Source organism: Ruditapes philippinarum, unplaced genomic scaffold, assembly GCF_026571515.1.
Source record: "Ruditapes philippinarum isolate M1 unplaced genomic scaffold, ASM2657151v2 ctg6270_1_1_1_1, whole genome shotgun sequence".
NCBI lineage: Eukaryota > Metazoa > Mollusca > Bivalvia > Venerida > Veneridae > Ruditapes > Ruditapes philippinarum.
Genome location: NW_026855732.1, coordinates 3,218 through 75,306, shown reverse-complemented (window position 1 = coordinate 75,306; position 72,089 = coordinate 3,218). Strand labels below are relative to the sequence as shown.

The 72,089-nt window shown below is 31.4% G+C and overlaps 5 protein-coding genes across 6 annotated transcripts; 3 read left to right on the top strand and 2 right to left on the bottom strand.

Annotated features, from left to right (window-relative positions):
* The first annotated feature begins 5,552 nt into the window (after positions 1–5,552).
* LOC132744254 (uncharacterized) lies at positions 5,553–18,300 on the top strand. The gene is made up of 3 exons (XM_060732908.1): positions 5,553–5,686; positions 5,999–6,226; positions 15,420–18,300. Exons 1-3 carry the CDS (start codon positions 5,553–5,555, stop codon positions 16,348–16,350), a joined length of 1,293 nt encoding a protein of 430 aa, XP_060588891.1. The 3' UTR covers positions 16,351–18,300.
* Positions 18,301–34,987: 16,687 nt separating this feature from the next.
* Positions 34,988–36,321, bottom strand: LOC132744253 (zinc transporter ZIP1-like). Its single transcript, XM_060732907.1, has one exon. The coding sequence runs from the start codon at positions 36,062–36,064 to the stop codon at positions 35,003–35,005; it is 1,062 nt and encodes a 353-aa protein (XP_060588890.1). The 5' UTR covers positions 36,065–36,321; the 3' UTR covers positions 34,988–35,002.
* Positions 36,322–37,983: 1,662 nt separating this feature from the next.
* On the top strand, positions 37,984–41,572 carry LOC132744257 (uncharacterized). Its single transcript, XM_060732912.1, has 3 exons — positions 37,984–38,467; positions 40,365–40,526; positions 41,223–41,572. The coding sequence occupies exons 1-3, from the start codon at positions 38,158–38,160 to the stop codon at positions 41,483–41,485; spliced, it is 735 nt and encodes a 244-aa protein (XP_060588895.1). The 5' UTR covers positions 37,984–38,157; the 3' UTR covers positions 41,486–41,572.
* A 3,767-nt stretch (positions 41,573–45,339) lies between these two features.
* LOC132744256 (uncharacterized protein CXorf38 homolog) lies at positions 45,340–51,393 on the bottom strand. The gene is made up of 5 exons (XM_060732911.1): positions 51,205–51,393; positions 49,748–50,323; positions 46,648–46,806; positions 45,977–46,310; positions 45,340–45,768 (listed from the first exon to the last, which is right to left on the bottom strand). The coding sequence occupies exons 2-5, from the start codon at positions 50,288–50,290 to the stop codon at positions 45,569–45,571; spliced, it is 1,236 nt and encodes a 411-aa protein (XP_060588894.1). The 5' UTR covers positions 50,291–50,323; positions 51,205–51,393; the 3' UTR covers positions 45,340–45,568.
* A 2,535-nt stretch (positions 51,394–53,928) lies between these two features.
* LOC132744255 (uncharacterized) lies at positions 53,929–71,474 on the top strand. Of its 2 annotated transcripts, none has more exons than XM_060732910.1 (14): positions 53,929–54,119; positions 57,237–57,599; positions 58,381–58,530; positions 59,647–59,838; positions 60,964–61,109; positions 62,278–62,458; positions 62,964–63,099; positions 64,303–64,467; positions 64,837–64,930; positions 65,130–65,315; positions 66,974–67,034; positions 67,732–67,878; positions 68,317–68,913; positions 70,631–71,474. In XM_060732910.1, the coding sequence occupies exons 1-14, from the start codon at positions 54,098–54,100 to the stop codon at positions 70,933–70,935; spliced, it is 2,745 nt and encodes a 914-aa protein (XP_060588893.1). In that variant the 5' UTR covers positions 53,929–54,097; the 3' UTR covers positions 70,936–71,474. The 2 variants fall into 2 exon arrangements, with proteins under 2 accessions (XP_060588893.1, XP_060588892.1); XM_060732909.1 differs by having other exon boundaries at positions 66,965–67,034.
* Positions 71,475–72,089: the final 615 nt, after the last annotated feature.

The window sequence follows — 72,089 nt, the reverse complement described above, 5'->3', positions numbered from 1 at the left end:
TTTATTGTATATAGTTGTATCTATTGTGATTCAAATAATAACCACTCGAAGACGATCAAATTTAAATAAAAGGGAAATCGATTGAGAGAAAAAGCAAAAGAGAAAGGTTATCTTTATTACTGCTGTAAAAAGCTCAATTGCATTTTTATCTGGTTTTTTTCGGTGTTCATTAGAAAATGATAGGGGAATGTTTTCCATTTATAGAGTCATTTAGGGCCGTAAATGAGATTGCCCTTTCCTTTATTGTAAGGCGTTAAGATTTGTTAACGGTTTTAATCTACATCTGACAACATTAAACCACTTACATGCGTCTATACACTTTTATTTGTAACGAAAACAAAATCTGGAAAAAAAACGTACAACTTGATTCAACTATGCCTATAATATTGTCAAGACATACTTCAATTTGAACAGTGTTCACAGACATTGGCAGACGATTTGTATATTATGATTTAATATAGTACGTATTACCAAATTTGTCTACTCTCACTATGAGCAAGTAAAAAACTCCATACTAGTATACCATAAATTTTATCCAACACAAACACAAGTTATATTAAAGCGCAAAATCAGTTCACATTGACATGATTACGGTAACACCCATAAGGAAAATACTTTGTTTATTTCTATTTATTTTTTTTTTTTTTGGTAAATGCATTCAATAAAATCAAAATCATTACAACCAGAACATAACTAGACTAGTGTTGCAGACTTCTTCTTGGCACCACTTTATGCCAGTCTTAGCTTCCAAGGATTTTTTTGAGTTATATAAGATCTTATTTTTAATTTGATACCGGTATAATCAGGTTTTATAACAAAACGCTTGCACCGAATATGAAATGTATCGCTCAGACATACAAAATACAGCAACTTTTTTGTTAAATTGTACATAAAGTAATACGCGCTACTAAATTTCTCTTCCTTTTTTCTATCACTCTTTTTCCATTAAGCACATCTAATATGTTTCATAATATTTTAATGTGACTCTTGCTATCATTTTCCATTAACTTCCTCAAACATGTCGTATATTTTCATTTTCTTCCGATTTGCTAAAAGAAACTAGTGTAAGAAAGGTACAAATAAATCTCTGCCTCGGTCAGATTGGACTCTTCTGGGTTGCTATTGTAATTGCAACACCGTTAAAGCTCTTAAGCAGTAATTTGTGAGAAAGAGAGTGTGAACTATTTCTTTGCCCGATGAGATTACATTATCCTAGTAGGCATTGAGCATTTTTTGTCATCAAAAGAAAATTTACACTGAAACTGATGGTGGCTGATTTGTGTCATGTCGTTCTTTCGCTCCAAATGTCTTTACATACATATATATTTAGTCGAAAAGCAATACTTTTCGACGTCTTCCTTGGTGAGAAAGTCGGAAAATGTTATTTAACCGTGATGAGAATAATTTGATAGACAACACGAAATCACGTTTAAATATGTTTTCTTGTAAAATATCACATTAAAAATCATGAATTGAAACGCCGTGGAACGGAAGTGTTGTTTTTTTCAGTGGTCTGAAAACACAATTATAGATCATTCAACAAATAGATAAAGAGTTCATATAGAGTTACTGAATATGCGTTTGTGCTTATGCTATTATTCTGATATTAGAGTATTATTATTATATTTTAATCCAAATGCAAATGTACATAGGTATAAAAGAAAACGATAAATGTACTGATGTTTCTTAAAATGTAGTCAGTATTGAATAAATTTCATGGTAACCGTATTGAACGCATTTAATGTTGTCTTAGTCAAAACTGAAGTTATGAGCATAGTTTACAGAAGAATTATTATACATGCAAATACATGTAGAAAGAACCCTACTTTATTTTATGTTTTAATTCTAAAGATATAAAACTTGAATAACATTATATTTCCATTTCTTTACAATATGCTTAACGGATCGTATTACATATCTATATATATATTAACTGTAAACGCTATGTTTGTCACAAAGTGATGAATATGTTTGTGGCATGAAATGCTAATATGTTAAGATGTTTATGTGTGTTTTCAATTGATTACACGTCTTAACAGCAAATTTTGTGATATGTGTAGTATAAACTGATATACCAAATTATTTGTAGGACATTTATAACTAAGTATATTGATGAGATAATTTTTTGTTTGGTTGTTTTGGGGAAATGAAATATGTCAAGAATGATAACCTATCTCTTGACCATATCAACCTTTTTACCTAGTGCTTTGTATAGGTAGACAAAGTTTCAAGATAGATTATTTTACCGGCTTGCACACCATATCTTAAATTTACCTAGTATCTAGCTATATCTTATATATCCTTTACAACATTTGTATAACATTACTATGATACACCAAGAACTTAAATAAAACAAGAACTTTTAGGAGATTGTTTGTTATCACTTAAGCTTATACATTTAAAGAAAATAGAATTTAGACGATAGACCTTGATCAAAATAGATATACCTGAATCAAAACTATCTTTACTTATTAAAAAAACAATACTATAGGGACATATAGAGTATAATTTAACTTAAGAAAATAATTTATTGCTTATAATACTCTTGGCTAAATATCACCGTAAAATTTTTGACTAGTTTGTATATCACAAAAGGGGTAACATCGCGGATAATGAAAAGGTTTTGCAAAAGTAAGCTCTCTTTAGATAACAAATTTCCCACGCATAGTAATCAAAAATAATGAATTTAATGACATTTATATTTTTTAGGCTTCTGCTTTAATTGCGTCTGGTTTCAAGTGTTAATTTTAATAGTAAGCCTTGATTGCTCTTCACGTTTTCACTATCGATATTATCTATACATGTATACAGGAAGGTTCCATTATAACTGTCGTATGAACATATTTGCGGGTGTTTCTAAATTCAAAGTTTACCATTTCATGAATTCTGTTGAATACTACTAAAATCGAAGCTAGGGGCCTAGGACGTTTTAGTACCGGTCATTAACTTAAACAAGCCGAACCTGCAACAGTTTCAATTTTGAACGTTCTTAAGTCGTTTTATGTAACTGACTATAATAGTAGCACTAAAATTAAAAATTGAATGTCTTCTTTCTTATTGTAATTCTTGATTAGTCTTTTTCTAATAATCAAAGGTAAAAATAATTTGGAAAATATGTTATGCATGATAATAATGATACAGGAGTTATATAATCCCCTGTATTTGTTGTAAAATAAGGGAGGAACTGGAGCTCCAATAAACGTCCAAAATGTGTAAACTGAAAATGTCATGATATGTTCTTATATAACAATTGTTTCTAATAATTAACCTTCAAGATGTCTTTATTAAGAATTACTAGCACGTCACTTATGTACGCTAATTGGATATAAAGTTAAATAACATTTTCTACGAATTAAGTCATTGGTCAGTTTTGATCATCTGATCATCAATAATCAAAACTAGAAATGATCTATTACCCCCATGGGATATTGTAATGTCAAAATCAATTTCAATATCACACTGGCTCAGACAACCTTAAGAATAAGGTAATTAATTTAAATATCAACGTCCGCTTTTGGTATTTGTTATTGCAGTTTAGTCACAAGAGGAATTCAGAACTCAAAGAGATGCCAATATAAAACATTTAGCAAAGTGTCAAGTATTATTTTATTTTCATTTGGTTGTAAATTTAAAATTTGTATAACATAGAGAGACGTAATATTGCGCCAAGCTTAGACCAAAAGAAAGCATTTAAAAAAATCAAAGAATAATAATAGCTTAACATTAAAACAGAACAGGAATTACATAAAACTGTAGGATAACACAATTATTGGTTCTTAAGGCTAAAAAAAATTTCCCCATTATTTAAGCTCACAATTTGCATCAGATAGAAGGTTTCTGAAACACTATTGCAAACAAGTTTGATAAAACAAAACAAGTTTGATAAAACTTGAGTTCATTTATTCATGTTTACGTTTGATTACATTTTTTATTTTTATATTTCTAAACCATATTTTGTTTGATATTTAACTTATTTCTAGGTAGGTATAACAGACCGAATAGTCAATCAGAATGCACAGTGTAATTATTTTTCAACATGGTATCTGCGCAACCATTTGCCAACGATCTTCCCAGTGCTAAAATGACCAAAATTGCGGTATTTGAAAATAAGAAACTTATCAAAAGAGTAAAAATGTGAATAATTGCCTTTGTTTCTGCAAATGTAAAATATTGAAAATTTATTAAAAAACTTCCTTACGAATGCAAGCAATTAAATTTTCTTTACTCTTAATTACACTTCAGTTTCTGGTACTATGTTGAAATTGTACTACCATTATCTTGACATTAAGTTAAGAAATGGAACCGTCCTGGATGTGAAATGTAAAAAATGATAAAATGAATGATGAAAAGAATAACAATATCTGTCATATATTGCGGTTCGCATCTGAATGTCCGTCCCGAGGACTGGGCGGGTTCCCGAGGGACGAATAATTCCAAACCGAACCGCAATTATGTAATAGTTTGTGTAAGGATCTGACATTCTAGCATAATTTTGAAATGTACTTACAACAGAACTTATAATGAAATCCAAGTGACATTGTGAAATCCTATAGCTTAGTCATATATTGTTGACTTCTACAAGATAAAGATTCACTTACCTGATTGATCTGAAGGAACCCTGTATTAACACTTTATTGAATTTGCAATTTAAGCTGATAGAAATGTTAAACTTACCTTATTGTATAGCAGAAAACTGATTTTCTCTTTACATTTTCTGTGTAGCAGACGTCCAATGACAGACATCTTTTGAAATCTGTCACCATTCATATTTTATGTTGAAGATTTCTTATTGCAATATCAATTTCAGTTCAATTCAATTCAAGAACTTAATTTATGTAAAGTTTATGATTGATTAAGGTCAGAAATCCTTAGTATTCACTACATGTTTCTGTTTTAATGATTTTCGTATGTAGATTTTATATAAATTTCAATATGGCCGCCATTGAAATCCAAGATTTCAGATTCAGAAATCCGGCCGTCTGTCCATTGGAGGATTTCCGGATTTCTATTGTTTCATTGGTGGATTTCAAACATCGAACCTTATAAAAGTCGGAATCCAACCAATGTTGTCACTTCGGTCTTGACCTCCAAGTAATGCAAATAAAGTTTTAAAACCGCCAAAGTTCAAATACAATAAACATCTTACAAACGACATTGTTATCCAAACTTGTAAGTTGGTATGTATTTATATCCAGTATTATTAACTCACTAGACACTGTTGTTGCCGAAATACTTGTTATAAACTTAGAAAACTTTAAAAGAATTGTATTTATTTTCCCCATCCTGACATACGTTTACAATGGTGTCAGAAGTGGGATGGTCTAAATTATTTACCATCCTATAAAACGGACCAGACAAGTGCATCTCATCCATCCATCCATCCATAAGAAAAAAATAACATTTCAACTGGTGAAGAAATTTTTATTTTGTGAGAAACATACAAATGAACTGACAACAACATTATTTTATTCCTTGAATAAACTGTACTCGTATATCTATGACTAACAGTAAATAGGGATTTAAACAGTATTTACATTGGATGAACATAACTTATGGGAGACTCTTCAGATTCTGAAATAGAATTTTGTCAGAATAATAACAACAGAGCTTTGAATGATGAAAGGCAAGGTGATGAAGCGCCACATCATCATATTGAAACTGAAAGAGCTGATTCTCCATTGGATTAGTATGACATAAATGATGAAGAGCCGCTTGCAGGTCAGGACCGAAGTCCCCCTTCAAGGGGTAGACCATCACAGTGGACGAAACACTATGACAGACATAATGGACTTTCAAGGAAAATGTTGCCAAGAGGACCAAATTTTAAACTTAAATCATTTAGTGGAGATGAAAATTTTGAAGAATTCATAGATCATTTTGAAATAAATGCTGAATTAGGATGCTGGGACTTACATAGCATGAATTTAGCCTTAAGGTCCTGTCTGACGGGAAGAGCCCAAGTTTTTATTTCAAGACTTCCTACTGACATTAAATCAAGCTATCGCAGCCTGGTTGAGGCCTTGCGAAATAGATTTACTAACAAGTATGATCAACCAGTGTGGGTATCTTCTCTGAAAGCAAGAAAACGAGGTTCAACAGAATCTATTGCGTCTTTTGCAGATGCTCTCTCCGAACTTGCACGCAAGGCATTTTCTGATCTGAGTTACAATGCACAGGAGCAAATGGCTTTAGATCAATTGTACAATAACCTGTGTCCTGAGCTTCAGTATAAGTGCATCGAAAAAAACTGTAGTACTATAGATCATGCTGTCAGCATTATACAAACATATGAAAGTGTTTTGGGTTACAAGTAGCAAAACTCACATTCCCAAGGCATCATTGACAAAGACTTTTAATGAAAAAATGTGAAAACAACTGATATAGAAAATCAGAGACTTAATATTTTAGATGGTAATATCCAACAATGGACAGGTACACATTCAGATAATTGTTCTGCTTTTTAAGTTATTGTATCTGAAAAAGTACAAACATCAATGTGGGTTATTTTAGAGGTACCAAACAAAGACTTTATGTTGCCAGTTTTATTATTTTTAATCTAATTACAAAGACAATTCTCTTCAAATAGTAATTGGTGTTGCTTTAAATGACTCGTCATGCACTCAAGTGAATGGAACAAACTATAGTAATCAAACAAAATAGTGACGTTGGAACTTGCACTTCAATAGGTGACCTATATATATATTTAGAATTGGAAAAGTAAGCATGGTAGCCTGTGAACAAGTAATACATGCATATCTCAGATGTGCAGAACAAAAGAAAGAATACCTACTATGCTAAAAGTGTATTAAGAATGACCATAGATAACAATACCTTTCACGGATAATAAAATAAATTTTGGAGGAATGGAAAGCGGGACACGGTAATGCTGGCCTGATCACCCAGGGATTACGATGAGATGACAATTGTGACTTCATTAGGATGATGTCACGTGTGTTAATGGCCATGAGAGTCTGGTCTTAACGTGTGTGATTCTATAATGTGAAGCTGCTGTATTCTATGGGAAACTTAATGACTGGTAGACATTGGGTTAGAAAAACAGTACCCAGCATAAGAAGACTATCAGAAATTTGTTCAATGCTTTAAAATGGACTAGGAGATATGTAGTATTCAATCTAAAGTAATTGTGTATGAATGTATGCTGTATGTTATAAATATACATATTAATTGCTTCCAAACAAACCGCTACCACGTGAGTATCAGCCATCTAGGTTACTATTGGAAACATCTTTGAAGCTTAAAGAAATAGTCAAAACTTGGTATGACACATACATGTATCAGCTTGAAGCAGCATCACACTCTAAAGAATTGGAAGATATATTGAAACAAATTGCTGGTGTTAAAATTCGCATCTGAATAAAATCTTGACATTTCCGCATCTGAAGAATCAACACCTAGGAATTGAATAAAATAATTAAGCATGACATAAAAACTACAATAAGACTGAGGACATTTACATTATCTGATTAAATAAACTTTTCATATACATATAATATATATACATAAAGTAATAATAATTACAGAACAGCAGAAGTTTTAAACTAACTGGTGAATAAATCATAAATATTTTGTGGTCTAGCACCTATTTCGGACAGTATAAAAAGTTCAGGGAATATCAGTCTTAAACTTAGGAGGGGGTGTGTAAGGATCTGACATTCTAGCATAATTTTGAAATGTACTTACAACAGAACTTATAATGAAATCCAAGTGACATTGTGAAATCCTATAGCTTAGTCATATATTGTTGACTTCTACAAGATAAAGATTCACTTACCTGATTGATCTGAAGGAACCCTGTATTAACACTTATTGAATTTGCAATTTAAGCTGATAGAAATGTTAAACTTACCTTATTGTATAGCAGAAAACTGATTTTCTCTTTACATTTTCTGTGTAGCAGACGTCCAATGACAGACATCTTTGAAATCTGTCACTTCATATTTTATGTTGAAGATTTCTTATTGCTAATATCAATTTCAGTCAAATTCAATTCAAGAACTTAATTTATGTAAAGTTTATGATTGATTAAGGTCAGAAATCCTTAAGTATTCACTACATGTTTCTGTTTATTAATGATTTTCGTATGTAGATTTTATATAAGATTTCAATATGGCCGCCATTGAAATCCAAGATTTCAGATTCAGAAATCCGGCCGTCTGTCCATTGGAGGATTTCCGGATTTCTATTGTTTCATTGGTGGATTTCAAACATCGAACCTTATAAAAGTCGGAATCCAACCAATGTTGTCACTTCGGTCTTGACCTCCAAGTAATGCAAATAAAGTTTTAAAACCGCCAAAGTTCAAATACAATAAACATCTTACAAACGACATTGTTATCCAAACTTGTAAGTTGGTATGTATTTATATCCAGTATTATTAACTCACTAGACACTGTTGTTGCCGAAATACTTGTTATAAACTTAGAAAACTTTAAAAGAATTGTATTTATTTTCCCCATCCTGACATACGTTTACATTATAGTACATGAAACGAGTTAGTTATGAGGATATAACACTGGCTGGGGCGACATCAAGGGCTGTTTCTGCTTAAAAAAATGGCGAGGCCGTTAGGCCGAGACAATTTTTTGCAGAAACATCCCGAGATGTCGTCAAGCCAGTGTTATATCCTCGTAACTAACTCGTTTCATATACTATAACTGTTTTATCGCAATGGCATAATGTTTTCTTTTTTGTTAAAGAAATAAATAAATTGTTAGCTACATTACAGTTATTTATGACTCATCTTGCATCCCCATGACAGATTAAATCTCCGGCATGGGTAATTTTAACGTAAACACCGGTCTGATATGCAAGAACATATATTATTGCATATCCGACAGGATTATCTACTGTTTTACACCGGTGCTTACATCCCCATGTAATACAAGTCGCGTGTTTTAAATGACGTCATTTCCACGCACCTTTTATGAATTAATTGCCTTCTAGGATAACGACATTTTGCCGTTATGAATGAAGAAAAAAGTGCTAAATGAAATAATAATTTTCTTAAATTCTTTTTGAAATATCTTTAATTTGTAATATACAAGAAATAAATCATATACATATACATGATAAATAATTTTAAACTAAAATAAGAGGTCAAACTTACACAACATTTTATGTCTTTAACGTATATATAACAAAACATTTATACCTTGTATAGATAATATAAACGTTACGTTTGTCATGAGGTGTTTAATATATTTGAATCCTGCTATTGTGTTACAAGTTTTTATTTTATTGCATGTTCACACAATATTACATTGCGCTTTTGTGATATAAATAGTGTAAAGTAGTCCATGCAATATGACTTGTAGGAAATTTAAAACTGTGTGTAACTTACTTATTTCATTGGAAATTCTTTGTTTGGGTGTCTTCGGGAAACAAGCCCTTTTAGATTAATCATAATTCATGATAGTTATCTAATCAACATATTTACATTTACATTCGGTAAAAACTTTTAAGAGTGTATCCTTGCTTTCATGTCATGTCCTAAACTATATTATTTTAAACGCTATATCCCGAAGCAACAAAAAGACAGCACACACAGCACACAGCACTTTATGATGTTTCATTTGTGCCATCTTTATGAAATTGCACGGAACAATTATTGAAAACAACTTAACTGATATAATATGCTTGAGTCTTTAGCGTGTATTTGTTGAAACAAACAGTATCATGTGGTAGCTAGAATGTGATTTATTGCTAATTACAATTTTCCAGGCTAATAACACCGGAATCATTTAGGACAGATGGCAGAAAAAAAGGATGCGGCTTGTTCGTATATCACAAAAATGCTAATATCACTGAACAATAAGTATGGGTAAGAGTTCGTATTAAGACGACCGTAGGGAGTCTTATCGGACTCTTACCCATATAACTGCAAATCGGCTCTTACAACTCGATATCAGATAAAAATATAGAAAGTGTCACCTCTTTAATTAAGCATAACATTATTTTTCCCCAGCAGTCACGTACAAACAAGGATAGGGTCCAATTACTTAATCCGGCATGTAAAACAATGAGTTTTCAACAATACCTAGTATTTTTGATGCAATTCATTCCTGTCATATGAAACAAAATAATGTTTTGCTTACTTTTTTCTAGAAAATATAAAACAGTCAGCAATTAATAATTGACATTTTTCATAGAGTTTAAAGGATATCAAAAGGTTACTGTGTTCACATTTGTCTCTGCGAGCTGAACTCCACGTGCATTATCTATGTAATAAATTTGAATGTATCCTCACATTGCTACAGTGTTATCAGCCTTTTTAGAAACACCTGACCTGGCTAATTAAAATATGCCAATCACAATTTTCAATATCAGCACTGGTCTCTTCATGAAATAGCGGCTACACTAATTACTGCCGAGTAAGAGCCGATTTGCAGTTATAACGATTTGGCGTAGTTTGTTCGTAAAAGAGAATACACTCTCATTAGCGCTCATTAGATAACAAATTTCCCACGCAAAATACTCAACGGTTAATGCATTTTATGGTGTCAATTCCTTTAGGCTTCTGCTTTTACGAGGTAAGTTCTTTAGGCAAAGTTAAATCCGCGTTGGATAATCAAAAATATAATGGTAACAATTCTTGAATGATATCACATTTGTACGTTGTAAGCTGAGTATTCAAATGCAAACATCTATGATCATAGGTTTCTGACATTCGAAAGGAAAATATAACCCGATTGATATGAATTGACCAAGGCGAAGAAGATTATTGTAAGGTTATTAGTCAAATTAAAAGATTCAACAGTCAAGGGGCACGCCAACCAAAGGCATACAAATAACCCCCACGCATTTCACATACACAAGTCAATGCCGATTAAATAAAAACAAGGACAGATAATAACAAGACAATACGCAGCTCCTCGACACAACCCCGAAGCACCGAAAGGCAACCAGCAGAAAAATGTACAAGGGTTGTGAATGGAAGAAAGAGACGCACCTCTAAAGCTGGCCTTTTGTCACACTCATCTGAATTTCGATACTCTCTAGCATATTAATATAATAAGGTCATAAACTGCATTCATTTTGTGACAAAAGGCATAAGGATGTTTAAGGTTAATGCAAATTTATGTATATTTTGATGAAATAAATGCGTGAGTCCCTTTCACAATGAATCAATTCGTTTATATGAATCTTCATGCAGAGTCGCTATATTTTCGATCCCTGAAGATTTGGCGTAGATTTTAGTATGGGTAAGAGTTCGTATTAAGACGACCGTAGGGAGTCTTATCGGACTCTTACCCATATAACTGCAAATCGGCTCTTACAACTCGATATCAGATAAAAATATAGAAAGTGTCACCTCTTTAATTAAGCATAACATTATTTTTCCCCAGCAGTCACGTACAAACAAGGATAGGGTCCAATTACTTAATCTGGCATGTAAAACAATGAGTTTTCAACAATACCTAGTATTTTTGATGCAATTCATTCCTGTCATATGAAACAAAATAATGTTTTGCTTACTTTTTTCTAGAAAATATAAAACAGTCAGCAATTAATAATTGACATTTTTCATAAAGTTTAAAGGATATCAAAAGGTTACTGTGTTCACATTTGTCTCTGCGAGCTGAACTCCACGTGCATTATCTATGTAATAAATTTGAATGTATCCTCACATTGCTACAGTGTTATCAGCCTTTTTAGAAACACCTGACCTGGCTAATTAAAATATGCCAATCACAATTTTCAATATCAGCACTGGTCTCTTCATGAAATAGCGGCTACACTAATTACTGCCGAGTAAGAGCCGATTTGCAGTTATGATTATTTATCTAAAAAGGCGTGGGCATCGCCTTTTTCGTTCACCTGTAATAATTATCCTGAAATACACATTTCTGGTTTCACGACGGCTTAAAAAGAAACAGCATCCCAATGGGAACTAATTGTGCTCCTCTTATAGCTGATATGTTTTTATAATGCTACTAGAGGTTATTTTTTTTTTATTTATTTATTTATTTATTTATTTTTTGTTCGCTTTCACCACAGTGGCCACTGGTTAGTTGATTGAAAGGCTAAAAAGTTGTTAAACGCACAAATGTCAAACGAAATGTGGCAGTTATGAACAGCAGTTTTTAAAATCTTAACACATACCGTATATCAGGTTATTTTCGCGATTTTGGCAGTAATCTAAATTTAGCGAATCTAATTCTAGCGATTTTATTGTACATGTTTTGTTTTGCTGTTTTCTTCTGACACAGAGTGTCCAGTCTTTTTGTCAGACATTAATTGTTTTCACAGATATTAGTTTTCCATTTTTCTATTGATGTATCGTTTACAAATATGTATTCGGTATTCAAGAAAATAACAATCTCATTTGTAGAGTGTAATAATTTTAGATATGCAAATAGTCCTTGATCATTTACCGATAAACACCAAAATAATTCATGACAGTCCAGTTAAGGCAGGTTTGCGCCGGTTTTACTGTTCTCTCAATCGATTTTCCTTTATCTAAATGCGATTGTCACTGAGAGGCCATTATTAAAATAACATTAGATTATACTACATTTGTAGCCAGAAATGTTGAACTAAAACGTAAAAAAATAAATCGGTATGAAAGAAACCAGTATTAATAAAATTTTAAGTTTTATACTGGTTTTCGTCATTTATTCGTTTATTATTCATCCTGTGCGGCTTAAAATAAGAATAATTAGAGTATAATTATAACTTTTAAGAAATTATAAAAATGAAGGTTTTCAGGTTCAGAAATGTTGATTTAAATTTTACTGTTCAAGGGTGATTTCTAAGTACCTTTGTAAATTTAAAAGGTAAATGTTAAAATATTAAAACACAATAAAAGAATATGACATAAAAAAATTATTTGCTTTGTAAAACCGACATACTCAATTTTTAATGATAAATGATCCATGTTGTGTCTATATAACAACATATAAAAGTAATTTGTTAAATTCTTTTATAATGGTGTATCAATACCCTAATTTTTTTAATCTAGAATACACAATATTTGCATTTGGTTGATTGAATGGCTATTCATTGATTTTACATCAAGACATGAGCGAGAACCTTATGACTGATTTTGGCATTCTCCTTAACCTAGACTTGTGATGATTTATCTTCGCTAAAGTGCTGTCATAATCGAGATATGTATTGCTTACAATGATTTATCACCTTTTGGAACTATTCCCTTTATGTTCATTATATGTTTGACATTATGCAGATGCATGATCAAAATTTATTTGATATTCAGAGAGAAAACAATCCACATTGATAGGCGTTCTTCTATAGATTGTTTTTCGTGGTATCTACATGTACTTTTTGCAATAAGTTAGATAGACAAATTTTAACCAGGAGCCAATTTAGTGAATTGAACACAAAACTTTTTAGGATATTTTATCGCCCCTATCTGGCTTATATTGATAGCTTTGAAAGGTCACCTGAACTTGTAAAGGTTAAATGACTATTAAACAAAAGATTTGGGTCACCAGAGCTAGTATTAATCAGAACAAATGATTTTGTTGAACGCACCAACTAAATGATCTTTGAAATTAACATAAGAAGTGAGTTAAAACTTACCCTCCTTTTGTTCATAACTTAAAAAACTTCATTATTTCATCCTAATATATAACTTTTTTTATAAGAAATTAAACCATCTTTACTACAATACAGCTTGAACTGACTGATGATAAACATTGCTGTTAGAAACGTACTTCTTGGAACTTCATGGAAAACAAAACAAAAAAGGAAGAAATAAGAAACAAAAAGTAATTAAATTTTAGTAAAATCATGAGGATCAACATATTTTCTTTCTAAAAGGGTTTCAAATTTAAGCATATCGATTGCACTTGTTCTTTTCATATACAGAACAAAAACTTTTGTCTGATTTATAACACGGCGAAAACATTTAATTGAGAATGCTGAAAGATTTGTTTTTATTTTTCTTTGTCTGATTTGAATATATTTTATGAACATCATTTATTTTATTGATCTTTTTTCTCTTACATTAGCATCATTCTAAACGACGAACATACTGAAACAAAAACAGCAATGACCTTTTAAACATTTGTTTTTCTTCAGCTGATTTGAATACGTTTTATGAATATCCTGTAAAAGACGAACATATTACAAACAAAGCATATGATATCCTTGTGCATAACGAAATGCAACTTGGTGATATAAATACCAACCATAGTTTACAAGGCTTTACTTGAAGCCTAACTAAAACGGCTTTATTAAATCTGTTACATCACGCATTTTGTTAAAAAATTATTATTCATGTTTGTGTTTCAAATTTCGATGTAAAACCGAAGCTATTGTCAGGTCTACTTGGCGGTATCAGCGTTGGTGTAATTACTGTATCGGTTAGGTTTTCATTTATAGTCATTAAGTTTAATAATTTTAACGCTATTACATTTCAAAAATGTATGTGATTGCATTCTCTCTGTCACATCTGGTTTAAGTTCGACACCAGCGAAATTCACTATCAATAAAAGTTCAGTTTACTTTATAGCACTAGGAATAGTGGAGCACGAACAGCTTTATTTGTAAATAATATTTTCCCTTTGGTCATTTCTGACATATGTGACAATTAGTTATATAAGTTCATTAATAACTTATAGAGAGCTGTTTGTAAAAAGCTAATACCTTAATTGTTTGAAAAATGCGAGGTACATTGTAGTTCTAAGGGATGCTAAAAATAACGGCATTTATGGAATAGATATCGACATGACATTGACAAAAATGAAGAAATTTTTGCTGACTGTTAAATCATTGTAGTAAATGAATGAAAGAAAATGTAAACAAAGTAGTGAACATGGCTTATGAATAAGTTTTTGAAGGATAACCAATATTGTCATTCCTTTCTTCAGCTGAGGTAGGGATATAGTGTGAAATAGTTTACAAGTCTGAAGTCCTTTTACATTGATTTTGACGCAAGCAGTTCCATACGGTGAATAAGGACAAAAATTGTTTTTGTATTCGTGATTTAAGTGTTAAAAATATAATAATAATTATTGATATCAGTTGACAAGAACTTAATCAGTTTCTATATTTTGACCAGTTCGAGCCAATAATTTGTGAATGTTGTTCACGACTACGGTTGATTTGCAAATAATAATCAAATCGTCCTTTAAGATGGATATTAATTAATCAAATCTGTCTCTGGCCAATTTCCCTTGAGTGATATTTATCATTCAGTCTAATTAAAGTCAACGGTATGTAAGACAGCCGCTTTAGGAAAACCATAATTGATTATCAGATTTTGGAACGTTTTTGATATTAAACTTAATTGCTTTCTCTTTAATGAAACAAGGAACCTTATTAACTAATATCTAAAATCTAATCTTATGAAGCGTGCGATAGTCCCAAACGAAAACATTCCTTTATGCACATAAATAGATAATCCATATAAAGTTATAGATTATAAAACAAAGTTATGTCATATGTAAACCAAGCGAGGCTTCTACCCAGCCCACCCTTGATAAACATTTGATATTTAATGCAAATCCTGATGAGTTGAAGCATATATTGAAGAGTGTCTCTGATAAATTAGATAGTTTGGCATCACAAGAATACATTGAATCAAAATTTAAATTAATGATTACTGAGGATCTGCTTGGTAAGAAGCTCAAAGACCTAGAAAAAGTAATTAAACTCCAAGTGCAGAAGGAACTAGATAATATACATAAAGAAGTGAAGGTAGTAAGTGATAGGGTTAAGTCAATAGAAGATGTAGTAGAAACTCTGAGAAATAAAGTATCAGATTTAGAAGTAAAAACCGATCAACTGCAGGAAGGAAACCATCAGTTACTACATAAAAACAAAACGCTTCAAGAGCAAATAGATGAAAGGGAAGTTAAAGTTAAATCATTGGAAGAAAAGAACAATCATCTAGAACAGTATACGCGATGTAACAGCGTCAGAATTTACGGAGTTGCAGACGATGTCAGTGAAAACTACAAGGACACATGTAAGAAGGTAATTTCAATTATTTCCGATAAGCTACATATAAAAGTCGGAAATGGAGACTTTGACATCACACATAGGATCGGGAAGTTCCGTAGTGATGGGAACAGGCCCATCATATGTAAGTTTGTACAGAGATATCTCAAACATGAAGTATTGAAAGCTCGCAGACAACTTAAGGGTTCGTTCATCGTCATAAGAGAAGACCTCACACGGGTCAACGCAAAACTTCTGGAAAACACCTCCGCACACGATCAGGTAAAGGCTGCCTGGAGCGATGAAGGCAGAATCGTGGCATTACTGAAAAACAATAAAAAACTAGTGGTATCTCGTCTAAGTGATCTGGATAAAGTGCCCGTCGGGTCCTCAGGAACTGTGATACCAAGCACGGAATCTTAATTAAGTGACTTTGTGTGGTTTGGTAACTATTCATACATAGACTGATAGATATAGCACTAATGTTTACATTTATTTGACTAATATTTTGTTGGGAAAATGTTCAAAATTGTGTAGTTTTCATATATAGATATATATACTGTTAACTATTTTTTGTTTAAATTTATTTTTTGACTTTCTATCAAACATGAATTACTATCAAACTATGCTTTACTGTGCCTCTTTACCCTAGGAAGAATACGTGAACATTAATTGTTTCTATTAAAATATTGTTTACATTAAACATGTGCGGTAGTGTTTACTTGTATACGGCCCCTCTTGGGTAATTTCACTTTCGATACCGTGATTGGATTGTTTACATTAAACACGTGCGTAAGCACGTGGTAGTGTTTATTTTTATACTGAGCCTGTTGGGTAATTTCACTTACTATACTGTGATTGGCTGATGCGCAGTGCGCAAACAGCGCCACCTGATAAAATGGCTGCACCCATGCCAAATTTTACCTGTCAAGAATTATAAACTGTTGTTCACAACACCAAAGCTGGGAGATATTACGGTATGAAAACTTAAGTAAAATGCAAACCTCTTAATTGAAAAACACACGTAGAAATGTTTTCTTTATAAAGTTTAAAAGTAGATTTGATGTTCTTTCGTATATTTGTTTTGATGAGTCAGTTCGTCCTTTCGCCGTTTCGGTACATGTATATATTTATAATTACTGGGATACATTAAAACTAAGTTATTTTAATCCCAGATAATAGAAAAAAAAGTAGTATGATTACGTTTTGAAAGCGGTTCTTTGTGGTCTGGTTCTTATTTTTTTCAGTGAAACGTGAACTGTGTAAGATATGAATCTAATGTGAATGGGCAGAGGCACAGGGAAAATGGTCAAAACACAGTAAATCAATGAGTATGTTGTTTACTTTTTACTGTTTATTTTCTTTTTGGAATGTAAAGTTATACTCTATGTACTGGTATTTGTATTGTTGTTATATAAACTTATTGAAAATACCTGGAAATGGTATAACACATACAGTATATATATGTTTCCTACATTATATTTATAAACTTTTTCACTCTTTTTTTTTGTAAAAGCACAATCCTTTTATATATGAATAGGCACATTTACTGCCCCCTAGTGAAATGGAGAATATATTACAGCTTAAATTTAATTTAAAGCCCTCTTCTTCAACATGCCGATCGATTCATATAAAAATTACAAACTAATGGATAATATAAGGTTTTTGGTGGATGACCCATTAAGTTTTTGGGTGAGACCCTACATTTTTAAAGGTTTTTATTTAAATACTCTATATATCTATCAAGAAGTTTTACCTGTTCTCATAAAATATCAGACAATTATATTTTCTTTTTCACATGTTTTTAGACAATTTTTTCATGATTTAGATAGCCATGACAAATAATGTGTCAGTGATTTCTATGAATGTTCAATGCCTAGGCGACAGAGCTAAACGTAGAGATGTTATTAATTTCTTAAAAAGTAAAAAGTACTCAATATGTATGTTACAAGACACTCATTTCACAAATAAGGAAGAAAAGTATATACGGTCCATATGGGGATATGATACCTACTTTTCTTATTTCAATAGTCAATCTCGGGGTGTTGCAATAATTTTGATTGTAAAGTAAATAATATCGAGAAGGATAATGAAGGTAATTTGCTTATTCTGAACTGTAAAATATGCGATAAAGATATCACTCTATTAAATATTTATGGACCAAATAGAGACAACCCAAATTTTTATGAGATGGTTTCAGAGAAAATGTCACAATTCAATAATACTTTATATATTCTTGCTGGAGATTTAAACATGGTACTTAATCCAGATATAGATTGTTTTAATTACTTACACTTAAACAATCCAAATGCACGTGATAAGCTACACAGTTTAATGTCAGAGTTTAACCTAATGGATTGCTGGAGAGAAAATAACTTGGAAAAAAGGGAATATACGTGGTTTAGACAAAATCCAAAGAAAAAAGCACGCCTTGACTTTTTCCCTAATTTCAGATACTTTATATACCGATATTGACAAAACTTTAATTTTACCTGGGTATCGTTACAGAATCATTCACTTATTTTAATGTCACTAGAATTTGGTAAATTTAAAAAAGGGGCGGTCTTACTGGAAATTTAATAATTCCCTCTTAAGAGATGAAAAATACATAAATGAAGTGAAAAATATTATTACCGGAAACAAAACTACAGTATTCATTAGATGTATCAGATATAGATAATATACCCCTTCAAGAAATAAGATTTAATGTTAATGATCAGTTATTTTTTTGAGACCTTGCTATTAAATATTAGAGGGAAAACAATTAGTTATGCTTCACATAAGAAAAAAACAGAAATTAATAAAGAAGATAAACTTTTAAAAGAAATCGAAATATTTGAAAAAAAACAAAAATATAAATTATGAACTGTTAGAAAGTAAAAGAAGACAGCTTGCTGATTTAAGAAAAAAAAATGGATGGCATTTTCATTCGATCAAAAGCTAAATGGATACATGAAGGAGAAAAACTACCCGTTACTTTTGTAATCTCGAAAATAGAAATTATGTTTCAAAGTTTATGAACACTTAATCTCAAAAAAAAGGTGATATTTTAAAAAACACAAGATGAAATTCTTACTGAAACAAAACAACACTATGAAAATTTATATAAAGTGAAAGAAACTGAAAATATATCTTTAACTGAAACACTGAGTGATTTTAATGTTCCGAAAACTAACAGAAATTGATAAGCAATCCATTGAGGAGAGCTCTGACATACACCGAAATGTTAAATTCTTTAAAAGCGCATGTCTAATAATACTAGTCCTGGAAATGATGGTTTTACAGTAGAATTTTTCAAATTTTTCTGGAATGATATTGGCACATTTTTAGTAAGGTCAATTAATTATGCTCACTCAATTGGAGAATTATCAATTACTCAAAAACAGGGAGACATAACCTGTATACCCAAAGGTAATAAAGATAAACTTTACTTAAAAAATTGGAGACCTATTTCTTTATTAAATGTTGCTTATAAGGTAGCCTCTGCCTCAATCGCTTTTCGTATTAAAAATGTATTAGTTAATATTATAAATGAAGACCAAACTGGATTCTTACCAGGTAGACTAATGGCATCAAATATAAGAATGTTATATGATCTGCTTTTTAATACAGAAAAAAATAATATGCCTGGTTTATTACTTTTAATTGACTTTGCAGCGGCATTTGATACTGTCTCCTGGAACTTTATGTACCAAGTTTTAGACTTTTTCAATTTTGGCAATTCTATTAAAAACCTGGATTAAATTGTTTTATACCAATATTGAATCATGTGTGATTGTAAAATGGACATATGTCTGAATGGTTCTTACTACAGAGAGGCTGTCGTCAAGGAGATGCTCTGTCGCCTTACCTTTTCATTCTATGTGCTGAAATTTCTTTCAATCATGATAAGAAACAATAAAAATATAAAAGGTATAAAAATCTGTGGAAAAGAATACAAGATATCCCAATATGCGGATGACACTAGTTTGTTTTTAGATGGTACAAAAAAATCTCTTAAGAACACAATGTTAACATTAAAATTTTTATGCTAGAGATCTCAGGCCTTAATATTAATGTAGATAAAACAAAAGTTATCTGGTTTGGATCGGAAAAAAACAGTAATGTTATTCTTTGTCCAGAGTATAATCTGTCATGGAACGAAAAAAATCTTTACAGTTCTAGGTGTTAAATTTACTACAGATTTATCTGAAATTATAGATTTAAATTTTGACTTAAAAAATTGAAGAAATCAAGAGATTATTTGCGAACTGGTCTAAAAGAGTCCTTTCTCCAATAGGAAAACTGGTTGTTGTAAAATCCCTTGCTCTTGCAAAGTTAAATCATTTATTTTGAGTTTACCAAATCCACCCTTGGACAAAATTACCACCATACAGAACCTTTTCTTCAAATTTATATGGAATAATTCTGTAGATAAAGTCAAAAGGAATATTATTACCAAAGACTACAAGTTTGGAGGGTTGAAAATGGTAGATTTAAAAAAATTTAGTAATAGTCTAAAAGTAACATGGATACGAAGGCTGTCCAATTTAAAATAACAAATTTAGTTTTTTAGTAGATAGTATATGTCCATATGTAAACCATATCTCCAAATATGGCTCAGATTATATAAAAACAAAACTACATTTAGATATTAATCCATTCTGGAAAGATGTTCTATATAGCTATTATGTTTTATCTCTAAATGTAAAACCAGAAAATAGTAAACAGTGTTTTTCAGTTCATTTATGGCTTAACCCAGGAATTAAAGTTGGAAATTCAAGTGTTTGTATTAATAGATGGATCTCTAAAGGGGTTCTGTTTTTTAGGTGATCTTTTAAATCAAAATGGAGATTTTTACACATATACTGAATTTTTTGGAAACTTATAATATAAGGAAGCAACTTTTTGGAATATAGAGGTATGTTAACAGCTGTAAATGAATTCCTTGAAGTAAATAATATGCAACATTTATTAAAAAAACTTAGCTTCTATACACATATTCCACAAACTCTAGCACTAATAATTAAGGATAAAAAAGGGTGTAAATCAATCTATAAAGCAATGCAAGATGCAGGTCATTTTCCTAGTTCTTTACAAAAATGGCAAGATGAATTAAGAGATATCACAGACCCAGGATTTTTTTAAAGGAATTCAATATATGATATGAGTTATAAATTTACTAAAGACCCCAAAATAACTTGGTTCCAATTTAGGATTAACCATAGAATACTAGGAACAAAAATCACTTGATGAAAAAAATGAATCTTACTAATGAAGATGCTTGTACTTTTTGCCAAAGTCAGCCAGAAACTTTGATCCATTTGTTCAATGACTGTGAAATAATTAAACAATTTTGGCGGCAACTTCAGTCTTATATAATAAATAAATGTAATCTGAATTTTAATGATTGGACTACTATAGATATATTATTTTGGTAATACAAAATTAGATATTGTTATAAATAAGATAATATTATGGGCAAAGCAATTTATATATTATAGTAAAATGAAAAAAATAAGGCCTGGACTGGAAATTTTTAAGTCACAAATAATAGCCAATTATAAACATTGAAAAATGTGTTGCAAAACAAACGGTCAGGTATGAAAATTTCGAAAGGTCATGGCAAAAATTTTAGTCTGATTCTTCCAGTTGAATCCCAATAGGGAATATTATATCCATGTACTATACTTGAAAGGTTTTTATGAAATTTCTATTTAACATAACTATATGCAAAGCAAAAAAAAACGAAAAAAAAAAAACAGTTTTCTTAACTCTCACCCACTACCATTATGATGTGGTCTTCCGTCGCCTTATTCACATCCTTTCTGATTCTTATTTTCAATTGTTTTTATTTATCATTTTTCATTAAGAAGGAAACTCTAGTAGTTTACACCAGAAACCTTTTACATATCTATTTTTTTTATGAATCAATTCATACATAAAGCTTTCTGTCTACATTTGTATTTATATTCTGATAATTTGTGTATTATTTATGTACATAAATTTGTATACACACATTTTGTAATAAGTGTTATAAGTTTAGTCTTTGACTATGAAAAGTGTACAATTCACCTGTCTAGGTTAGACTTGAAGTATTTTAAAGCAGTGAAAAAAAATAATTTTTTTTTTTTTAGAACTTACATGATGAAAGAACTTGTTCATATTAACATTTAAAAGTCGTTGTTTTTTTCTAGCAATTAGGCATTACCATTATATTTCATCTGAAACATAAATATATCAGTGATTTAAGGGAGACAACGCTCCTAAGCATACTAGAAAGATTGTTTACTTACTCACTACCACATGTACTTGAGGCAGGACTGTCTTCACCGTGCTCTATATGGGCAATATGCTGTGATAAGACTGTAGTATATAGCAAATATAGAGCATTGGAGATGAGTGTTGTTACAGGTACCTGTGCTCACTACAATTAAAATTGCTTTATTATATTAAGCTGCAGTTTTTGTCTGTGAACTTGTTATACATTTAGCATTGAATATATACACTAAATATGTGAATTATGTACAATCAAAATAATATAACATACAAAACATGGCAGTTAGCTTTGGCTAGAAAATGTTTTTTTAAGATTTGTGAAACATATTTTTTTTTTTAAACATAAAAACCCCCCATCTTTAAACACTATATAAATCTGCCCCCATGGAACATTTTTTTTTTCATTTCAACATTATATACTGTATGAATATGTATGGCTTTTTTTTATAGTTCTGTTGTTATGTTGAAAACACTATTATCATATAATATAACTTTGTATGTTCATAATATACTGGGATAGATGTATCATATTGTAAGTGGAAGTGGTGGATGGTTCCCCGACCCCACTTTCCACATGGACGGGGAAAATAAATGAGCAACTATGTTGCTGAAATTAAAAAAAAAAAAAAAAGTTATGTCATTATTCTTATTACATAAACTATGGCGTAGGAGTGTAATAAAACCAGAGGCTCGCATAATATGATTTTATTCATCTCGTTCAATAAATTTAGTACATTCAGTATCCTCTACTTATATCAAGTAAGAGTGTATAAATTGTCCGAATGAGGAAAGCAGACAAGAAAACGATAATACAAATGTGACTGATTTGTGCCGTATGGTGGCTTTTAAAATGGTTGCCCCTCACTTCACTTAAGCGATGTAAATTTGTGTGGTCAATTGTGATCACTGATTCCAGTATAGTAGTGTTTTTGTCTCCTTTTTTTCTAAAGTTTTTCATGAAAGTCAATATTGATACATATCTATTACTAATGCTAGAGACAAAAATATCTAACGCATATAATATTTACTTAGACAAAACCCGTAAACAAGCATACCTAAAGAGATAAAGCACGCTACATTAAGATATTCTTCATAATTATCCAGAATTCTCTAAGCAAATGTAACTACAAATACATAGCTAGTAACCTAAACTCTGAAACAATGTGCATATAAAGTGTTAAATAAGTAAATATTACATTCGTGTGTAGTAAGTAAAGTATTAGCATTCAGTTCTTATTGTATGTTTTATGAAACGTCCCATTGGCGTTTCTATATAGCGATATAGATCATACATTGATGGCATATATACCATGGTAGAGATATTTATTGGATTGGATTTGATGTTAGATATTGCTAAGTCCCTGTAATACCATAGAATCGTTGGGAAATTATGGTATTCAAGACATTTAGGCAGACATTATAACTATTTGTCGGTCTAGGCTAACCATTTAAGATTAAATTGAAATGATTACATAATTTCCATTGCTTTTTTATTGCAATTTACCTAATGATTTGTAACATATAAATTTGCTACACAAATTTTAATATTAAACTCTGCAGTGAACATAAGCACAATGATATTAAAAACGCTTAGTTAACGGAATGTTTTGATCAGCATTATGTCACATTTTGTTTTATAATGATTATATTTAAAAAAAACACTGATTCAAACTTATTATGCATTCAAAGGTAGGCACGGATATATGATACGAGGGAGCTGCGGTTATATTATATATAGTTTAAGTATATTGAATCGCTTGTTAGGTAGGGTCATTTTGTTTAATATACATTTAAATCAAAAACAGTAAATGTATAAAAATAGGAGACTAAATTTCTTTCTGTTCAATGAATGATAGATATATTTAAGTATTTTGCTTTTGAAGTTGAATCAGGATCTAATATATATATGAAGAGAGCTGTAAATATTAGACAGTCCAGCGTCGAGTAATATCAGTAATCATATGATCATGTATGATATTGGATGCTGTGGTATCGAATTATCGATCGGCATGGACATGACAATAAGGGGATAGCACCGCATATATTAGGCCAACCATAAGAGTAGCGGTGGAGGGTATTGCGACCAGATAGATACTAGAGAGGGAGATGCCTGCGCATAGCGGTGCCCGCAGTCTGATCAGCACTCCACCTCTAGCGGATGAGTCAGTTTCTGCTACTTGTAATGTAGGGTTGGTAAGCGAAGCAGCATGGATCCTGATCAAGACTGCGCTGGTAAGCGGCAGCTGGTCCTGGATCTTTAATGCTGGTGCGAGAACCGCCATATATGTTGGTTTTGTCGTGACGCGGCTCATATATTTGTATGTTGTTTAAGTGTTAAATAAATGATCCGATATTACATATTATTATACAGTAGTTGTCTATTGTTGTTATTTTCTTCTACAAACTTCCGCCGAATATTTCAACCAAGAAGAACAGTTTACTAAGTAATTATTTTTGTTGTTCATCTTGCTTTCTCGATATGTTCTATTCTACAAACCTATGTTACCTGTTCATGTGTCTCATAGGAAAAACTTCTTATGTGTGCTATAATTTCGGTGCCCTTTCCGTTTTATCTAAATTTTCCTGTTGTCAGTCCGGAAGAACATAATATTCTAATGACTTAGACTTTTTCAGAAACTGTATGTTAAGCAAATGTTTAGTAATGTAAAGTTCTAGATTACTTTTGAAACATTGTCATTTAAACATCTAATACCTTAAATTTGACCTTTGCAGAATTTCCATGTCATGCAAAGCTAGCAAATATAACAATAACTTTTACCATACAGCTTATCCAGTGATCTATGATTTACAGCTGCGCGGCTCAAATACCTCTAATTTCAATTCAATTTGACCATTCTAACGTATCATCTAATCAAAGTTTGTGTCATAATCAATAAAACTGCGTAAATAAATAGCTGTTACAAAATGAATTCATTTTGTTCATTTTGTAACATATCTTTGTGAAATATTTTGAATGTGTTCATGATTTTGCAAAACAGTTGTTTTGTTAAATAATGAAATAAATAAATATAAATCAAATACAGTTTCAATCAAACTCTTGCCTCCATTCAGGTGTTAATGTATCCTTTTATGTTATATTTCAGACCGGAATTGACTTGTTTTTTTGGATATGTACACAAGGTGCAAATCATGCAAAAGACCTCTAAATTATCAACCGATTACCCTAATTTAGGAATGTGTTTTTCTTAACGTTAATTGCTTTTTGTTGTATAACCTCATAAATAAAGAAGTATTTAATTTAATTTACTTTAAATTGATAATTTGTTTTAAAATGTATGTAGCTTTTTAATGTTTACTTTTAATTCAATATCAATGTTTAAAATATTTTAAAATCAAGGTTCGAAACAGCTGAATGCACTGTCGTCTTGTTACTTTTTATGAACCCATTTATAGAGATACGAGATATTGTTTTGGAAAAATTTATCTTTATAAATTTATTTGAACAAACAGCACTCAATGTTTGTTGGAAAGTGATTTAATTTGTATACCAGGACTTCCGGTGAGATTGCGCCGGATTAAATTTTTACAGAAGACAGGAAATGATTTTGGCTACATATATATAAAAAACCAGATATATTTTCGGAGCAACTAAACGATATAACGTGGTAAGTTCTAAGTAAATTCTAAATATCCCAATGCACTTTATGACTTTCGTATCTTTTGGTGCCCGTTTTAATTGAGTCGTGTTTAAAGTTGTTGCAATAGCAAGCCGTGATCAGATTTTTCCATTTGCACTTCCGGTATTCTATATTTAATTTGTACTGATATAGAGCTATTCAATATAATTACTTAATTGAAATGTTATCGTGAAGATGATGAACTTGGTGTTTGCTCCCGTAATTAAAAACATTAAATAAACAATAAAAAACATAACGGACGGTCGGAAGGAAGTGTGTTGTACGGTGACACTTTAATCGTACGCCGTAAATGCTCCATGTGCTGGCTGAGGCTGCCGCTAAGAGATCAATACCACCTCTAGGAAATAGATTGAGTTGTTGGTGACGATTGCTAATTATCTTATGGTGGGCAGAGATAAAGTGAGGTAGTGTGCACTCATTCAGGGATAATATTGAGAGTAATAAGGTTTATTGTGAACATAGTGGAAGAGATAATGTAGCGTCTGCTAAGGAGCCGTGCTCGTGAATGTGGGCACTTGGTGCGTGGCGGGTGGTTTTTTGAGTCTACGCTCAGCGAGGTACTCATTTGAGATGACATTTGTCATTTTCGTGCGTAAGTTTATAAAAAACATATCTAAACGTAATAGGCGGTATTGACATTGACCTAAACATCAACTTCATTGCTTTCTAATAATAAGATAGAGATTAATACGGATGGCCTCTAAACGTCAATTTAACTGTGTTATGTTGTTATAAACGGAGTATATATGTAAAGAAAGAAAAAATCATTATGACATTTTAGCATGAATATCTATTGCTAAAACAAAAATGTATAAACGACTTTTACCTTTTAAAAACCAAATGTGAATATTGTTAGGAGGTCTAGCACTATTCGCCTGACTGTACATTTTTAACATTAAAATTGTATACATAAATCAAGATTTATGTAATTTTGTCATATTTTACTTTACAATACTCAATATCAGAAGGTGATGTAACATTTTAATTACGATATAAACATAAATACATTTGAATATGAAAATATGAGAGATCGGATTTATATCTTTATGATATGTGTATATTATAACTGTATATTTACGTTCAATGTATTGAAGGTTCTGCACTGCGGTTTTATCATTCTCGTAATAAAGCAATTATATTATTATTATAGTGATATTCCAGACAGACACATTTTCAGGGGCGTGCAGACAAACATTTTTAATTCGGAAACTGAAAATAAAACAAAGTCACGTTTATTGTCTATAAATACCAATTAGTACAAGCTTGCCATATTTGTTTTAACTCTAAGTGGAATATACGGTATATAGAACATTTGGACATTCAATAAATTTTATTAAATTGTTGTATTTCAGAGTAAGTTGTTTGTTTTTCTCCATAAAACCAAAGATGTCTGGAAGTTCTATTTGTATCTTCTAAGATGATTTATTTTTCAAACGATACTTGCGTACGGTAAATTTAGGTGTAAGAAAGAGATAGTCATTTAGTGTGAGTTGAATGAACTCAGTATTAATCAAATCTAACATTGACCTATTACCCACTGGACTTGTAAATGCCAGAAACAATTTCACCATCATACTGGCTCAGACAACATTAGGAACAAAATAATTGATTCAAAGACTCATTGTCGGTTTTTTACCAGTTTTTTTCATTGCATTTTACTTAAATGAAACTCTCGAATTATCTGAAACCCTTTATAGTAATATCAAAATAAAACAAGAGTCAAAAATCGATATTATAGACAATTAAAATTTCGATTTTACATTCGTTATTTTTCTGTTCTTTGTGAAGTAGCTGGGTTTACATTATCTGTCATTAAGCTAAAATCAACTTCAGTTTATCATAATTTAAAAATTTCAATGAAATAAGAATGGAAATTAAAAAAAGAAATAAATATTACTTTTATGATTTCTTTAGACTGAAGAGTAATCTCTTTTTCATACGAGGATGAATGTGCATATGTTAATTTGCCATGTATGTTTTTGTACTCGTGATCCAATTTATTTTCAGTTTGACTGTGAGTATTTCCTGTCCTCCCAGTTTTCTTTGTCCCTTTCCTTTTTATACAATTGTTGCAGAACAAATCTTATGTCGTATCTTAACCTCTTCTATCAAGCAACACATTTATGCTTGTAACAATTAGCAACAGTGAGGTAATATTCAAGACTGGTAGAGTTGATAGAACTCAAATACATTTTAGGAAACAACATTGAAAGGTCGTAGTTATTCATCCTCTGAACTATTTTCTATTAACTAAATCCTATCTGTTCAATTTCCGTGTTGATACGATATCAGTGCAATATATAGACTTACTTATATTATTTCTAATTTAAAGATTTCCACTGTTTGTTGTTGTAGTTGTTTTTTGTTTTGTTTTTTTTAACAGGTTTACCTTATTATACGTTGTACCACCCAGTCTGTTAATTCGACACTTATGTAATCATATGATGGAAACCGTAACCGTATCAATTAATCGTTAAATTTCATAAGGGTCTTACGTAAGAAGATATTGTTATATAAATTTCATGTGAGGGAAAATACACAACATTTATATATCACTATAAATGAACAAAAAAGCAAATAGTTGAAAATAAAAGATTCCTTTTTTGATGTCGAATCAAAATATTAATAGGAAGTGCAACCTCTGTAGCGTCTCTGGCACCGGGTTTAAAATCAGCATAAAAATCTCATTACTAGAATATTGCAATCAATGATCTCCAAGGACCAGTTAAAATATAACGATATTCTGATGACAACAAATATATGTTAAGGAAAAGACACATTTTTTTCAATAGTCCAAGTATATGTTGAGTTATGTGAACATATCATATAAAATAAAACTAAATGTCTGTCTGTAAACTATCCAGATGGAACTACGTGAAAATAATGGTATTGACAGATTCGTGAAAGTTTCAATCACTGCGTTTTATGTGTTCTTTTTCTCCGTACAAATACAAGTTTACAAACGGATATATACGTTAATTGTTGTGAACTGAAGACAGGCACTGTTAACAAAGTTTATTCCAGACATTAAAGGAAAGGGCAATTCGATTTGCAGTCTATATTGGAAAAAAACACATATGGAAAACAGAAAGTCAGATGAAAATGTAATTAAGCCTTACTTTTTGTGCCTCATAAATAGATAACCTTTCTCTTTTCCTTTTCTTTTCCCTTCGATTTCTATTTTATACAAAATGTGGTCGCCATCGAGAAGGTACAGTAATTATAGTTTAAGGCACATTTAAAGAAAATTAAAAGAAAATAATGTGAAAAATTCGACTCTTAAAGTCTAAAATGATAATTACAAATTCTCTTATTAAAAGTTTTATTAGCAGTCAACTAATATTTATTGTTGTTTTTTTTTAATATTATGTGATGATATAATGATAGAATAGAGAGCACTAGATCTTTGGACTAATCAACGCTTAGTTAATTTCCCTAATTTGGCTCGGAATCATACAGGGAACAATTTTCTTCTACAAACTGGAAGTGACAGACCATCCCTGCAGGTAGTAATTACGTAACTGTTCCATAACATGAAAACTATGTAGGATTGCATGACCGAATTTTCCAGATATACTGAATAATTTTCTGTAAAGCTTCTGGTAGTTGTTCCTTAGTTTACTTCAGGTTTTAAGTAACAAAGTACCTCAAAACTTGTCCTCTTTAATCAAATATAATTTGTGTGTTTCATGTATGAGATAAGAAAAGGAATTTGCAAATGAGTTAATTTTTTTTTGTTTCCCAATTATTCACTGAGATGGAATCATAACTACAGTTATTTTCATCAGAGAAATTTTGGGAAATAGCAGTCTGCAAATATTTGTTTTGTTTAAGAACAAAATATAAAAATAAAACAGCACAAGACTATTGTCCTTAAAAATGACTATTTAAAACAGTCTCCATTGTTTTTGACTAGCGTCTAGAAGTTTTTGTGATGGTTCTTTTGTAATTAAACCATAAGACCTTCATCCAATTAGCTTTAATCAAATTTACAACCAACTAATTGTAATGAAGCCATTTCATTGATGACCTTGTCGCAAACATCGATGATGGTACATTTACAATTATATTGACGGAGTCAACCGAAAGGTCTCCGTTGGAGTCTTAACATACGTATTTCATGTTTCATGAAACTTATGCGCATTAGCTTACTACATGTTCACTGATGGCTGTATAAAGGCAATGGAATTAAAGATTTTGGATCATTAGTTTAACCAACTTCACACAAGATTTATATATTATATACATAATATTTATTAAATATATTATAAATATAATATATTACAATATACATTGTACTATTTGTAAAATAAAGCAATATAATGTGATTTATTAAAAAAAAAGTTCTTACTGAATATAATTTTGTTTTAAATTAAATAGACCAAACTCGGCAATTGTGTGAAATATACAGAAATAAAACTTCGCCACACACCGGAATATTTCTTGGAGATGTTCTAAATTTATAACACAAGTATCAAGATGATATTGATGTTATTTAAGACTACAGTATATCAAAATGATGTTAGACATTTATTCAATGAAACAAATAAAGAAATAATTCACAGAGAAATAGTAGCAATTTAATGATGTAAATCAACTTGAAATCTAATAATGATAGGGAGTGAAATAATGCCATGTACGTGACATTTTCAGAGACAAAGATTATATTTCTCATTGTTTCTTATCTGAAATGTATTAAGAAAAGGTTGAATAATAATGAAATAAAACGAAATCAGATATCTAATATTGATCAATTGAAATCTTTTTTTTTTATTATTTAAAATATTTTCAAAGCTACTGTGTGTTCGCTTCTAGATGCTGATTAACCTTTGTCATGCAAAATATCTTCATAACAACAGTGCCTGCTGACTTTGGTCGGCACTGGCCCTTTTGCCACTAGGAGGCTTCAATTTACATTCTTGACACATTTGTGATTTCATTTAGATTTGACAAATTTATATTTTCATTTAGTATAGCCGACCAAGATCTGTTGATTAAAAGCGTTAAAATCACTATGACACTATTGTTTGTTTTTATTGTTGAATTCTAATGAAAAAAAATGTAAAAGTAACGTTTGGTGACCACGTGTTTCATACACAAACAATATTGCTGGTATAACATGTATCAATATATAAGGAGACTTTTATAAATGAATGAAAATATCAGATAATTAGCACTTAACTTTATCCCATTATACAACTTAAAGCCTCTACGAAATGAAATCATTTCTTTGATGATTACGCGTTCAGGATATAATACTGTTTTGTAATAACTTTTTCGATAATATCGCCATTTATGACAGAATACATTTGGTTTGATTGAACCACTCATTTTGTCTCAATGATGATTATTTTGCTATTAAAGATAAATCAGCATCATTTTAATTTACTTCTGTGACATCAAAGACAAATTATTGCATATTTTAACCAGATTTTCCAAATATGTCATAGTCATTTACGAATGATTTCTTTTGAAGGAAATCAAAAGAATATTATCATTAATCGTAGTCAACATAGCGAAATCAACCGTTTTCTACACTTTTTAATCAGCTGGGGGAAAATGAATTACAAGATAAGATGAGTATTTAGGTAACACAGCCATTATGCAAATACATGAAGTTTAATTTTGACTGCGATAATACTGTCTAAATGATGCACCAAATCGTAACAAATAAACGTTATATCTCTGTCTTAATTTCTAAAATATACAGGAAAAATATCTTGTAAAACAGCTTCTATTTTCAAATTTGACTATGTAAAATTTAAGTGTGGCATTGTTTTAAGTTTGTAGTTTGAACAGAATATTAATTGTTATTATAATAACCATTTTTTCAACATGACAACCGGTTTAAAATGTATTTTTCTTTACCATTGAATTACAACAAAACAGATAAAAATCACATTTTGAAAATAGTATTAAAACAATAGATAATTATAACATTGTAATGAATATATGAATATTCGTCTTGTGAGGATATACTTTAGTTAAAAAGCAAATACAGTCATTGTTAAAAGAGGTATATTTACATTTTTAACAATAACATGATACGAAATAAAGATTGAACAGATAACAGACGAACGTATAAAATCAGTAATATTTAACTGCTAAAAAAAGAAAAAATATCTGGAAAAAGGTGATCATTTTATAATGATTGTGTCTATAAAACATCAATTCATTGCAATCTATTGAAAATAAATTTGCTTGTTTTAAGCTGTATATATGCGGTTGTTATTTAAGCAATTGGTGTACTTATATCAAGAAAATAGTTTGTGTTCACTCAAGATATGTGTATAGGTATGTGAGTATTGTTTAAATGATTATATGATCCCGTTAGATTTGTATTCAGACCGGCTTAGTTTATTTAATCAGTACAGGTTATAAATCAGCCATTTGCATGATCCACATCTTGATAAAATCATACACAAAAGTAAAATACCGCTGTTATCCTATGAATAATAATTTCACCGTTTTACGATTGGTCGAGACGCAGTCACATGACATACAATAGAAAGTGACATTGTCCTTCATTATTTAAGATATTAACGTTATAAAATATGGCTCTAAATGTATCCCTATAAGTAAGGCTTAAAAACATTAATGAAACCGATCAATAAAAAAATGTAAAATGAACGTCCAGTGTAAGTAATGGGTTTTAACAACGTTCATTCTGACAAAATACAATAATGAAATAAAGATATGTTTGCTTCGGATCCTAATGAACATTTAACACGTTTTAGAAAACAATAAACAAATGTCGATAACAAGAAAAAACATTTCTGCTTTATATTATGATTATATAAGCTTAGATAATTCTATAATTTCTGTTATAAGGGAATATCAGATAACATACAATAACTGTAAAATATTCATTTCAAATATTTAGTTCTTATACGTTTGAGTATTTCATTTAAGAAAAATATAAAGCTTGACCAGTATAAATTAACATTACTTTGCAAAAATTGTTCAGATTGTTTGGTCATGGTTACACAATGAATTACAATAAAAAATAACCGCAAAAAAATGAAAAAAATGAACGACTTACAAAATGTGTAAGTAAGTCTATGAATGTATGTTATTGTCTAAGTTTGATGCACATGGCACCTTTGGCCATACATATTTTGATATTTCATGGAAGTAAATTAAATGCAATGTTCATGGAAATTTTCAGTGTAAAACTACAGCCGATACCTCTTGACTTGAATCGAGTACCATTGGACCAATCTCCACTAAATATACTACAACATTGATTCGAAATTTCGGAAAGGGAAATAAACAATAACTCGCGTGACGAATAAGATTTTCCCTCTGCGATTATATTCCCCTTAGTAGAAATAATGTTAGCCAGATTGTTTCTATAAGGCGGTTTAAAAATGACTTTGTAACGTCTCCTAATCTTGTAATCCGTTCTTCTTAATATTTGTTCTAGTGAAGCTTAATCAGCACAAATAATTATAACATTGTTGTTGGGATTTTAGTGCTGGTTTTTCTCTCCTTTTTATTATTACTTCATTGAGTCGGAAATTTATTTCTTAAAGTAGTGTTGATTAATTGTTATTGATTATAATTCGTATTATCCTTGTTCTGCCTTGAGGTAAACATAATTGAAAATTCGACTTCCAAAAAATGTGGAAAATCTTTTTACAGATTCTAATTAAACAATAATTCAATTTTGTTGTTTTTCAAAAAACGTTTTCATGAATGGTGTTAAAATTAATTTCGAAAATGAATTTCTAATAATATGCGCCTTATTAAGAGGTTCTAAACAACCTGAAAAGTGCGATATTGGATAACTAAGGACATGTTTCAAAATGGTGTAAATGATACGAGAATTCTCTGCTGCTTATAGCGAATCAAATACAATGTAATTAAAAAAAGTTGGCACAACATTACATCTTTATCAACCGATGACAAAGATCAATGTAATTTGCTTCTTGTAAATGTCCCCAAATATTTTTTTCATATTGAGTTATTGATAGTGACCGGCATATTATTCATAAAATATTATAGGATTAGCCATTTTTTCATTGTAACTTGTAATAATTTTAAAATTATATTTCCCAGGAAAAAAAAACACTTATCTTATTTTTTCAATTGCTTTCCTTTCTAACGAAATCTTGGTCTGTATATTGCATGTTAAATGTTATATTATAATGTTTAACTGTTTCTTATATAATAATTGGGAAAATAAATGCAAACTCTCCCTAGTTTTCAAAGGGTTTCCTCACAAATACAATGCATTTTATGTATGTGCCTGGTCCACAGTATCAATAAATCGTAAGGAATGAACATAATTGTTATTAGTTGTTATTAACTGAGTAATGATATGGAAATAGAAATAGTACACTCTGTCATCTTATGCATAAAATGCAAGCAAACTTTAGTGGGTTTTTTTCTCTCTGTGCGTGCGTGCGTATATGCATTTATGCGTAATTCAGAGAAAATCGAACACATTGTTTTTGTTTTAAGATTTTGGTTTGTTTATTTTGTTTTAAATATATTACTTTGCGAATTCTTTTAAAGTAATTAGAAACGCCATTTTCATAATTGTTCATTTGCACTTTTTAAGAAGCATAATTCAGCTCAAAAGTACAACAGCACAATGATTTATGTGGGTAATGTAAAAAGAAACGAAGACAAAACGTTCTCACTCACAACTACTATTATACAACATCAACAACAACATCAAACAAACAAAACTGTTTTGATTTTTATTTGAAGTCCCTAATGCTGATTACAAATCAAACTAATGCGTTTTTGATTAAAGAAATCCCCCATACTACTGCATATTATACTGCATTTGGCAAAATTGAGCGGAAAATATCCTAAGGCATTTTGTATTGATAAAAATACTTGCATTTAGATTAATTATGTTACAGTAATAAACAAATGTGTACATGTAAAGCAACCTAGAGACGAGAACAAAAGCTTTCGCCAAAAAAAAATTATTTTGAACACGGTATGTTTTTTCTTAATTATTCATGCGCGTTGCTTAGTACCAATGTGATTGATAAAGCGGCATTTATCGAAATGACGATGTTTTGCTAAGATTATTCTTTATTCAATGAAATATTTTCACTTATCTCTAAATACTATAATGTAAAATAAACACCGTTTACTACTAAATGACAATTTATTTATTTCTTATTCAGAATGACATACTATTCCGGCATAATGAACTTTATTCCTGCAAATATACAATAGCCAAAGACGGTAGATATTGCTTTTGCAATTCTCATGTTTTCACCAGCTGTAAATTCCTTAAGCAAAATTTCAAAGAATGCAACATAAACAAACGTTCCAACAGCTACTGCTTGTAAAAAGGCAGAAATAATTGTTAACGAAACATTGGCCGACTGTGATGTTAATAAAATTCCCAGTCCAACGCCTAAAGGCGACACGAGTGACATATATAGCATAGCGATGATAAATTTTATTGTCGTTGTACTTTCACATATTGTTATACCAGTACTGAAAAATATAAGTATCTTGTGAATTCCAAGTGCCATAAGGAGAGACCAGACCTCGTTCTCGTCTGGCAATAATCCTAAACTAAGACCATCAAATATCATATGAATTGACAAAGCCATCAGAAGAACAATGCTGTGTAAGTTTGACATTCCTTCGCCATAGATATCTTCAGAGAGACAGTGGTCTGGGAGTTGTGAGTCATTTTTAATTTCTGTTCTCGGCGATGTTGGGGTTATGTCCTGTTGTTCGTCTGCTCCTTGAACCCTAGGAATGACTGTTACATGACCATTCTGGTAAGAAGCACAATAATCATTACATTCATGTGTGGTGTCAGTTGTATCAGTTCTGGTTTGACTTTCACTCACTCGTTCTATATCCGGACGGGGTTCGGAACCTTTAGGTATTTTCTTATGTTTCTTGTAACACGAAATCGTCACACTTTCAATGAGTAGGATTATCAGAAATCCAAATCCCAACAAAAGCTCTGTAACGGGATACATAAGGTTATGTCCCATCACATTATATGCCTTTTCAACAGTTTCTCTACCCTCTGGAAGCAGAGTCAACAATGATGTCGATATGAAAACTCCACCAGAAAAGCAGTTTAATACTCCTAACACTGTTTTAAAGGATTTCGAGCTTTGACAATTCCGTGCAAGTCCTCGAAGAATGATAAAAGGTAGTACCAGTCCACTTAAGCAAGATATGATGAATAAAATCCCAAGCGATGCTAGTTTTGCTGTTGATACCATTTTGAATATATTTGGAAATGACAAAACCTATAAATTATACTCATCTCATCACATTAAATGTTTAGTTATTTATCTGTATCAGGTTATATGTATACAAATCATCCCCCAGGCGTAGCATTATTGAATCGATACACATTCAATCCATTTAATTGCATTTAAATACAAATTAAACTAAATTGTAATCATTAACTCAGTTTACAATTTGTAAGTTTCAATACTGTTATCAAAGAAAATGTTGCTACGAAAACATATTGATGTTTTAGTTCCAGTTATCTGACTGACTTAATCAACAAACACATTAAGTTTTATTTGTCACCATTGGAGAAAATATCATTAAATCTGATAAGTATACATTTATTGCCATTAGAAACTATCGGATTATACACAGCTGCTGGACTTATTGCCAGATTATGCTGTTAATGAAAACACGATATCAGATATATAAAGATTATACATCAGCCTACGCATGGCCAAATGCAAATTGTTATTTCACATATTTAAAGAAGTCGATCTTAGTCGATGTTTGAAACGATGTCGCTTTTTTTGTTTGTTTTTTTTTTTCCTTTTTTTTTTGTTTGTTTTAGTTTTTTTTGTCTTGGTAGGAAAAGAAATGGGATTTTCAAAAATTTCGTACAATTTGATGTAGGTCTCTCTCTACGTGCAAAGTGTCAGATAATCCGCTACCTTCGTATCTTTGATCTCATTGGGGTAAACTTCAGATGAATAATATACAGCAAAACATAAATTAATTTTAAAGTTCCAGTGGACCAATCTCAAACGAGGCATATGCTATTCTAAAGCGTCGATATTGTGTAATTTTCGAAATTACTGTTTTGTCTTAAGTAGATTATCTATAAGCTTATTTAAAACGTTGATATCGGGTGGCTGGTTTTTGTTGTTGTTGTTGTTGTTGTTGTTGTCGTTGTTGTTGTTGTTGTTGTTGTTGTTGTTATTGTTGTTGTTGTCGGGATAAGCAGCGTTCGTGTAATAAAGGAATACTCATAACATTCGTGTGGTAATTTTATCAAACGGTTAATGAAACAAACAGGCAAAACAACGATGTCATTTTATTACGATCGTCTTCCTGTCGCCGCTGGGAACAACGTGAACCTATTTTTAACCATCGAGACCTTATAAGTTCGTGTTGTTTTATTTTTATTATGCTAATTAAGTGGTCGATTCTTTAAATATACTCACGTAAAAAGTTGTGTTGTTGTTTTTTTTTTCTCTCGAATATCTTAAAGTTTCTTCGACTAGTTATAATTATATAAATTCATTTCAGGAAAAAAAAGAGAAAAAAATTTTTACAATATGTGTCATGCGGTTAAATCTTTAAAGTCACTTTAAATTTTCCACCACTGTATAAGGATTTTAACGGTTGTTAATATTTTTAATATAATATTAATAATAATATTATTGACGGTGCGCCTAGATCCTTACTCCGACCTTTATTTGATAACCATAAACATTAACATGCGCTCGTTTGGTAACAAATAGGTTGTGGTTAAATGATTGTTGTAATCCAATTATCTGATAATTAGAATTACAGAAGATAAGGATTCAATGCATACCACACGGTCAGTTCAATTATTATATACAGACATTTTCGAAGAATTAAATGTAAGATTACGTGAATTCTATTTAAATTGATCAAATAGAAATATCTTGGGAAAAAGGTTTAAAAAACATATGTTTCTTAATTATTTGTATTGAATTAATTGTCACATTTAAGCTAATTACTCAATGGTAATAATTTTAATGATACTTTTGTTAAAAAGTGTGAGATGGAATGTTTAATTATAAAATGACAATGTCTGTCCCTGTCTGTTAATATCGTGTTTGCATTGATGCAAAAAAAGGAATAATCCAATTAATATCTTAGAAATTAAATGTTTACAAATAACCACGAACATACAATTACAGTAATTATAAATAAATAATACGTCAGTTTAGGTAAACAATTATTACATACGTACTCGTATACGTATATTTAAAAAATTCAAAAATACAAGTTTATAATTTTTGTATCAGTCACAGCAATCAGTCCAGCTCAAAAATAATCATATTTCAGTTTGTTTTAGTACTGAGAAATAATGTTGAAAATGACTAAATCTTGTTTTCTGGTGATTTCGTTTTTCAAATTTCCAATTGTTTTTGCTGGTGTTATATTGACAACATTCCATGCGTTGGAGAACCTTGGCTGCTACCGAAATATCCCGAGCCAACATGTGTTTGAAACTGATGGTGTTGCCAGCGTTGCCATTTGTGCAAGCAAGTGTACCTCAAATGTGAGCTGTCTGGGTATTTTGTACAGTCCTGAAGATAATGTTTGTATTGGTTGCTCTGTCTTGATTACTGTAAATGACAGTAACACATACAGTTTTATGAGCCTGGAATCACAAGGTATGTTTAATGATATTAATGAATTGGTTTCAGTTTGTTTGTTTCTGTTGTTTTTTATTTGTTATTTGTTTGTTTTTTCACATTCCTTTTCGAATAGCAAACCACTAAACCGGTCTTGAATCTGTAAAACAGTTATGTATTGTTTTTATTATTATTATTATTATTATTATTATTATTATTATTATTATTACTATTATTATTATTATTATTATTATTATTATATTTGTATACTGTAAGCTGACACTTTAAGACTTATGTGAAAAATAATTATTGCTATATTTATATACTAAGCTGACACTTGAAAGCGTATGTAAAAATTTATTATTGCTATATAGTGAACGCTGACATTTTAAGACTTATGTGAAAAATATAATACATGTAAAAGTATATTCGTAAAGCAGACACATTCCCAGACTTGTACTTTTGATAAAAATCTGGAAACAAAGTGATCCCTCGGAATCATTAATCACAACAAAACAGACTTGTGTTAAAACTTTCAAAAGAAAAACTTTATAATGAAGCAATTTATTTATACCTAAAAAGGACTCAAATGATTTTTTTTTTACTGTTGTTGTTGTTTTCTGTTGTTTTTTCTGTGGATTTTTATTTATTTATTTTTTTTTGTTGCTTTTCTTTATTTTCTTTCCTCGAGATTTATGTACCATTTGATGAAGGTCTTAATCAATAACTTTGGTGCAAATTTTTACATCATTTCCTTAATCCTCTTTACAAAAATATTTGTTTATGTTTTACTATTAACACGGTACATGTTCCTCTTTGTTAATATTTGTGTCATAATCAGTAGAGTTAACACAAACACAAAACTTTGATTGTTTATGTCTGGCAGAGCCAGACGTCTTTATTTTCTAAGAATAGATTTTGATATAATCAAAAGATTAACTAAAAACTTCAAATTCGCTTTCATATAGAAAATAATCGTAGCAAACGTTTTAATATATGATACAAAGTTTGATAACAAAAACTGTTCAACCAAAGGAGAAACGACAGACCGTGAAAAGCAACGAAAACGAAAGAGCGACAATTTGAATTATGACATAAAGTCATAAAGTTTCAATTTAACTTACTATAAAGAGTATAATAACTTAATGATTTCAAATTTATTACGGTAAAATGTTTTGTTTCCGTAATATTATGGTCATTCTTTACAGATTTGTAACAGAATTTGTATGATATTAAGACATAAATAACGTTCCTATATGACATGAAACATGCAAGTTTTCATTTGGATTCTTTGTAGAGTTAACATTTAAAGGGAGACACAGGCAAAATTTTCATTTCTTAGTTTTGAGTTTTTCAGTAATTATTCTGTAAATGCCCTCAACATGAATATATTAGACAGTCAAAGGAACAAAACTTTTCTCCATATAAAGAATAAAATGGTGGTTTCCTAACTTGACCCGCGTGGGTCAGGTTAGAGCGTTAGGGTTTCACAATAGTTGTCAAGTGAACTCTGGAAACGTTAAAGAACATGTCAAATGAATGACTTAGACTTGTTTCAATCATACAATATCCATAATATCTGTTATTGTAACTTCAAGGGTTTGTTCAAGTCATGTGACTTGTTTTAAAACTATTTGGTGATTCTATTCGGGTCTAAATTTTGTTCAACATATATCTTTAGATATATTTACGCTTCAAACCCAAAATATTTAGAATTTAAACAGAAATTCATGCTGAAACTTCAAGAAATGTCATTTTAGCGTGATTTGAGTACATAAGACCATTTTAATATTTTTGTCATTATTTTGCCTGAATATCTCTTTAAACAACTTGAGCGAGTGCTCAACAAAATTACAAAAAAACACAGACAGTATTGTATTTCCTGAATAAATCGGATCTAACAAATATTTTACACATTTATTTATTCCCTCATCAGTGTCTATATCGATGACAGAGAACTTGCCTGACTATCTCAGGAAAGGTGATGAATGTCAATCAAACGCCAATTGCATCGAGGAGTTCACTTATTGTATCGACGGCTTCTGCAATTGTCTCCCTGAATACAGTTTTGATCCAGTTACAGGATTTTGCACACCAAGTGAGCAGTTTTTATACCAAGCAGAGTTTTGTTAAATAGTTAATTGTAAAATTTATATAGTTAAATATTAATAATATATATCTTTATTTCTATAAGACGTGCCCTGAAGGTTTAAACTTTATCTCAAAATTATACAATCTATCTAAACATAAAATGATCGTGACCGAGTGGTTAAGGTCGTTTACTTCAAACCACTTGCCCCTCATAGCTGTGGGTTGGATTCGCGACAGGGACTTTGGATTCTTTTATGTGATGAAGCTATCCAGATAGCTTACGGAACGTCGGCGATTCTAGTCAGGTGCCCGTTCGTGCCTCAAATATTGTAAGGAAGGGCACATGAGGTCTTCCTTCACCAGGAAAGCTAGTACGTTGCTATATATGACGTTACTGTGTCGGTGTGACGTAAACCGCATTCAAACAAACAAACATATGAAATTCTCTTAACGAAAATACATTATTTGAAGACTTCGTTATCAAATTATAACTAATCAACCAAATTTACTTTTGATCACTTTCATTTTTATCGTATTTAATCATTAACAAATGGAATCAGAAATTATCTTAACTGAAATGAGGCCCTGCAAAACATTTCTAAATTTTTGAATGCGAATAAAGCATTTAACAGGATGGATGAGTTTTGTATCAAAGTTATTTGGTTCTTATTTTCTGATAGCACATTTGCCTCTTATGTTGTAGACTGTACTGTGTACGGGTCAACCTATATAGCCCATCCAGGACATTACTTTCAAGGCGAAAGTATAGACGTATCCAACCAGAAAACAGCGCGTGACTGTATCACGTGGTGTACTAATACGGACACATGCCGTGGATGCAATCACAGCCCAACATATGACACAGGTGGTTGGTGTTCAATGCAGACAAGCACACCCCGCACTTTACCTGGTGATTTCAATGAATCTGGAAGTAACTTTACATATTATTTAAGAAATTGCGCATAACCTACTTATTTGTAATCAAGTTCTCGCGAAATGCGTATTTAGAAATCTTGTTTGTTTACTTATTTTTTTATATTGTTTAAATATTGTTTTTTTCCTCGCTTTTTTTTGGCTTGAAAACATAAATCTTCACATTCATTTCACCTGTGATGCGAGAATGGGCAGGGCTTATTCTTCTGTGGTCTGTAGTTTCAATTCACTTAAGTGTAAGGTATTAAATTTTGATAAATCAATTTTCACTGAGGGATTATTTTAAGTGCAAATTTACATTGAAACGTAATTGTTATGTGTATTTTTGCATATCATATCATAACATTAAAACACCATTGAATGCTAAAGCTTTCACCTTCATCTTCATCTCAATGTTCAACTTTAGATTAGTAGTTTATAATTTATACATAATTCATTTAATACAGAAAGTAAAACAGGAGAAGAGTACATCAGGATTGTTTGAAATTTTATAAGTTCGATTGTGGTTGAAGCTTTAAGCTTATAGCAACACTTTCGAATCATTTCCTTGAACAAAAAGGTATCGTACATGTTAAGTATCAACTGAAACTTTTTTGTTTTTTTCAAATTTTATTTTGTTGAAATATTTTTACTCATCTGGGGGCATGCAGCTTTAAATAAATAAAAACGTCTGAACAAAACAAATATCTTTATACTTTAAGCAAATGCATTTCTTGTTTATAAAGTTTGTTAAAGAGATACAACAACCCAAAAGGATAGGCAACAACGCAATTAATTGTCAAGCACTTGGGTTGAACCAATGTTAAGTTCTGTTGACTTTTTGCACCATAAAATAATTTACCGGCTAAGTGAAAATTATAGAAAATGGTGCTTGACTCTACATGATAGCTGTAAGTGACAATTACAGTATAGGTTTGGTTGAAATTTTCTTAAGAGATAACGGAAAGTGCTTATACATCATAACCTTATACCCGTCATAAGCAGTATTCTTTTTTTATCTAAAATTGTTTTAGTTTTAATATATTTTATTCCAGAACATACACAATACATGATTCATCTGAAATGGATTAGAACGAAAGATATCAAATCATAAGAAAATCTTTTCCAAAATTGTTGCCTTTTTGTTATAAACTCACCACTTGTATAATATTTGGCATGTATTTGATGCAATAAAATATGTTTAAACTAAGCTTTTGTTTTTTTGAATCAATGATCCCGAAGAAGCCAAGAAATGTCAACGACCTGCTAGCGTGATTGCAGAAATCGCAGAAAAAGAGATATTCCTTACGAATTTGTTTCTATCATTCTACAGTTAAAAGAAAATCTTTTCCCATTCATGTATATCACATTCATGGCTTGGCCATCACGACTGTTCCAAGAGACGCTACTGTAAAAATGTGGCAGGCTTTTCATTTTGCGTTCATTATTGCCCTTGGTTATTGCTAGTGAAATCACACTTTTTTATCTTATGAGATTTTCTCGCCAGATAATAGAGGCATATTCTTGTTTTAAGTATTGTTACTATAACGTTGGTGAATGAAATTAAGTTGTTTGGTTCATGTATATAAAATTCAGCCATATTCGACATTCAGTATATCTATCTTGACATTTCTTCACAACTTTTGATTTCCGTAGGTCTTAAATGTTAACTCACATCCACTGCCTTCATGTACAAATAAAATCTTACTATCTTTTTTAATTTCTGTTTTAAACGCATCAAATTCAGTCTCAGTATATACAGTACACTTTGATAACTCAATGGTAACGGGCTTAGGAAATGATTTGATAACCATTACAATGTCACACAGTACACAACATTTCACAATAACTTCAACAAAGCGTACCAGCTGAAGAGAGGACATTTTGTTTGACAAAAAGACTTGTCTTTCACCGAGATCAGAATATAACAATCGTATAAAACTGAGGTTTGGCATAGAACTTATTGTTTCAATCATTTTATCAATTTCATCCGTGGAACTTATATGTCTGCAAGTTAAGCCTTGCACCCTAATTGCAGATTTCAATGCCGTAAGGAATGATGTCAGGACGCTTGAATTTGAAATCTTTCCAAGAACACAATCTTCTAGTTCAGACACATTGATTGAAAGCTTGGACAACGGTAAGTTGTCTATAGACAATAGCCGCAATTTCCTATGTCCAGATAGATCCAGTTGACAGCCGCTACACAAGTCGTGATCGGCGCATTTTAGGTTCAAAATTGCAATATCTTTCATTATAATATGCTGTTCTATGAAAGAAATCATTTCCTTCAGCTGCGTGTGAGACATTTGGAAAGCATAAAGATGCAGCGCTTCTAGGTTATGCATCCTTTGAAAGGTATTGGTTATTGCATCAGTCCATATGGTGTATGTTGGTACAAATCTATTGTCAGTCCATATACTTGACAATATCTCTACACATTTTAAACTATTTGCCGAACTACATAGCAACTTTTGAATATCATTACTGCAACATTCTCCCCTAAAGTTAATTTTTTCCAGAGAGGTTTCCTTTTCGAGTTGAAATTTCTCCTCAATATCACCAAAATTTGAAAAGCCTTCAATTCTAATACTAAATGATTTCATTTTACCTTCATTCATTTCCTTCATACTCTTCAAGTATAACATGTATTTATTGTCTTTGCAATCTTCGTCAATAAATATGTCATGTAGATATAGTTTTAATTTTCCAATGTTTTGACTTTTACTCCCATCGTTTTGCATTTCCATTTCTTTTAGACAGCTGATATACATTGATTGAAGATCTTTCATTGGTTTTATTTTCATATTGTAGTTAGAAGTACTGCTTATACAACCGTGTCTGTATTCTATAGCACTTTTATCAGTTTCCACTACTGTCCACAACTCATTTAAGAAACGTTCAAAAGTTTCATAGCTACAGCCACACAAGAAGATAAACACTTTCTCCATTTCAAGTAAGCGATTAACCGAATTACAAAATTTCAGCGTTGTTTTTACAGTAAAATCTTCATCTCGCGTCATGTGCATGTAAATGGCAGCAAAATACTCTTGAATGGTCTTATGGCAAAATGATACATTACTTTGTTTTATCAATAAGGAACCCATAATTTTACTTTCCGTCAACATGCCGGAAAAAAGGCTCGCGTGTAAGAAATCTTTAGACAAGCAACCACTGGCTTTCTTTTTATCAAATACCAGTGTATTTGATTTGCAATCGTCAAATAATGTCGTAAATGCCAAATGCCCAAGCTGCTTTAAAAGGTGATAGTATCGTAGAGGTAACTCGTGTTCTCTTAAACAAAGGGGAATATTTTCTTGATCTAGATCACCCTTTGTCAAATTTTCAATATTCATATCATTGCTCGAATTTCTTTCTGTTTTTTGTATAGCACGCACCAGCAGAAGCTCAATGATCTGTGTGTAAAGCTCAGATTTTGATTTTCCAAGTGGTTTCCCTTCAGTTTTTAAACAAACTAAGTACATAAGTAGCATTGGGTTTGATTCAAGATTTTCTAGTTCTCTTTCTTTAATTTCAGCATTTAATGCCTCGATTATGTTGCTTATTTCACCGTTCCTACCTATAAGTTTTGTTACAGACATTTTCTTGAGACAGATTATTTGATCTTTGGTAAGTGCACATAGTTCAACATGTTTGTCTATCTGACTTGTTCTGACTTTTATTGCGCTAAGCTTCCAGGGCCTAGAAGTGGTCACGACTGTACATGCTTGTCTTGCTTTCCTGTGGGGTATATCGTCACACATTTTATTGCATTCTGTACCCGTGGGATGTGACCATTCATCTAAACCATCAAGAATTATCAAGCAGTTTTCATCATGGAGAATATTTTGAAGAAATGAGAGAGAATATTCTGAAGAATGAGATAAATCGCAAATGATATGTTTAAATATTATTTTGTCAACATCACATTCATAAGCTAGTTCACGCAGGTTGATCAGAAATGCATAGTCAAACACTTCCATAACCTTCTTATCTTCTTCGGAAAAATACTGACTCGACGGGTCAGAATCTGGTGTCAAAGCGTACCACCATGCCATTACTAAATATTTGCTTAAAGAAGATTTTCCAAATCCTGCATCTGATGTAAGATAAATTTCATTATGTCTTATTTCGTGTTTATAAAAAACGTCGCGTAATGAATTGGTGGGTATTCTCATTTCTTTTCCAAACCGATCCGTAACTTTGTCTTTCAACAGAAACTAGTTGCGGACGGACATAAAAGTCTGTGATTGGCACTTCGGTATCGTCGAATAACGGAGTGATTGGGATTTCGTTATGTTTAGATTTGTTCCAATCAAGAAGGTCTTTTCTAAGCCCTGAAAAGAAAAAATTAGAGAATTGACAAAAGAAAAACACATAAACTTAAATTACGAAGCATACAAGATGTCAAAAATACTTTTGTTTATAAAGCTTAATATTTAAATTTCCTACACCGAATTTATTCGCAAATAATGTATAATATAACAATAGTACGGAATGAAATAGTTTATTTTAAATGTAGTTCAGAATGGAAAAGTAACATACGTTCTCTTAGTTGTGTATTAGTTCCTTTCACAAAAGATTCTATCTCAGTACGTGCATCTTTTGTAGCTTTTACAATTTCGTCTTTTCCAGCTGATACTTGTAAAGATGCTGTACTTGTTATCTTTTCGATGGCTTTGTGTTTTTCAGAAATGATTTCGTTGATACTTTTAGTTGCAATGGTTTCAATCTCACTTCTTAGTTTCTGCAATTCCTCTATGTAATCTTTTGATTCTTTAGCTATATCTTTAGAACACTGGATCCGTTCTTCTTGGATTGATTTTTGTATCACTCGTGTGACATCAGGAACAGTTATTTTAAACTCCTCTGCTCTAACCTTGCAAGATAAAGACAGTCGTAATAATTAGCTCTTTTGTCACTAATGCAAGCAACACGGTTAACTATTTTATATTTAGCGGAGAAGGTGTGTAACGGTTGGATAGCTCAGTCGGTAGAACCGCGAAACGGTATTCCGAGGGCCCCGGGTTTGAGTCCAGGTCATGAAGGCTGCACAATTTTTCTCACCCTGTGACATTTGGCGCCCAACGGGAATCATGACTGTATATATCTCAGAGTTTAATTCACATTGCTTTGTAACCTTGAGTTTGCTATGTTCCCCGTCGGGCTACCGCTCCTTACCTTCACGTGTCTAACTTTATTAAATTTTGACTTACCTCCTTGATTTCTTTGATAGCTTCTTTAGCTTTCTTGTCGTTGTGAAATGCTGGTGAATTTTCCAAAAACGAAACGAGCATGTCGAGGAACATAGCTAACTTTTGGTCAACCACATAAAAATTTGATGTATGCCGAAGTGAGTTACAATATCCACGTATCTGAAATTATGACATGTTTTTATTCTTTATATTTATAATATATATAGTATTATAACATAATCAACTGGAAAACAAACACTTTATATATATTGATAAATCATCTATTGCAGTTGACTGATATTTTAAATAATAAAGTATTTCAACTGTATAAACTTCTGTCTTTTTCTTTCTCTCCATACTTGTAGTGGTCAACATGTCTATAAGTACAACATATATATGTAATGTATATTGTCTAAGTTGAAACAACGGAAGCCAGGAAGGTTTTGACATCTGAATGGCCAATCTAAGCATCATGTGATGAGGACTGTACTTAACAGATATTTTGATTTTTATGTAACAATACACTGGAAGCATAGCTTATTTAATTATTCTACATTCACAATTAGTATCACAATTAACAAACTGTACAAAGAATGTGTAAAATGATTGAGATTGCACAGGTTTTATAGCCATAATTCAAAATCGCTATATACAAGTATAGGCATGACAAAACGGCCTTTTATGGAGAATATTTTTACGGGCCAACGATACTATAGCAATTTTCTGAATTATTAGAAACGCCATATTTTAATCACAACGCTTGGTACTATTGTACTTCTTATAGAAAGCAAACAACCAGTTGTCAAGGAGACTTTTTAGTCCCAAAGAATCCAACATAACGCATGCAGTGGTATTAAAGTTTATCTGTAAGTTTCGTTAAGGTGACAACAGACACTTTCCGTGGTACTCACATAAATGTCATTTAAACCAACTTATTTTAGTAACAATTGTTATTTATTTAATCTTTGTGCATTAAATGTCGTTGATCATCACAAAAAATAACATATTTGAAAAAAATGCCTTTGTAAATGATTGATTTTGAATAAAAATCCTAAAATTTTAAATCGTCATATCAAAGTCATTTTTTATTTTTTTGTCATCAAACTTTGGGAAAATAACCTTATTTATATTATCTGGGGAACCGTGTCTCAAATTTTTTCTATCTTTTCTCAAAAAAAATATTACGTAACGTCAAACATTTTATGCGACTTTTTTCACCATACATATTACGTAATTAAAGATAATTAAGTCGCTGATTGAGCAAACAAAAATCCCTGACACGGTTCCCTCCGTAAATGAATTCCCTTTCATGTGCTTTAAACCGCATGTTAATTGCTTGATTATTAAAAAAGTTATGCCGATTCAAAGTTAGTCCGACCTGCATCAAACGAAGTGTCATAAATCGGCTGCTCTCTCTCGGACCCCTACGTTTCACGCTAAATAATTGCATAATACACAAATATCGCACCAGAGAGGGTCACAAGTTGCGGTAACATACTCTAACAACATTTTATGACCAAGTGACATCTGACCAATTAAAAACTTGCTGATTAATATCAGTTTATAACAGAAATTTCTTCAAATCTTAATGTGATTTATTGTCCGTCTGGTATCTGTCGCACATGTCACGTGACTTTCGGTAAAATTTGAGGCACTCGGTGGGGGGAAATGGAACGTATTTTCGCACCGCTAGCGGGGTATTTAATTGTTTCACTTTTGAAGTTTATTATTATTATCATCAGCATTATTATTATATTATACCAGTGTCACTCTGTCTGTGTATTCGTGTATGAAATTCCTTTAAAATATAAATTAAATTAACAAAAACCTGAGCTTCTGACGGTCTTTTAAAGTCCATGGTAGATGTTCAAATTAGAACGGGATATTATATATTTTTTCCTCCAAATTGATATGAATGCTTCACATATTTTAATAGAAATAAAAGGTATCACTCGATCATTATGATCTGACCTTCTTGACTTCTATTATCATGAATACACGTATCATCTATGCACGGCATAGATATCCAGTTTCTACTGGGATATACAATAAAATCCATACTTTGTCCCAGGTTTATTAGTACTGTGTTCAATTTACTGGGGAACAATTTATTCAAAGCATTCACTGATAATATATTTTATTATCTTTTTTTATTGATTCATGGAGAAATAATCATCCTTAGACAACCTAAAATGGTTTAGAAATTTGTCAGGGACACCTTACCACAAGTCATATAGGCGTTCACATAAAAAATGTTGTCTGTTTTTGTTGCTGTTTTACTTGACAGTGTTAAAAAACGAGGTTGAAATTAATGTAAAGCAAGCCCTTGAATCCGTACAAAAGTCCATAAACTCAATGTAATATCAATCAGATTAACGGGACAGACAAATTATTTTCACACATTATGGATATTTTAGCAACTATATTTTAAATCAACCCCGTGGTCGTGCGATTTGCCGCTATGCTTAATTATTCATGTTTCATACATTATGTTACGTACATTGGCCGACAATTTCTTATTTTATAAAAAAGGCTAAATAAAAGACGATATTCATAAAAGATGTACGGTATTTGTAACGATACATGAATTTAAACAAATACGAGTAGTATGGACCAGTATGGACCGGTAATTCACGCATATATGGAACTACCGATTTCCCTCATTGATGCCTCAACAGGGGGCGGAGCGTTATCGATAATTGACAGGTTACGCGAATAGCGGATAAAAATGGTACAGGTACCGTTTTAAAACGTTAAAAAACATTTTTTGGACTAACTGCTTCCAAAATTAAATCACGAATGTGTTCAGCAAAGGTTGATAAATCTACTAAGCAAAAAATCTCATTTAAGGTATTTTCAGTGATAATTGACTCCGTTGTCACCTTAAGAATTAAATATATTCCTTATGAATAAACAGCTGTTAGATGCCGGGTATAATTTAACAGGACAACGCTTTCAATGTATCAAATAAGCAAAGTTAGCGTCATTAATAAGTCAGTCCCATGTTTTCTATATTGTAATGTAGTGTGTGTCAAACCTTCATGTAATATATGTAGTTTTGGATGTGATGTTTTCAATGAAATTAGCAAAGTCTTCAAAGGAAAAAAGAAAAGATAATTACCTCTTCGCAATTTGATTTGTCGATAGTCCCTGAAATATTAGAGTTGTTCAACATAACGCTTATGATTCCATTTAAATCGGTTTCGGCGGGACTTTGTTTTTCAAAATACCCACCTTTAGGCATATAACACTTTGCTAACTCCCATGCACTATAACACCATTTCTCTGCACTGGTGTTTTGCCATGTAGGACTATTAAAATCGTGACATTTTAGAATAAAATATTTGATACGGTTACAGATGTTTTTCGGGCAAGAACGAGATGTATGTTCTGGTGGAAAGTGGTTACTACATTTCCCATGCTTAAAGGTGCAAAAGTTATTCGTTTTGCAATCCAATACATTGGCAGTTCTGCATTCGGAGCAATAAATATTACTTTTCGTTTTATTTTCATTTGCTATTGTTTCAAGGATACTTGAATGAAACTTTTCTATTTCCTTGTAAACAAAAGTCTCTACATATGCTCTAAATATATCGATGGCAATACATGTCTTTATCCAGTTAGTAAATCTTTTGTCGTCCAACTTAGCATGGTATCCAGACATACTTTTGTCTTCGACGATTCTTAACAATCTTTCCTACAAAAGTAAAATGGAATAGTGTTTCAAAAGTAATTAACATATATTAGGATTTTTGAAATCTATAACAAAAAAAACGAATTTATTTAATAGTAATTATATATTAACCAACATTAATAACGCAAACATTTCAGTTCTGCTAACATAATATATGAGACAAATATTGTACCATTCATATTTTAACTAGTAAGTAAAAGAACAAACTAAAAGTTAGAAGAACTGAGTATCCTGAAAAAGTAATTAATATATATTTATCCAGTCTTTGAAAGCGGTCCCTACCCTAACCCTACCTTTTCACCACCCTACGATCAGAACCTTTACATACCTACCCTACTCAACATAAGAACCTACCGACCGACCGACCTACTCTACCCTACATAAATACCCAACTATACCTTCCTACCTATTTACCTATCTAACTGACTTGAGAGTTCCATTACAGTGTTATACGCTTCTCCTCTGCGAAGTAGATATTTCAAGAAAGAGAAATATATGAGACTTCTATTAATATAATCACGCCACAGACACGTCATTTTAGTTTCATATCTCTATTCATTCGTTTCCGAATGATTAATTGAAAATCGATAAGTGGTGAATAATTCATTTATAAAAGGAGTAAATAACTTAATTGTATTTAATAAAGAAGTAATATATGTAATAAATTATCTCATTATTATCAATTCAATTGTACGATTATTACACATCTGCTTTTAAAGAAATCGATACGTGAACATATATAAATTCTATACACGAGTACTACGCAAATAATGAAGTGACTAGTCATAATTATTCCAATAATTATCTTATAATTATCACATACAAATTTTAATATCAATACTATTCAAAATGTACATATTTTGTAAACAAATAAAACGAAAAACCTGCTTATATTGTCCCGGTTTTGCTCTCTTTTCTCACCAAACTTTGCTTTATTGATCACTATACAAGCAAAATGCCTTTATTATGCTTTGCATATACTTTTAGATATATACAGACACAAAATACAATTGTAATTAGATATATCCAATACTTTCATTGCACAGGAAGTATCACAAATATGTATCGATAATGCATGACATATTATACAATATGCTGTATTGTAAGACGTCAGCCTGTATTGATTTTAGAGCTTCGTTCTATAGCCCGGGAAAATTGCTGGCAGAAGTGCAAAATATATACTGCGGCAACTTAATAAACAAACGATTTATCTAGTGGAATTCTTATCAGAATATGTTTCATGTTGAAATGATAAGTCTAAAAAGCTTGAGATTTGTACATAAATACCATTAGAACACCGAATGAATGAAAATAAAATAATAAATCATCATTGGTAATGTTCGTGTGTGACCACGCATGGATATTCTTTGCAATTACTGCTACACTCTTAAAGATATACTATGCTCATCCCAGAGTAAAATATTTTTATCACAGAAATTTATTGAAATTTATGAAATACTAACTGAATTGTCTAATTTGAATAAAAGAATAAATTATGTATTTAAAGCTGCGGAATTTTATTCTAGAAATTATACTTCCTTCAAACCCGAGCTTAAAGGATCCAAAGGCCTAAAAGCAAAAAGAAAATGAATTTCTGACATGGATAACCTTTTAAAAGCGCTTAATGCAGAAAGATACGCAAATGATAATAAATAGAGGATATTGAATGAGTGTAAGTTCAATACTGAATTTATTGCACGAGTTGAATAAAATTATATTATGCGAGCCTCTGGCGAGTCTAATATTATTTTATTCAACGAGTGCAATAAAGTCAGTAATGAACTTACACGAATTTAATATTCTATTTAATTATCACTTACTCAAAATCAAGACCGTTTAAAGTGAAATAAGAGTCGTTTTTTATTGACGCGCCTATTAATAGTTTATCACACACCCGTGCCGATTTTGCGACTCCGTAAATATGGTATTGCACGGCCGTGCATATATTTTGACGTGACGTCATTAGCGTTATGCAAACATAGTGTAAAGACGCGCTTTATGTTAGCGTTCTACTGTAGGCGCGTCAACGGAAAATGACTCTTATTTCACTTTAAACGGTCTTTATTTTGGGTATGTGATAAATAGAATATTAAATTCGTGTAAGTTCATTACTGAATTTATTGCACTCGTTGAATAAAATAATATTATGCTCGCCAGAGGCTCGCATAATATAATTTTATTCAACTCGTGCAATAAATTCAGTATTGAACTTACACTCATTCAATATCCTCTATATAACGCTAACATTTAGCGCGTCTTTACACTATGTTTGTATAACGCTAATGACGTCACGTCAAAATATATGCACGGCCGTGCAATACCATATTTACGGAGTCGCAAAATCGGCACGGGTGTGTGATAAAGAAATTTAAAAATAAATAGATTAAAAATCATACTTGTGGGCTAAGCCCGATTTGAGTGAAAAGCGTTTTAACGCTTTCCAATTTTCGGTCATTTCCACAAAATTTGATTTGTATCAACTTTTAAATTAAGGTAGAACGCGATACTTTGCGAACTTTCGAGTAGCGTCACGTCTTGAATATTGGCAATTTTTGTTCAAGACGCTACTCAAAAGTTCGCAAAGTGTTGCGTTCTACCTTAATGCTTAAATTTTGGTTCTAAATCTAGACGAGTTTGTATAAAAATTAAAAAATATAACTAATAATATAATTATGTAATGCAATCAAACATTCCAAGTTAAATTCCATGTTTCCTTAGGTCTTACAGGAAACAAAGGCTACAGTGCAAACCGATTTTCTCTGCAAAAATAAATTGTTTTTAAGCGGAATGACCTTGGCCATATCTTTTTAAATCGTTATATGCATATCAGAAATACAAAGCTTTTTTTAAATATTTCTACTTAAATAAATCTACAGTGCATATCAAGTGAAATGTATACCACTAATAATTGGAGCAAAAACAATCGGTCTTCTTCTAAATCATACTTAAGTGAACAATTGTTGTTCCGATTCAAAACATTTGAAGCTTGTAACGTAGATTTTTAATTTTCTGTGCTTAAAATAATCACCCATAATAAAAAAGCATGTGGAATTTAACGTTAAAGCTACTTACTTTTTTTATCTTTAATTTACTTTGTTTTCAATACATTAAAGGCACATGATGTCTCAGAAACGAATATTTCTTTCCTTCCTAAGATAAGGTACACATGTGTTTTACATTTATTAGAAATGGTTTTAGAACATGTTAGATGCTAATCAACTGAAGAAAGTACGTAGTACTAGAATGCAAAATCATTTGTATTGACAATGTAAACAAAGTAGAATTTTGACTTCGATACAAAATATTAAAAATCAGTATAATAACGGTACTAATTGCCATATAACACTAGCAGGTCAGCAAATGATGGTACAGTATAGGGAAATGGCCAATGACATGCATGGGCCTTTAACCATTACAATTAATTTAAAAAAAATATAAATCAGCTATTATTTCTAATTTATTTGAGCACAGTATAAAGCCAGCTAGTCAGCAGAATATAATAAAGTTGCTACATAGGCTAAAAGATAATATAAAAGCTCGACCGTCAGTTTTCAATGTAACTATTTTTCGATAGCCTACTGTACAGTAATCACAGTTTTCTCCCTTGTTGGGTCAACCGGGAAGTGAGCGATTTGATCAGAAGGAAATCTAAACAAGTCTTGTAAACAAAGTTTAACTCACTTAAATAAAATCAGCATGGATACTGGGCTGTTTATTTTGGGAATTTAGATACTTAGGAGTTTTTAAATATCACAACACCCTGTTTAATTCACCACGATGCCTTCTTTATTTGGTACAGGTAAGTTTTTGTCATCTATTTTCGCGATAAATATTTTATTTTTAGTATTAAGAAACGCAGAAGTTTTGAAAATTTTAATCAAACTTCTATAAAAAAAATGCAAAGACTTTTGTTTTTCTTACATAAGATCACATAAACTCTTTCTAAGCAAAAAATTAAATCACAACAAAACAAAATACTTTTGTTTTAATCTAACTTCAAATTTTATCATCTATTAGTCAATAGATAAACATGACAGGTGAAATAGTTTCATAAACATTTATTATAACCAAAGAATTCTATTTTGAAACACCTGTTTTCCCTGTTATAATAGAAAAGAAAAACACATTAGAACAGTTTTAAAAAGTATTCAGTACAATTAATTAATATGAGATATTAAACCTTTACCTCATATATACCCGAAACAACGCACTTTCCACCCCCCCCCCTCTTTTAGGCCTCAAATAGTGAAAAAAATTCCTATTTGGGCCCCAAACACATGTTTTAGTTTGAGAAATGTTGCTAAAAAAGTGAGCACTTTTTCGGCACGGCCCCCCATCCAAAAGATACATCAGGGGGTTGCCAGAAGGGAGTGTCCCCTTCTGTTTGGGGGTTTTGAAGGGGGGGCGGCAGTCCCCCTCATCGCCAAGAAAATTTTGGACTTGTGAGAGGCTAAAAATGACCCCAGGTCGATCCTACGGTAACGTGTAACCCAACGCTGTAAAGCCTTTGACTCTACAATGTATCTCAATTCCTTGAGAAGTTGCAGCCCTTTGAAATAAATTTTGATGGAAAAAAACAAGGCAAAATAGTGATTTTTGGCAATTTTAAGATGTCCCCTTGTTGCCATGGTAACAGGAAATTTAAGACTGAGCATGTCGTTAGAAAGGCAACAGTCCAGTCAACAATTGTGCCAAGTTTGATTAGTATGGAAGCATTTTTCATAGTTTCATAGCAGTTTGAACATGTAACAATAGGCTCTTCAATGGAAACGGCCATTTTTCACAATATGCTCATGAGGGAAAGGGTTAATACACTGCAAAATTTTGGTTAACATGAACCATTAGTATTATTGCTAGAGCCAAAAGTAAACGACCCAGGCTAAGGTCAGCCGTCAAAATTATGTTTGCTTAGCTACATGTAAGACTCAAAATACTTTTACTAGATTCCGAGATAGTTTTATTCTGTGTTAGAATCTTCCTGCCTACACACACAAAATATCTCTATACGCATTGTACAATTAATTGAACTTAACTGGATGAGAACTTAAAGTTTTGCAGAACTGAATTGAGTGACATAATAATTAATTTTGAAAAATTAAATGGCTAAAAAATAACATTCAGCATGAATGGTCATTTTAGTTTACAAAATATCAGGCAAGTTAAAATATTGTCAAAGCACATAAAACATAATATAAGCCGAATAATAAATCACAAACATTTCAGAGCACTGTATGGTAATCTAAAACCTATTTTGAGTTTTATTTCTATCAAAAATAATTCCATGTCTACGTCCCAGTGAACATGTCTATGCCCCTCGAGGGTTTGGACATTATTGGGAGATAGAAAAAAATTTCTAAATCTCAAGACAGCGTGGCCTAATGTTTTGGTGTATTATGATTTTCAAGATAAGTATATTAGAAACATGAAATCTATCACTATTTACAACTAATATTATAGATGTTAAGTTCAAGTGTTAGTGGCCAGCCTCTATGCTGTTGTTAGTTCAATTTCTGTATATTGAAATCCCATCAACTTTAAATGGACTGTTCCAAATACAAAGCTGGGTGAGTCAATTATATAAATTCAGCAGGTAAAGGTATACCTGTCTTTTGGCAAAAGTGTTTTAACAAATTTTTGTGCGATAAAACAGTGTAGGCACAGTAATTTGTAATAGAAAAGTATGTTGACAATTTATAATGACATCTTCAAATCTATGTTGTCAAAAGATCAAAAATGATGTGCATTAAATTTGTTCTTCACTGAAGAAAATTCAACAACACACAATATTTTATCTATATACACAATTTAAAATAGATAACGATTGAGTTTTGAGTGGATATAAGTGTGTGGCGTTTTAGATCCTTTGTTTATATTTGTACAAGACTTATGATAACATATTCATAATAAAGACCTATCTCCTATAAAGTTATTCACTATTGGGTGAAAGACTTATAGAGTATTAAAATTATAGTGCTAGCAGGTTTATAATTACTGGATGATATTTCTTTACCTTAGAATATTTATTGAAAACAGAAAAAAGACATGCCTATTCTTGTCCACAGACCTTTGATATGTAATAAATATATTCTTTAAATATTTTTTTTTTAAATTTTAATGAAGAGCAAGAGTATTGTTTGGCTCAGCTTCATCATTAATAGTTTTAAACCTTATTTCTGAATGGACGAAATGATTATAATAATTAAGTCTTTATTTAAAGAGGCAACACAGTTGCAACAAAGGCTGTCTACACTGTGGGCCTAATAAAATGTACATCATTTATTTACATTATTATAAAATTGCCCATTGTTACTTCAAATGATTTCATTAGATATAACAGCCATTTTATTTTATGTACTTTAATATTTAATTTTATTTATGTACTTTATTATGTAAATGTGTGGATTATAAATAAAATATTGTTTAAACTAACAGCCATTTATATTTAGACTTATTAAAATCTAACTGTGAAAGTCAAGCTTTGTATCACACCCAGCATTCTTAGTTAAAGGCCCATTTTCAAAAAAATCCTGTTATTTTTATTTCATAAAAAACATCTTTAGTGTTCCCTTACATTTTCCTAAAAAAAGTACTCACTGGCCATGTAGCTTAACCGTTTTAATTTAAGCTTCTTTTTCATTTTGGAAAACAGAACAGGAAACATGTTCCAGTATTATATTTCGAAGCTATATTGATAAATCTTGAAACAGACTTGAGTTGTTGATTAGCTCTGCCTTTACAGCATGCTACATGTAACATCATCTTGGAATATTAAGACGTTCTCTTGTTGTCTCTTTCTAGTTAAAATCATACAGTAGTATATTTTTACCTGGACATCTCATTTGAGATATAATATTCTCGATAATATACTTGTCACTAAAACAAAACATACAACAGTTTAACTTTTTCCCTTTTACAGGCAAAAAACGAGGGGGACGATACCGTGAAATAAAACAAAGCGGGAGTGATAGTGATGAATTTTCTCTGTCGGATGACGAAAAAGTCCTTTTCCAGAAATCGGGAGAAATAGAACTAAATCTATGTCCAGAAACGAGAATAAAACGTGTTGAACGTGAAGAATCGAGATGCCGTATTGTTCTTGTTTCTGTAACTATTGCTGTTGTTTTGATTTCACTGGTTGTTGTTGGTGTTTTGTTTTCAAACTTTGGAAGAGAATCAGAAGTTCAAGTCATAAATCCCCAGACTTCACAACAAGAGACTATTGACAAACAGATTACAATTGGGGAAGATGGAGGATGGACTGTTACCTATAAAGAAATGGGTGAGTGCCCAGTTTTATGTATGTTTTTAGATTTTAGGTATTATTATATATAAAGTTCTTACAGCAATACATATATTTTAATGAACACTGAAGGCTTCCTTTTTATTTGGGATGGAAATACTTGGGTTAATTATTGTATAGGATCATATAATTATACCCCTCTATACAAACTGTTACATATTTTAGAACGATGAATAAGATATTGTAAACAAACCTTTTATATAGCTTGAGCATATGTGAGGACAATTTGCTTGAGTGCAACATAAAAGTATTATTTAATGAAAAATACAGTTTAAAAGTACTAAAAAATCCTTTAGTACTAGTTTTCTAAGTTAATTCTTTCTGTGAAAATGCTATGTATTTTTGTAAGAGTGTGTGTCATAAATATGTGTATATTGCCGTTTATTGTTGTTTCTGTTTTCTGTTTATATATATATGTAAATATTTTAAAGACAGAAGGCCATATTGGAAATAAGTTGTATGTTTATTATGTACTCTTAATATGTCACCTTCTCAAAATAAAGTTATTATTATTGTTAATATTATAATATTAATATTATGCTTGAAGGTCACTGGTGCTAAGATAGATTTTACACTTTCGTTTATAAACCTATGTTTCTCAACCAATGCCTTGCATATTTGGGAGTAAGTATCTAAGGTGGTGCTTTAAATGAATTTCCTTAAGTGATAGCTCTAGATGTGTAATATAATGAAAAATATAATGTTTACATAACCTTAATTACAAAGAAATGTCATGTGATTAATGTTTAATGTTTATCAGCTGGCGAGGGAAGTGTGCGATTGTTGGACGTTGATCATGATGGCATAGATGATATCATATTTGCAAGTGCCGCTGCTCTACGTCAACCATTCCAACAAAGCGAACAAGCTAAAACATACGATGTTCTACATAAAGTTTGTAAATCAAAAGGTGAGTTTGAATTAATGATATTAATAATAATATAAAGTATTATAATTGATGTGTAATACAATTACAGATCTTTAAAATACTTTAAATAATGTGGATATTTTAGTTGACATTTAAGGCCTTATATATAGTGAACGGTCATTAGAGGAGAAGCCCAGAGGTAGCCGAAGTAACAGACTGTTTCAATAATAGAAAAAGTTGTTCTTTAAAACGCAATGCTTAAGTTAATTGTTTGTTCATCGGCCACTTTGTAACAGTATCTATAATAGGTACTTTGAACAGGAAGCACCGTAGTTAATAAAATTATTTATTAATTGACATTGTAAGGGATAATGAGAGTTACTATCAGTTTTTATCAGCTTTTTTGATAGTTTAGTTTGAGTCGCAGGTGTTAATAATTATGACTAGTTTTGGGGTCTAAAGAAAATTGAGAAAATTCTTACATAATATTTTTGTTAATTTATGATTTATAGGGAATTTTTTTTAGATAATAATTTGTACCTTAGAGGTAAGTAACAAGTAAAGTAGAAAATGATTCTTTCAAATAAAATCATATAGGATGTTGTTTATTATTTGGTTAAGTAAGATATCATAGTTATAATTGTTTACATTAAAAGTAAATTATGTTGAAATTTTTATAAAGTATCCTCTGATGGCAATGAATCAACATCCTTAAAGTTCATTAAAATGTAAGTTTTAAAAACTACAGGTATATTTCTTTATTTTCAAATGTCTATGACAACAAAATGATCTTGACTCACAGAATTTGATGTTTAAAAAAAAGTTCCTATAATGTCCATGAAAGTGTTTGCTATTCCTAGCTTATCTTGCACAAATTACAGTTTTAGAATTTAATAAATAAAAAATGTGGCATGATTTCTTAGTTCTTCACCCTTAGCCCACTGGCTGTGACTGAATTTACATCTACGCTGTCTGATCATGGTCTGTGATGTTCACTATTCTGTCAGTACTTCTTTATATATTTTTCCTAAAAATGATGAATGGTTTTGTCTGAATTAAAAAATAGACCAGTCCATTTATGATATTTAGCATGGTATGGGTTAAACAAAGAATGTCTTTAGAAAACATGTACATGCTTTTATTATTTTATATTTTAAGGAGAAGACTATCCATGCATGGGTAATATCATAGCTGTAAGTGGTATAAATGGTTCACAGTTGTGGTCTTTGAAGACAAGGTCAGAGGTGTTTGCGATGAATTGTGAAGATTTTGATATCAACAAGGACGGCAAGAAAGACTGTGTTGTGACGGGCAGAACTGGCCAGATTTCCGCTTTTGATCCTTACAAAGGTAATTATTTTCTATACTGACAAGTTTAAGAAAGGCCTCAACTAAGATTGTAATGAATTTTGTTGAAAATCATAAAGTTGGGTCATATTGTCCGAGATCATCCTTGGTAAACCAGGCTATTTACTGTATACCAGTTTCATATTAAATGTAGTATATACGGAATGTGTAACATTGGTTCCGACGATGGTCCCAAAATTTAATGTACATATAATGCAACTTTTTAAATCTGAATTCTCAAATTTTGAAAATCTGGTGATTGAAAATTGGTGAAACCCTTGTTGTAAAGAGACTGTCAAATAGTAACAGTAGTAGTTCTTTGCTCATTTTCGTAAGGAAAATATCAAATGTAAGCAAACTTACAAAAATACAAATAGGGGTGACCGGGGATAGTTGTTATTTTGTTCACATTTTCAGCAGCAATCCCATTTCAGTATGCCAAGTTCTGATTTAAACGATATACAAAATTAATTGGCAAATGCAGGTTAAGCAGATATTTGTAAACTTAGTCTAGCAAAAGTGTTGAAAATATTGATAACCAAGTTTTGAAAAAAAAAAATATAAATTTTATGTTAAAAAAATTTAATTAAAGGATTTCCTTGTATATTTTTAATACCAGAAATGCAAGCTATGATTAGTTTAGTGGGTGATTTTGAATGATATTTGTACCTTCAAAGGAGATTTGGTGAATGCCAAAAAAAGGGTTACTACCAAGCTTTGCTAGAATGATACTATCTGTTATGCATAGAGGCTTAACCTATCTAATTGTTTTTATCATATTAGTGGATACAATAAGAACGCAACATATCTGTTAACAAAATAGCACATATTCATGTTTGTGGTAAAATCTATTGTTATTCAAATAAAAGGTCAAAGTAGGGATCTATAAATAGAATTACTACGGAATAAAAAAATGTTTTTGGTTTTTCCTGACTAATCCAGGGGTACAATCAAACTTTTATAGTTACAGCTTCAAAAATAAGCCCAACAGGTTGACCAATCTGTTGTGACCGGTAGTGCACTGTGAAGCTATAACAGTAAAAGTTTGTTTGTTCAGGGGGTTTGGCTTGGAAAAACCACATTTGCCGAGTTTCCAATAACATTGATATTATCTTTATACCATGTAAGGTGAGACACTGTGGACTTGTGAAGATGATGAGATGTTTGAAGCATACTGGAACACCTATCATGCTGCAGCATTACCAGACTGGGACAATGATAGTGTCCCTGAAGTCCTAATTGCTAACGGCGGAGATATGACAAAACAACCTGATGTAAGTAGTTCATGTCCATTTTATGTATCATTCTTAAATAGTTTAAGATCACTTTGCTATGTTTGTGATTAATTGATTCATTGGTCTGTGATAAAGCTTGCAAGTGTTTAGCTTTAATACTCGAAAAATAATGATGCTTTCCTACCTGCCGCAGGGTTGGCATTGGCATAACAGTTGGGTAACTTAATGCTTTGCCTGTATATTTATTTTATGAAATGCAGAACTTATATATTTACTTAAGATCATAATTTTAGGTCATGTCCCATAACTAGCATGAATTATATTGCTTTATCAACCCTACCAATTTAACCCTAAAAGTAATGGTCAGACATGGAAAACAAACAATCTTTTAAGAGTGGCATCAACTTTTAAAGGAGACACAAAACAATAAAAAATGTAGAAAAGTTTTTGTAAATTTGAGCAAGTATACCTGGTCCTGCTCATTATGCTCATTTTTCCATTGTCAAGTTGAGCTGAATTGGCAATATATTCCAAAAGATTGAATATTATTATGGTGATTGACTAATTATTAATAATTTTAAATGCCTTTTTATCAAGTGAACGTTACCATTTTATTACAAAAGATATAATTATATAGAAATTCCTATGGATTCAGTCAGTTGTTGACTTTGTTTTTTTTTTTAAGCAGATTATAAAATTGAAGACAATTATGCTAAAAATGAAAAGTTCCTTTGACTTTCACCTGTACTGAACATTTTACTTGGATAGGCAATATTATAAAGTCACTTTGAAGGGAATAAGCTATGTCTAATGATATATTTGTATAAAACAATAATTTATCAATAGTAAAATAATATTGCTTCCATAATCTTATTGTTGATTCTCGAATGAGTTGTAACATAAGATGCCTATGTTATTTAACAGACATGAATATTGTATGTAAACAGAAAAGAAACAAAAATAGTCATGAACAAAATATTATTCTGCTAGTAGGCTTTTATCTGTTTACCTGTTGCAATGATTTTGTACATGTGCCATCAACTTTTAAGGCAATTTATTACAATATTTATTTCATACAAGCATTTTGGAAGTATTCTTTTTTAAGATTCAAACAATAATTTTTGCAGCTTACAGCTTTTTACTCTTTAAGTTATATTTTGTAATATTACTTTCCATATTATCTACTTTCAATATTTCTTGCTTAAAGGATCATAACCGAGCACCAGGACGACTGGTTGTATTGTCGGGGGCCACTGGTAAACCAGTTAGCAAACGTTACCTGGAAATGCCCAATAGCAAAGAAACATACATGAGTCCAGTCATGTTTACACCTGTTGAAGGTGGCGCCACCTACATACTGATTGGTAGCGGAGGAGAGACTGTGCCAGGTATTGTTTTAGTGGGACTTTTGTATTCACAATAAATAATCATAAATAAGAGATATTTTACTCACCTGGCTGTTGGCATCTGCCAAAGCATTACACTTACAAATAAGTGTTTTAAACCATCTACTGTTTTACGATACCTTTAAGATGTTGCTTTACAACTTGGATTACTTGTTTAATGACCATCATGCCCATTTTCAACTCTGTCATGGATTTGATAAAATAATACTGGGATTATATGTTAAAATTTTTTGTACCAACTGCATTTTAAAATCAATTGAGTACCACAAAGTCTTCAAAACTGAGCTTTTGATTTAGTCTTATTTTGTTTTGTGTTTTTCTTTGTTATAAAGAGATTTTTTAAATACCTTCTTCTAAACCTTTGTGTAGATTTTGACCAAACTTCACAGGATTGATTTTTAGGTAACCCTCTTCAAAATTATGTATATCTCTACGATAAAAAGGGCATATGGCTATATAACTTAAAATACATTTTTTTCGTGTCTAGGTGATTTAATGGGAATATCAGTGAGAGATTTCTGTCTCTATGTACTTGGGGACGATGCTGAAGTGTGTGGACCAAGTCAGGGAGAGGAATATACAGGGCTGGACAAGGATAAAAATGGCATTTTTGTTATTTATAGGTTTGTAGAATACATACTGTAGCATTGTTGTTGATTATATTTCCATACACCTGTTATGAAAAATAGGTTATATATTCATCACTGTTTTGGTAATAGTTTTATATTTTTGTTCTCTGTTTTAGGGGTGTATATTCTTTAATATGTGTAGATTTTTAGATATACAGTAGAACTCAATAAGTTGAAGTTGAAGGGACTTGTGTAAATACTTTGACATATCAGTACTTTAGCTTATGAATTGGTCTCAATTTAATGACAAAATTTTGAGCAATCGAAGTTTACAAGCGAAGGACTTTGACTAACTCATGGTAAATTGTACTCTATTCATTCTATACTGACCACGATAAAACTTCAACACATCAAAAAATTTGACTCATATGATTTCAACTTTTAGGCTTTTATAAAGGATATTTTCGGGAAAAAAATGGGACTTTCGTTTTTACTTTGACATATCGAGAACAAGTTTGACATTATAGAAGTTTTACTGTATATATATTATCTGTAACGGTTTAAAAGGTATTTATTATTTTTCTGTTCACTGTTTTAGGTGTGTACATTGTTTAATATGTGTAGATTTTAAAATTATATATGTATACTGTTTTAGAGGTAAATTGTTTTTCTGTTCACCGTTAAAGTGGTTGAAATATATTTCTGTTAATTGGTTTTGAGATTATACTATATTTCTGTTCACTCTTTCAGATGTTAGAATATATTTCGGTTCACTGTTCTTGAAGTTAGATTATATTTATGTTCACTGTTCCTGAGGTTAGATTATATTTCTGTTCACTGTTCTTGAGGTTATATTATATTTCTGTTCACTGTTATTAAGGTTAGAATGTATTTATATCATTATATGCACTGTTTCAAAGGTTATAATATTTATATTCACTGTTTTAGAGGTAAGAATATATTAATGTTCACTGTTACTGAGGTTAGAATATATTCATGTTCACTGTTTTAGAGGTTATAATATTTATGTTCTTTGTTGAAGAGGTTATAATTTTTCTGTTCACTGTTTTAGAGATTATAATCTTTGTGTTCACCTGTTTTTGGGTTAGAATATATTTCTGTTCACAGTTTTAGATGTTATAATTTTTCTCTTCACTGTTTCAGAGGTTATAATTTTTTCTGTTCACTGTTACTAAGTTTAGAATATATTTATATGAACTGTTTTGGAGGTTATAATATTTATGTTCACTGTTTTAGAGGTGTTGAGAAAGGTGTAATGGTACCACCAGTGGTTGTAGACTACAACAATGATAGTGTAAAAGATATTCTGATGACCTCTTTTGAGGGCATTAACAATCTTTACAGTGGAAAAGATCTTAGCCTCATTTGGACAGCAAATTTCTCCGGAATGGAGACTTATGGGTATTTTTACTTTCTTTGACTATTTTTAATTTTGTGAAATTTTGTTAATTTTGAGAAAGACAATACCAGAGACTTGGTAAAATGAATGGTTTGGCAGTAGTAAATAAAATATAAATATATATTGGGGAGAAATCTGGGAGAAAACAATTTTGCTTGGAAATTCAAAGAAGACAGGAGCTATTTTAATTAGCATGGAGAGGGTATTTATGTCAGCCTTACATCATAGGCAAAAGTTGTTAAAATATTCAAGAAGACACAGTCTTAGAGATGAATTTACAATTTATATTGATCATTATGATAATTAGATACATTTGTATTATATGATATTATATTTAAAAGTAAGTATACATATATCATATTTCTTTAAAGGACACCAGCCCCAGGATATTTCAATGATGATGAGTACATTGATTTTATGGTCACCTGGAACTTTGGTGTATGGATGGAATATTACAGTGTCTATGTAAGACATTATTAATCATTATTAATCTTTGTCTGCAAGTTTTCTGTCAGTTTTTCTGTCTGTTTTTCAATCTCTTTTTTCTTTAAGAGTATAACTTTGAAATACTTCTAATGAATAAAAGTGACTGTGAAAAGTAACGTCTCTTCAAAAGGCATGAAATTTCAGATTTATTTTAAGTTTTTCTTTATGATATCATCAGGTGTATGTGATCAGTGGTAAGGACGGCAGTGTTCTCTGGAACCTAGAGTCCAACTTTTTCCAGATGAGTTCAAGTCTTAGTATAGCCACAAGTCTTAAACATCATGATGCCTTCGTGTTCAAAGTTCAAGGTCGGGACTCAAAATTTAAAACGACAAAACATGGACTTGTAAGAACTGATAAAAAGGTAAGTTACAGCCCATTTTAAAGAAAATTTTTATAAAAAAAAAATCAAGGTTAAGTTGCATTGTTTTATGACAACTATTATACTCTGTTCCCATGATATCACAGGTTCTCTATGATATCACAGGTTCTATAATATCACAGGTTCTATAATATCGCAGGTTCTATGATATCATGGGTTCTATGATATCACAGTTTTAACATTTTCTGCGACTGCAAGTAAAAGCAATACATGCCAATGCCACTATTTTTTAAACTGTCAAACTAAATCACATAGCCTCTGCCAATAAATTAAATTTTGCGAATGATGAATACATTCCTGGTAAGAAAACTATTTTATAAAATCTTCCTGTTCGACTTTTACCTCCCTTTATTGTTTTTACACAGTCAATTGAAATATGTTATCATCCCATATTATTATTATACTGACATACCGTTTGTTCATATAGTTGGCAGTGTTTTTTTTTTTTCACCAAAATATTCAGCGAAATTCAGCCCCATTCCCCCCTCAAAATAGTATGTTTTTTCCCCCCTCAAAGCCTTAATTTCCCCCTATATGGCAGCCCGAATTTTCCTGCAATGATTATCAATTTTTTGCAACTAACTGCCAAAAAATGTTTTATTTTATGCCTGTAAGAGTTACTGTTAAGCAAAGTTGTTTACAAATTGTTCTCTGGTAGGTAAGGGGAGCTACTCCTGGCGTCCCAACAAGTTAAACATGCGACGCATCAATATATAAAGAAAAAGAGATGTATTTTAAACTTGTGTTGCAAGAGTTGCTCCCCTTTTCCACTGCAAAGAAAACAATATAAATAAGTAAACAAATTAAATTACCCCTCCTATTGCATTTTTCCCCCTCCAAAGGGCACCGACCCCTTCCCCCAAAAGTGAAAAAAACTCCACTGAGGTCCAAAGGCCTAAAAAAACAAAAACAGAAAATTGTATTTTTGTGCTATTCTGTCCAATTTTAGTGAAACGTGTTGCAAAGATTTTCAATATTTGGTCATTTCAATTATTCTGAAAAAAACCAGAGAGCGAATAATCTGAAATTTTTTGCACACAAGTTATTGGTTTTGACCTACATCAAATGGAACATTCATCTCAAAAAATTATTTACAGTCTCATCATGTCTTAAAACCTCAGTGGAGTCCCTTTAAGGTAAGGGTTTATTTTGGCTTATTTTATAACCGATATTCGGTCATATTCCCAACTGAAAACATATGTTATTTTCACAATCCACAGATAATTGAAAGTTACAAAATAAAAAAATTGAATAACAAATTTTAAAATCATTGAAAATAAGGGCTTAAATGTTTGAAGATGCCATCCTAGTCAGTATTTCTTAACATTCATTTAATCATTGAAAAATTTAAGTCATGCATTTTTTCCTAATTTTTAGCAAAACATGGCTGAAATTCCGAATTCCATGGGTAAAGGTCATGTTCCCAAAATCATGAGAAAAAAACTGAAGGTGGAATGTTTTTATTCTCAGTTATTCCATTCATTTTAAAAGGAGAAAATTGTATTTGTTCACATACCCATGTTTGGATCATATTGCTTGAAATCAAAATAAGCTCTTAAACATTTTTTTTTATCTTCCATATGTATATAATCATATATATATTTATTTCAAATATTTCATAAATTATACAGGGTAGACAGCATGTACAGGGTAGACAAAGACGTCATGGTAATGAAGAACCTGATATCAGGCAGCCGACACGTAAAGATTTTTTAATTTATATAGAGTCTACTTTCTTATACAAATTGTTACAGAATGTTACAGAATGTGCATATAATATACCATTTAATTGTTATACTAATTGTTATACTAACCTTCAACCACATGGGAGTGCAGAGAAAATAAGGAAAATTAGGCAAAATTTACCTTCTGTCAATGAATTAATGCAGGAGTCTGTGACATGTTTTTGATTTGGTGCAAAAATATTGGGGGACATTTAATTTGAGCTATTACCAGGAATTTGGATATTGCCTGGGGAAGGGGGAGCGAAAGTTACAACTGACTGGAAAAGTGCTTATTTTGAAAAATAAACAGCAACAAGCAAGGAAATTGTCAGTGAAGGATTCTGAAATCTTAGTTTTGATTTGCAGTTGCAGTTCTAGATGCTGAAATTATCCTTAAATTTTGCTATTAATGTTTTGTGGAAATAGTATTTCTGATACTTGATACATTCACATAAAATGAATTGCCTTAATGAAGACCAGAGTTTCAAATTATATTTTGAAATTATAGAATGATTTAACAGTTAAATCTGTGTATATTTTTTAAAATGTCAAATGCTTTTGGTTTATGAGCAACATTGTTTAAACACAGCACTTGCCCGTCAAATGAATAAAAGTAGCACAAGTGCACTAATATATAAACTTTTGGATTTATACAGTGTAACCTGTTATTTCAGCTGAGTGGCGACGTAAGAAGTTTTACAGTGGTTTTAATTGTGATGATGATTTATCAACATACAAAGGAGAGGTGTTCATTGTAGACAGGGACTCTATACAGAGTCCTTATAGAATTCTTGAGATCCCTACCAAGAAGCATACTTACGGTATTGTTCATATTATATAATGCAATATCATTATTATTTGTGGGTATTAATTTTTACGTGGTTTTCATGGATGGGTGAATCTTCGAGTTTAAGATCCAGCAAATTTTTTAAATTGTCTGCTGTACAATTGCCTTTTTATGCTCCCCAAAGGGTGAGCATATAGTCGCCGCTTTGTACGTCCTTACAAACCCAGAGGTACTTGTGTGACTTGGAGAACAGTGGGTAACAGTAAATTCTCTTTGATTCTATTCATTCCATTTTTACTTGTGTGTCTTTTATTAAGCCTTGTGTGACTAAAAATGGCTAAAAAGATCAAAGGAAAAGTCACATTAGTACCATTTTGTAAGTAAGTCCGTTCGTATGTCTGCACTACTGAATAGAGATGTGAAAGTAAAGAATACAAATTCATTTGTTTATCTTCGAATCTGTATTTTACAGATGCTGCCCTAACATGTAGCAGTAAGCCACCTTCTGGGCATAGTGCTCCATTCAAGCATGAAGGAAATCCGGATAATCAGGGTAACAACCATCCTGCTCAAGATGGTGAGTGGCAGGAAAATTCTGAAGAAATTGACAATGTTGATGACCACAATGATGACCATATCAATAACAATATGGATAATAATAATGATAATATTGATGATATCAATGATAATATGAATGATAATAAGGATGATGATAATGATTTTATTGATGATGAAATGGATGATGATGATAATGATAATATTGATGATAAAATGGATGATGATAATAATGACAATATTGATGATAATGCAGAAGATGATTTTTATGATAATAAAGACATCTCTGAGACGGACAATATGTATGACACTACTGGCGATAATGCTAACACAGAATTTAGTACTACAGAAAAGTATGTAGATTCTGCTCACGAGTCTGACGACAAATCTATAGATACTGACTCTGAAGATAATATACCAGGTAGAGAAAGTGGCTCACATAGACCTAGGAGAGAGGAGAAGAAAGGGAAGAAGACAATGTGCAGTGTTGAAGATCCAGACAGCATGAGCTCAGGTATTATATCCATCATAGTTATATTTAAAGGAAAACATTATGTACATTATCTACCTTTTACACTGGTGCTATTTTAGACATTCGGCAGGTTAAGGGTCAAATTTAGATTGACTGACTTTAAAATATTTCCTAGATATAAGGCTTTAAATTTTATTTATTTCTATTTATATGTTTATATGTTATAACAAGTGAAATTATGCACCCCACCATTGTAACACCTGTCTAAAATAATGTCCAGTCTAATCTGCACATTCTACAAGACAGATAAGGTTTATACTTCAAGCTTCTTTAGCAGGTAATTTTTAAATTTCAGTATATTTCACCAGACATAATAATAATAATTATGTCTCCCCCACCTCGGGGGGAGACATATTGTTTTTGCCCTGTCCGTCCGTCCGTCAGTCCGTCCGTCCGTCAGTCAGTCCGTCCGTCCGTCCATTCTTCGTTTCCGGACGATAACTAGAGTTCCTTTTGACCTACAGCCCTCAAACTTCATAGGATGATTGGTCTTATAGAGCTGATGATCCCTATTGTTTTTGGGGTCAGTAGGTCAAAGGTCAAGGTCACACTGACCGTTGGTCAATTTCTCGTTTCCGGATGATAACTAGAGTTCCTTTAGACCTACAGACCTCAAACTTCATAGGATGATTGGTCTTATTGAGCAGATGATCCCTATTGTTTTGGGGTCAGTAGTTCAAAGGTCAAGGTCACAGTGACCGTTGGTCAATTTCTCGTTTCCGGATGATAACTAGAGTTCCTTTTGACCTACAACCCTCAAACTTCATAGGATGATTGGTCTTATAGAGCTGATGATCCCTATTGTTTTTGGGGTCAGTAGTTCAAAGGTCAAGGTCACAGTGACCGTTGGTCAATTTCTCGTTTCCCGGATGATAACTAGAGTTCCTTTTGACCTACAGCCCTCAAACTTCATAGGATGATTGGTCTTATAGAGCAGATGATCCCTATTGTTTTTGGGGTCAGTAGGTCAAAGGTCAAGGTCACAGTGACCGTTGGTCAATTTCTCGTTTCCGGATGATAACTAGAGTTCCTTTTGACCTACAGCCCTCAAACTTCATAGGATGATTGGTCTTATAGAGCTGATGATCCCTATTGTTTTTGGGGTCAGTAGGACAAAGGTCAAGGTCACACTGACCGTTGGTCAATTTCTCGTTTCCGGATGATAACTAGAGTTCCTTTAGACCTACAGACCTCAAACTTCATAGGATGATTGGTCTTATTGAGCAGATGATCCCTATTGTTTTTGGGGTCAGTAGTTCAAAGGTCAAGGTCACAGTGACCGTTGGTCAATTTCTCGTTTCCGGATGATAACTAGAGTTCCTTTTGACCTACAGCCCTCAAACTTCATAGGATGATTGGTCTTATTGAGCAGATGATCCCTATTGTTTTTGGGGTCAGTAGGTCAAAGGTCAAGGTCACAGTGACCGTTGGTCAATTTCTCGTTTCCGGATGATAACTAGAGTTCCTTTTGACCTACAGCCCTCAAACTTCATAGGATGATTGGTCTTATAGAGCAGATGATCCCTATTGTTTTTGGGGTCAGTAGGTCAAAGGTCAAGGTCACAGTGCAGTGGGGGAGACATGCGCTTTTTTACAAAAGCATCCTCTAGTTTGTTGTTGAATTTCTACAGATATCACATTTTCACTGTGTATCACAGGTCATTTTGGAATTCAGCATTTCATCTTGTTTTTGCACCAGGTATTATTGGTGATGTAGATGGCGATGGTAACCTTGATTATATCAGTATAACCTCAGCAATCACCATGATGTACGATGCCGAGTACTGTCCGCAGGCAATGTCTGCTGAGCTTACTGTACAGAAAGTGAATCTAGAAAAAGGGTTGCTTGGTAACATCTTCCATCAGGTCCCTGTGAAAGCTACAACTTCAATGAATAATGCTGATGTAAAAGCTTCGGCACTGCATGAGAAAACATTTCTTCCAATGATTAAACAAAGATGGACTCAGTATTTCGGAACAAGTGACAAAAACGTGTATAAATAGATTGTACACTGTGCAAAGATCATTGAAGATGAATATCACCAAGACAGATTTTCTTCTTGAATTGTTATCATGCTTACGAAAGCAGAGAGTTTGTTTGTGTGTGTCGCACAATTTTATGTGATAAAATACAGATATCTTTTACTTTTATATTAAACACTTATTATTCCGCCTTTAGCTAGTCTTGAACTATCTTTTCTTATTCTAAATTATTGTGAAGTTAAGGTTACATAATGTGATAGTATTGTATTAGACTTATAAGCTTGAAAGATATTTTTGCCAAATAGTAATTCTTTTGTATGTTCTTATATTTCATTTATTTGAAGTTTTGTGCCATTTTTTATTTATGCTTCATTGTTTAAAAGTTATCTTTTTACATGTGTTATTTTTTGTGATATAAGATATTACAATAATGCAGATCCAATTTGTGTACAATGTATAAGAGATTTTATTCAGAAACGTATTATCCAGTGTATATTTTCAAGAGGTACATTGTATAATTAAAGAAGTATAGATCTACTATGTGTAAATGAGAAAATATTTAAGTACTGGTTTCCTAGCAGTTTCTGGCCACAAATCGCACTTTTTAACAAATAAAATAAAAATCAGTATACGGAGGGGCACAAAACTTAGACAGGACAAAGTTAGGTACATGTACCTGTCCAGCATTGCCATGTGTTTAATGTTGCACTTTCATTTTACTTTCTAGTTTGAATATAGGCCTGAAATGTAACGCCTTTTTTCACCTTTATTAAAAAATTCATGGCAGTTTTCCGGACCATTTTTATTTTGAATATAAATCAGTACCATAAAGCAATATTAAGATGATTTTATCAGACAAACAGAACTTCCCAACCTTTTCCGTGTCGTCTGCAAAAATATTTTCCGAAGTATTGATTTACCTAAAATGGGGTCTTAGTTATTGCACATGGATATTCAAACTAAAATTCCCCAGGTGTTGCTTATTTTTGAATGTTGCAAGTTCCCTTATGTAACTTTTAATAACAGGCAAAACTTCAAAACATATAAATCGTTGTACTTTTTTAAATGCTGTTTAGCATAGAAAACAAATGTCTCTCTGATTGATGAAGTAATGTGGATGCCTTACTGGTAAAAATAGACTGTACTGGACGAAAATGATAAACGGCCGGAAAACT

Bases quoted from the DNA above. Each gene is read 5' to 3' on its own strand.
- LOC132744256 (XM_060732911.1), bottom strand. From the start codon at position 50,290: ATGTCTGGATACCATGCTAAGTTGGACGACAAAAGATTTACTAACTGG. The intron at 46,807-49,747 runs GTAATTATCTTT...TCATAATTTCAG, and splicing joins ACAAATCAAATTGCGAAGAG to ATACGTGGATATTGTAACTC. The intron at 45,769-45,976 runs GTATGTTACTTT...TTTTCTTTTCAG, and splicing joins TAATACACAACTAAGAGAAC to GGCTTAGAAAAGACCTTCTT.
- LOC132744257 (XM_060732912.1), top strand. From the start codon at position 38,158: ATGTTGAAAATGACTAAATCTTGTTTTCTGGTGATTTCGTTTTTCAAA. The intron at 38,468-40,364 runs GTATGTTTAATG...TTCCCTCATCAG, and splicing joins TATGAGCCTGGAATCACAAG to TGTCTATATCGATGACAGAG. The intron at 40,527-41,222 runs GTGAGCAGTTTT...CTTATGTTGTAG, and splicing joins TACAGGATTTTGCACACCAA to ACTGTACTGTGTACGGGTCA.
- LOC132744255 (XM_060732909.1), top strand. From the start codon at position 54,098: ATGCCTTCTTTATTTGGTACAG. The intron at 54,120-57,236 runs GTAAGTTTTTGT...TCCCTTTTACAG, and splicing joins GCCTTCTTTATTTGGTACAG to GCAAAAAACGAGGGGGACGA. The intron at 57,600-58,380 runs GTGAGTGCCCAG...AATGTTTATCAG, and splicing joins TGTTACCTATAAAGAAATGG to CTGGCGAGGGAAGTGTGCGA.
- LOC132744253 (XM_060732907.1), bottom strand. From the start codon at position 36,064: ATGGTATCAACAGCAAAACTAGCATCGCTTGGGATTTTATTCATCATA.
- LOC132744254 (XM_060732908.1), top strand. From the start codon at position 5,553: ATGGGAGACTCTTCAGATTCTGAAATAGAATTTTGTCAGAATAATAAC. The intron at 5,687-5,998 runs GTATGACATAAA...CATTAAATCAAG, and splicing joins GCTGATTCTCCATTGGATTA to CTATCGCAGCCTGGTTGAGG. The intron at 6,227-15,419 runs GTATAAGTGCAT...TATAAAACAAAG, and splicing joins AACCTGTGTCCTGAGCTTCA to TTATGTCATATGTAAACCAA.